The sequence below is a fragment of the Tetrao urogallus genome, assembly GCF_951394365.1.
Source record: "Tetrao urogallus genome assembly, chromosome: 3".
NCBI lineage: Eukaryota > Metazoa > Chordata > Aves > Galliformes > Phasianidae > Tetrao > Tetrao urogallus.
This window is the reverse complement of record NC_136815.1, coordinates 44,075,854-44,136,801: the sequence shown is the minus strand read 5'-3', so window position 1 is coordinate 44,136,801 and position 60,948 is coordinate 44,075,854. Positions and strand designations below refer to the sequence as shown.

At 42.4% G+C, this 60,948-nt stretch overlaps 1 protein-coding gene across 1 annotated transcript; it reads right to left on the bottom strand.

The window, feature by feature from the left end:
- Positions 1–1,650: 1,650 nt before the first annotated feature.
- Positions 1,651–33,200, bottom strand: KCTD1 (potassium channel tetramerization domain containing 1; the record flags this gene model as incomplete). Its single annotated transcript, XM_079533969.1, has 4 exons — positions 1,651–1,809; positions 4,398–4,703; positions 6,843–6,987; positions 33,037–33,200. The coding sequence occupies 4 exons, from the start codon at positions 33,198–33,200 to the stop codon at positions 1,651–1,653; spliced, it is 774 nt and encodes a 257-aa protein (XP_079390095.1).
- Positions 33,201–60,948: the final 27,748 nt, after the last annotated feature.

The window sequence follows — 60,948 nt, the reverse complement described above, 5'->3', positions numbered from 1 at the left end:
AACCCCATTGATAGGTGTTGCCAAAGAGCTATTTAAGTATGCCCTCTGGCAAATTTCAATGGAAAACAGAAAAAAATGGTAGCTTTGAGTTATCAGACTATATTAAAAACCTTATTACATGTATTTACTTTAACAATTTCTTTTTTCTTTTCTTAAATAAATAGCAAAGTGTCACCAAAATGAATGTAACGCCGGCACCATTGCTTCGATAGAAACTTCCATACCGGGATGAGTACACAGTCATATTCTGGAATATTGCATAAAAAGGTACTTCAGAGGAAAGAAAGTGGTTGCTGGTTCATCTCATGTGGCAGAAGCATCTCCCTGGGAGAGGGCCATGTGGTGGCCTCATGGAGTTGGGCTGGCTCTAGGATGGCCTTGCAGGACTCACCCATTGCCTGCTGTCAGCCACGGTGCAGCGTGAGGAGCTGAGGGGCTCACTCTCTAGGGAGAAGAACACTAGGTCTGAACAAGGGAAATGAAGGGCACGAAAACAAACTGGCTGGTTAACATGCAGCAGGGCAAGGTCATTGAAAATGGAAGCTGCCTGCTCTTTAGTTAGAGGAAATGATGCAAGCGTTGTTACATCAACACTTACAAACTCAGGCATTCATTTCAGATGGGTTTCCCTGGGCTGGATTGGTGCTGTTTTTTGAGCTTGTCTCTTCAAACCAGGACAAATCTTAAGGACAGCCCTGAAGGAAGACCCCAAAACACAATGCCCGCACAACGCCTGCTGCCTTCATCTCTGTGTACTGTGCCAGAGCGCAGGGAGCTGAACCCCACCTCTCTGCTCCTGCTGGCTGAAATCAGACCTTTATTACTTTAAACAGAGTTTATTGTATTTAATACATTATAAAATTTGAAAAATTGTAGGAAAGCAGCAGATTCAAACCAGAGCATCTCTACCAAATATTAATTATTCTGGCCCCCTTTGAAAAAACACAAAACAAAATGAAAAAAAATAAAAAAAAAAAAAAAACCCCAAAAAATTCATTCAAAAGAAAAGTTAAGCTTTCACATCTGTGAGGGCAGACAAAACGTGTGCGACTTCTGTACAAACTACATTTAAAATTTCATTTGAGTAGCTTTTCAATGCAATGAATGGTCATCTCCTGAACGCCTGCCCATCCACCTCTAAAAGACAGACATAAAACCTCCATATGCAAGTAGAGTTGAATCAAAGTGTGTAGACATTAAAAATTGAATGAGTGTTTGGAAATGAAAAATGTGTTATGAGCTGTCTATGAATCCCCCCATGGTAATGGCTTGTACACCATTAAGTGGACCCAAGTAAGTCTTAGGACACTTAATGGCCATCACAGCACCAACCTCATCTACCACTTGTTTGTCATTGCATTTCCTACCCTTTGATGTATACATACATATATATACGTATGTATGTACATATATATATGTATGGCTGTATTTTCTTCTACACCTTGAGGTTTTTATTATTACTACTATTCCAAGTGTTCCCATATGAATTCAGGTGTGGTCTCTATATTTGATATAAATGTGTCTTTTATTCACTTTTACTTGCAGGACTTGTTTGGAGTCCAAACTGCACATGAAACGTTCCCCCTTTTTTCCTCTCTTTTTTTTTCCTCTTTTTTTTTTTTTTTTTTTGCATAAAGAAACATGTCCATTTTAGTCCAGAGGCTCTTGCTTTATTCGAATGACGGAGGGTGCACGAGATGTCCTTCTGAGTTCTCGTCTCAGTACGTATTCACTGAATTGGGAAGAGTCCACTCCACCTCCACACGAGCCAACAATCTCAAATCCTCTTTGCTGTAACCTCTCAAGGACCTGAAAAAACAGGAAACAAACACCAAGGTTTAAGTAATGAGCGGACTGTCTGTATCTTCTAAAGACTAAAAAACCAACCACAACTGCAAAGATCTGTGCCTGTATTCAGACCAGTGGTAAAAACTAGAAAGCTTTAATGATGGAACTAAATCTCTCCAGTCACCTACTTTCCTTCATCTTCACAGCCTGAGTGTTGCTTCCAGTGGGAGGGGAGGGAAGGGAAGGGGAAAAGAGAGGAGGGGAGAGGAGAAGAGGAGAAGGGAATAGAAAAGTGAAGAGCAAAGGGAAGGAGGAGAGGAGAGGAGAGGAGAGGAGAGGAGAGGAGAGGAGAGGAGAGGAGAGGAGAGGAGAGGAGAGGAGAGGAGAGGAGAGGAGAGGAGAGGAGAGGAGAGGAGAGGAGAGGAGAGGAGAGGAGAGGAGAGGAGAGGAGAGGAGAGGAGAGGAGAGGAGAGGAGAGGAGAGGAGAGGAGAGGAGAGGAGAGGAGAGGAGAGGAGAGGAGAGGAGAGGAGAGGAGAGGAGAGGAGAGGAGAGGAGAGGAGAGGAGAGGAGAGGAGAGGAGAGGAGAGGAGAGGAGAGGAGAGGAGAGGAGAGGAGAGGAGAGGAGAGGAGAGGAGAGGAGAGGAGAGGAGAGGAGAGGAGAGGAGAGGAGAGGAGGAGGGTGGGCAGAAGGGCACGCACCCATGCAGTTCACCCAGCAAGCAGACGGGCTAAGATCTCAGGTCCTAGCACCACACTGCCAAAAGCATGCAAGAGCCAAGTTTTCTTCCAAAACAAGATTCCACTGTTATTATTAAGTTTTCCTGCAACTCCTGTGCTCTTAACCTTACTTAGACTCTGCTACTTTTCTCATGCCTGTCTCTTCTGCTGCCAGGGCTTTATTGTCTCTCACCAGTAAGAGACATGGGACTTCTGTCCAGAAGGACAATACCAACAATACCCCACTGATGTTTAGCTGAAGTAGGGACACTTGCAGGGTTCCCTTCTGCTACCAACTGCTCTCACTGCTCTCTTCACACACCTGAAGGCAGGGGAATACAGTGTTTGTCCCACTGTGCCACCAATTAGCACATTGGCTTGCAAGGGGAGGGTTGGGGAAGATGGAGGAGCAAGTTGGGTTTTAAAATGCTCAGAACTACAAGACATGCCATGCTTTTACATGCACTGCTTCAGGTCAGCAAATGTCTTTCCAAAATACAGTTAATTAAAGAGCAGACAAATCTCAAGAAGTAGGAGGTGGAAAGAAGCCCTGAAAGAAGAACAAACATCAAAACTTCAGAGCAATTTCTGTTTAACGTGATCCTTAGCTTTTAACAACATTAAGTCTACATTCCCCAAGTATGTCTCAATGCAAGCCACTGGAAAATACAGCAGGAGAAATTAGGTCCTGGGAAAAAATGCAATGGGTCAGGAATCTAGTTCAGCCTTGGGCAAATCACTGAGTCTACATCTCCTTCTCAAGGTCTGCAAATAGTCACTGTCCTACATCACACTGTTTTGGGGATGGGGAGATGATTATGGACACTAAAAATGGAAGATGTGGCATCATCAGCATGGGATCATCATCTGTCTTGAAGTCTATGTACGTGTTGCCATTTTTACTTTTTATTGTGAAATAGGCTTGGAAATTCTTATTTGTATGATAAAAACATAAATATCGGGACAAATGCTGAACTGCTAAAGGGCAAATTGCTTTGACAACTCTCATACAACATGTGGCTGGACAACTCTCCTTGAAATTCATATCCGTTTTCAGTTATAATCTTGCATGTAGCGGTGTTCTAAATTTGCATTAGTCACTATGACAAAAGAGCTTTGATGTTTCAGTATGACCATGGGGCCAGTAAGAGGCACAACTTCTGACCTTAGCATGCATTAACCACATCTCGATAGTTCAGATAGATCTGTCCGTATTCCTATGTTGCAGTAGCACATATGCAGCACCACACAAGCCTTCAGCACGTGCTGCCATGCTCAGCCCTCCTCTGCATCAGAAAATGGGGACAGAATTTTGCTACCTAGAGGCAGGACTCGGTAGCAGGAAGATGTCAAGCTCAGACGGCAATGCTCCTTCAGGTAAGAACTTGCTCATGAGTGTGGAGCGTAAGGAGGTGCAGCTAAATCAAAGACCATCATAGAATCATAGTATGGCTTGGGAAATGACTACCCAGCCATGAAAAAGCATTTCACTCCAAAGTGCTGGTTGTGCATGATGTGCTAACTAGTTGCAGATGGGTGTGAACTTTTTTCCACTGGGAAAATTATATACCAGTTTTACCATACTTGTGTTAACTTCCCCCGTAGTGCTCTGTAAGAATTCTTCACATTGCATGTCACCTGACAGTCCCATTGAAAGGCCAAAGTCCCACCAAGATGCCCCACTTCAGGGTGTTAAAGCAAGTTTTCAACTACTGTAACTTGTTTTGTGAAGAGATTTGGTGATGATGTGTGAGAATGAAGATGAGAAAGCAGCCATAACCCACAGAAGTAACTAGCTCAGAACCGGCAGCTGGTTTTGTTCATGGAATTCCCAGCAATGAGAGAGAAACACATCAGCCCACAGGTACCTGGTCGGTAAGCTCTTTCCTACCTGAACTGAGTTGAGGTGGCAGTATCCGTTCAGCGGAAATCTGATGACATGCGTTGAGTCATGATTCCAGCCGGCATTGACAGAATTACACATCACATCACCAATCTCTGGAAACACTTCTTCTATCAATGACTTATCGCCACTCAGTGTAATCCTCTCACCGAGATCTGGGGCAACACGCACCACCAGGCATTCACAAGATTTTGAGAAGCGGCCACTCTCCCGGTCTTGTTTCCACCTTTCCATCTCTCCTAGCATGGGCTGAAGCTGGAAATACTTTGCTTCTTCGTATAACAAACTGTAGTCCTGAAAGACACATATGTTACTGTGCACAGTTAGGAAAGAGGCAGTGCTAATGTACTGCTTAATGTATACGGTTATTCAGGCTAACATTGCTCTAGCTCTGGAACCCTTCAGACATAGCTCATAAATACTGTGTAGGAAGGTGTAATAAAATAACAGTGCAAGCAAAAAATAATAATAAAACCATCAGCTGCTTGAAACAGACCAGCATTTGTAAGGGAAGGGGGAATTTGCATTTGCTCATGCTGTGGAATAACCCAGGCAGCCACATCCCACTTTTCCCTCTGTTTTTATTCCAACAGTGATGTCATAAGATAATGACCTCATTAAGCAGATGGAACAGAATTCAATCAGGATTCAGAAAATTCATCATTAGGATCCATTGTGTCTTACAGCAATACTGGCAGCCACTGTAACAGGTATAAGAATGTAAATGAGGGAGCCTGCATTGGTTCAGTGCAAAATGGTTAAGAAATTTGCATAATAAATTGCACATACTACTGCATTTAAAAAAAATAAGGATCTTTTAGTACCTCTCCATTTTGCCAACAGTATTGTTCACTACATCATTTCACACACCAGAGCAGAGAGAATGCATTTCTAAGCATGGCTGTACCTGTCGGTCTGAACTTTGTCTGTCATCGCATTTTAAATAAAAAAACAAATATTACTGATCTAGGCTTAAGACCATAAGACAATTTGGAAAATATTTATATAGGGAAAAAGAAATACAAGAGAATTTGGCAAGGCAGAGGAATAGGAAGACCAAATAAGAAGGCTGGTAACAGTCAATACAGCCCTAAATTTCAGCTACAGACTGAATACTCGATGAACATGGGAAACCTAAATCATATTCAGAATACTTCCTACTGTCTAATGAAAAAGTAATCTAACCTATACATTTCTGAAAAATGAGTGCTGCAGTTCATTTTAAACACATGTTTCAGGTGACTTGCAACACAAGTGGAGAGGATCAGAAGTTAACATTTTTAATTTCAGCAGAGCTACAGCGTATTTATGTTGTTAAAGGTCTCTGCATATGTAACTTCTTAATACTGCATGGAAAGTGGCTTTTCCTTTTTCAATATTTCTGATTACCTTCAGGACAAGAGCAGAGAGCAGCACAATGCCATTCTAAGGCTTCAAAAGAGGGGTATGACGCTTATCAGCTATTTCTAAACTCGCACATTATTCAGGTAGGTCTGCCCTTGTCACGCATGGGAGCAGTACACATCTGCAGCAGAAATTCAAAGATTGCTCTTGAACTCAAGCTCACACCCGTTATGCCCCAAACACCTCAAAATGTCTCAGATACAAAAGATAAAAAGACTGCACTGCTGTGTGAACTGCACTAACCCTTCCACAGCACCACTTCTGTTCAGTTTGAATTGCCGTATGTCCTACAGTGATCCAATCGCCCAGCTGGCTACATTGATGTGCACTCATAAATAAAAATTAAAATCTCTTCTAATTGCAACTGTTGTCTCCAATACTTACTACACTGACACCACAGCTACACCAATATACGTGATATACCTGCAAGAACACAGAGTCTGAAGCAGGCTGATGTCTAGGTGAACTATCACAAGCTTACTTTGCTATTAAAAAAGAGAAAAGCAGACTCTTTAATAAAGATTAAATAAACCAAGGATCTGGAGGAGAAAACAGTCTATGACATAATGTTCAAACATTACCATGTGTGCAGTTCATTTTGTCAGTACTACGATTCCCAAACAATTTTCTGAATTTCAGTGTGGGAGTGGAAGCAGGAGTTGTTTCAATCCGAAGAGAACGATAAGAGAAGACTAGAAGGCAAGTAACCGGCAAGGCTCATGAGAAGCTGGTTACAGATGCTAACATCCCTTCTGTCTCCTTCAGTATACTATGACTTTTAACTTCCCTAGGTCGAACATGGCAAGGTTGCTCCATTACACTACAGACGAAGGGATAATTTAACACTGATGTCACTCTAGGAAAGCCTGACAGATGCTATGGCAGCAACTTAGCCACACTTAGTTTTGCAAAGTACCTGAAATCAAGCACCATATTCTAGCTGTGCCCCCTGTCTGGGATTCCAGTTTGATCACAGATTCTTGTTTTACTGAAGTACATGCAAAATATCCAAGTCCTTTGAAATCTCACCTTGAAATCATCAGGAATGAGGAGTTTTGATGTTCTTAAAAAATTCAAGATATATCTGAACATTTGCCCATCTCTGTCGATGAAATAATGCTGCTTGAGGCTGTCGAGGACGATGGGCTCCGTGCCATCAAAGAGTCTGCCGATTCTGCAGAGGAAACAAGAGGCAAACGTCAGGGTCAGACCATGTGCGGCTTGGCAGTGATTGGGAAAACCTTCTGCTCAAAGCCCTGTTTCATAAGAGGACAACCCTTGAGTATTTTGGGCATCTCTCGCAACAGCAGATCCCATTTAGGACATATCTCCCAGTGGCTTCACCAGCAAACCCCATCCCACTCTGCTGCAGCAATCTCCTCCACCAGTTTCATTCTGCTTTCTGGGGAAGCACACGGTGAACTTGATATGGCTTAAAAACTGCACTCAGGAAAAATTTTTTAATTATTTCTAATGTATTATTAATTTACTTTTAAACCCAGATCACTTTTTGGATGCCATTTACTGCAGCTAACGCTTAGACCAGCATAACTGAGGGGACAGCACATTGTAGGAATAAGCAGCTAAGGATCGTGTTTAAATGGGAGGTAATGATTTCACAGCAAAACCCAACAGTTTGTGGCAAGTATCAATCACCAGGCTCTAAAATAACCAGAAGAAGCACCTCTACTTTTAGAGACCACTCAGTCACCCAGAGAACCCAGAAAATCTCACTTGCTAAACATGCTTGTAACACCAGCTGCTGGTTGAACACACACTTTCTACACATGTTCCTCACAAAACCCGATTTAGTCAGAGCAATGGGAAGGGCTGAAAACTGGGAACAAAACATCAGCCTCAGTAACAAGAAATGCATGCTACGTTTCTGTGCTGAGGTGTTTGCAAACATCTCCTGAGTCACTCACCGTTTTCCAGTGAAATCAACAGCAATGACAGGTATGTCTGACTGGGAGTGCATGTTTACGTGCCTATACGTGCATGGGGAGGTATTTTTTGATTCTTCGTGACACCACCCACCCCTCCAAAGAACTGTAAACAAAACGGTCTCAAAATAGCTAACTTGTGATACGTCACGTGGACACTTTGCATGAAATACTACCGACACATGGGCATGATTTTAGAGCTTTGTCACAAGCTGTTGCATTCTGCAATATTCTGCAGACTCTGTGCCTTCATTGTTTTAATGAAAAGGCTCATTTGTATATAGTTCTTGTCCTAATATACCCAATCTGATCTGTGAACCAACACGAAAAATCCTATGCATTTTGTTAAGGAACAGTCAATAACATCAATGTACACCAGCATGGAGCTAGGTGAGGCACAGGCACTCTTTTTCCCTGATCACACCCAGCTTGTGACACAGGCAATGTACACGACTGTCTTTTCACAAACAGATCCAGCAAGCACAATGAACAACCACAGCACACTGTTTTCCTTTTAAAAGAAGATGTGAGTAAACAACCATTCCTCATCACCACCCTGAGGCTGCTTTGAGCCCTCAAAACCAAAACCCAAACTCAGTGTAACTCAGAGGCAGTCAACCTCTGGTTCATTTTCTCACAGAATGGCTTAGGTTGGAAGGAACCTTAAAGCCCACCCAGTCCCCTCCATGCCATGGGCAGGGCTGCCACTCAGCAGCTCAGGGCCCCATCCAAGCTGGCCTTGAGCATCTCCAGGGATGGGGAACCACAGCTTCCCTTGTGCCAGTGCCTCGCCACCTGCTCAGTGAAGAGTTTCTTCAAGTCTAATCTAAAGCTCTCTCTTCTAGTTTAAAGGCATTGCTCCTTCTCCTATCACTGTACTTCCTGATAAAGAGTTCCTCCTCATCTCTCCTGCAGACCCTTTGAGTACTGGAAGGCCACGATCAGGAGTCCCCAGAGCCTTCTCTTCTCCAGACAGAACAAAGCCAGCTCCTTCAGCCTATCTTTGTAGGAGAGGTGCTCCAACTCTCTGATCATCCTCAAGGCCCTCCTCTGGACCCGCTTCAAAGCTCTACATCCTCTGCTGTGGACTCCAGACCTGAGCAGAATACTCCAGCTGGGGATTTACAAGGATGGAGTAGAAGGGACAACGGCCTCCCTGGCCCTGCTAGCCACCCCTCTTTCAATGCAGACCATCTGGACTGCAGACTTCCAGTTTGCTAGCATAAACCGCTGGCTCCATTTTTTCACCCACCAGTACCCCAAGTCCTTCTCCAGAGGGCTGCTCTTGATCCACTAATTGCCCAGCCTGTACCCACATTTAGGATTGCCCTGACCTCGGGGTAGAATGTGACCCAAGGATGCTCTGCATCCCTTTGAAATGCCACAGCCAACCCAAATGGAGTCTGAAATGGCATACATGAGCACAGCAGGCATCTCTGTAGTACATTCAGTAATAAATGCTGCACATTTATATGCACGTAATGCTAGAAGAGGTGAGACCAAGAAAGAAATAAAAACCCATTAACCTCAGCGGGCCATTAAAAATTCAGAATCAATTCAAGTGGCTTGAAATCTGTAAGATATAAGAAACTGAACACATTTCACAGAAAGATCCAAGCAGCACAAAACAATTTTTTCTCAAAGCTATCCCTTAGATTAGAACAATTCAAACTTTCTCCCACTGCTACCTGTTACTGCCTGCCCCAACAGTCAAAATGTAAGCTGTGACGGGCCATATAATGCAGGCTCCTGTTCACTAGGTGGATGAGCAACGTTTATGTCTAATATGGAAACATAAGGCATTTAGATTTAATTTTCCCCCATACTCAAGCATGTTGTCTTGGAATCTATCACAGAATACACACACAAAACATATACATTTGGCCAAGTCAGTCATTACTGAAAAGTATAATTGTAATTGGTTTCTGCAGCTTTACCCTAGTTCTAAATTACTGTTATAATTATGTATTTTAAAACCTCTAGGCTTTTTGCCTTCATTTTATTAATTGTTTAGGAGAAAAGTAAGATATTATCAGAGGATGGAGTCTTCTGACAAAAATCACAGAGAGCACCAACACCTGAGAGCCAGCCCAGCTGGCCTGGGAGGGAGAGCCAACAAAGTGCCACCTTTGAGTGCAGCTGCTTTCCAGCAGCAGAAAAACCCGAAGAACTGCAAAGTGCCAACTTCATCCCCTGTCCCTTCCCCAGATTCAGACTGCAACAATGATGCTCTGGGAGACTTCTGGAAATAAAATGGTAATGGTAGCTTACTTTTTTTTTTTTTTTTTTTTCAGATAGAGAACAGCAAATTCCAGCTTTGTGGCCCCTCCAGGGTAAGGCCTGTGATAACTGAGTGCCCAAATCTGGTGGCATGGCCTAAGCTAAATTTGCTGCACCTGCCAGGAGAGGAGACGGAATGGAAAGAGGCACAGCAGCAAACTGTGACTGAGCCCTGCCTCATTCTGCATGCTGGGTAATATCTGAGACCCTCTCCTCTCTGTCACTCTTCATTCTGCTTGGTCTCATGCTGAAATTACAAATGCTTAAGTGACACCAGGCTGCAGGCATGAGATGGGACTGTGAAGGCATGTTTCACTTACCAAGAAAAACTGGAAGATGTTTTTCCTCATCTCTTTCTAGACAACTTCAGCTGATGATTGACAAAGATAAGTTTGTTTTTTTCACTGCCAAACACATAAGAACTGAATGGATTTCCAAACAGCAAAGTATTTTGAAGGATGCTTGCAAAACAAAGTGATAATTACATGGAGAGCTAACCAAATATCAAGGGTAAAGGATGAAAAATTGTAGTCCATTTACAAGGCAACATACTTCTAAAATGTTTAATTAAAGCTAACAGGCTGGAATTTTCTGTATATAAGGAAAATTAATGTCCCATGGGTTGAAAGTGCAACCTCCAATGGGTAATAATTAACGCTGATGGCTTTAAGTATCATAATCCACTGACAGAAATCGAATGCTTCAAGGGTTGAAAATATAACCAGTGTAAAAGTCAGCTCTCATCAGAGAACTGGGTTTTACTTTAAGGACATAAAACAGGTGCAGCCACAAACCTGGTGCTGTGGGGGGAAAAAACAAAGATATGCTGAGTGCTTTACTTCTATAAAATACTGCATGGACCCTTGTTCCCACAGCCCAGTGCTCGCATAACAGCATTTCTACAATGAAAAGCAAGGGAAGGTGACACCACTTATAGGATGTCTCAAATTCTTCAGAAATGAGTCCCTTTTGTCAAATATAAAAATACACTCAGTCTGCAGTGAGGCTGTTATACACAGCTTAAGTGTTTTTATAGCCTTGCTCTCTGAACATACAAATACTTACATACATTGTTATACACAAAAAGAGTCTTTTCTTTAGTATATGCTGCCTTGGATGAGAACTTGGGAAAGAAGCAAAGCCCTTTCAGTGGCCTGGCAGAGATGCATGGGCACATCATCAGTGGTGTCACTGCACCCAGTCCAGGGACCCACTGAGCTCTGATACAAAGTATTCATGGAAACACATTTCTCTTCTTCAAATAAAGGATTGCATGGCAGAGAATTTAAAAAAGGGAAAAAAAAAAAAAAAAAAAAAAAAAAAAAAGAGAGAGAGAGAGAAAAAGAAAGTATTTCAGTTGATGCTTTACCTGTTTGGGCCCATAGAGACAAAACGAACACGGGTTTTCCTATCTCCTCATTACATTTATGTGGCTAATGCAAATGCTTATTTAAGACTCCAGGGTGTGCAGACAGTGAGTTTGAAGAGGCTTTTACTTTTTTTTTTCTTCTTAGTCCACATTGTCCTTATTAATTTCTTTTCATTTTCTTTCGCTGAGCGCTCAAAGGCAATTTGCATAAGAGTCCATTATAAATTAGATCTGTTTAATGGTATGCTCATCTCATGGCTATTTAATTTTACTTCCTTGTATGTCTAAATTACATAATATTGCACTCTCCCCTAGCAGCTAGTACTTTCGAGGAGGTGGCCACACCAGGTAGAAATGCTGTGCTAGCCAAGTGCAGACTGACTGCATTTCTATTATGTCTCAGAGGACCACGCTAGCAGTCACTACCTGCCCATCTTTTTCTGAACACCTCATGTCACTTGGATCCCTGAATACCCAGCAACCTTCCTAGCTCTGCATAACAAAAGTTGCCTCATAAGCATGACAGAAGAAAGTAACTTTGCAATGTTCACTAACACATACATTATGAAAACCATAATTTAACAACTTCTTGTTGTAATCTCTTGTTCTCTGTACTGTTATAGTTTGTTCTTATCTCTTCCCCCTTCTATATAATTTCAGGTTTCATGTCCAGGAGTCTCAGGAATTCCTTGGCACAGACAGTTCCTATGTTATTAGAAGTGTCATGAAAACAATGATTACAACGCAAAAGTAACTGGGGAAAAGTGTATTGAAACCAAAAATCTTATTAAACCTTCTATAAAAAAGGTATTAATACAGGAGTCAAAGCAGACCAGGTAAGAAGGATGTACAGGAGGAAACGTCAAAACACCAGGTCTTAGGAGATTTAAGAGAAAATGTTACTTGGCATTTTAAAGAACAGATAAATCCTAGATACTGAGTGGAAGTGAGGTTGGAAACCCTTGTGGAAACATTTGCTGAAGATTAAAGAACAGAATCATTTACATGGAGACCACTTCAAATGTCTTACTGTTATCTGAGCAAGGAGGCAAAAGAGAGGGTAAGGACAAGTGCAAGGGGCTCATACAACACTTGGAAGACAACACTTGAGATAGGGAGGTGGTGAATAGCCTTAAATGAAGAGTAAAGCATGTGAGGAACAGAAGGATTGAGATGATGAGTGAGGTGGTATCATGAAGGAAAGCATCACAGACAAAGTAGTGAAGTGTGGGATTTGCTATGACCCACGTGATCAGTGGCAGCACCAGGAGCAGAGATGAAAGCCAACAGATATATATTATAAAAACCAGCAGTCACTGGGTCTAACCCACATGGACAAACAGACTTTAACTGGAAGAGAATAAATTGCCCAACACCATGCAGTCATGCTGCAGGAATGTGACTTCCACAAGAGTCAGCTGCAGCTTTCTATTCCACAGGTGAGTGTGGAGATGCTGGGATGTGCACCTGAGCAACACCTTGCAATAGGGACATGTGGGTTACAGGAGACATGAGGGTGAACTAAACAATGGATGGCAAAGGCTCCAGAAGACAAAATTATTTGTCTGAAAAGGAAGTTTTCCCAAGAAAAATGAAAGCCTGTATTTTCCTCAATAAGCTGGCTATCTAGAAACTGAGGAGGTTCAGGCAGAAGTAAAAATTATCCTCCAAAATACAACTTGTACAGCAAGTCACTCTGTATTTTAAGTACAAGCAGTAGGTTCAGGGTGCTCAAATGTCCAACAGAAGTAGGCTAAATAATTTGGCTCTGACACAGCCTCCTCCTGGGACGCTAAGGAGTATCACCCACCCAGAGCCAAGCATCTCTTGTAGAAATGCTGATGTTTTAGAAAGGAAGGGGATAAATACTTGGGCTGGGATGTCAGGGGCTAGTGACTCACGACCAGCAGACGATGCATGTGAGCAGATGGAAGTCATACCCTACCCCACACTGCACGGCTGCGGCCAGGGTGAGACCAGCAGAGCACCATCCCTGGAGTGTGGGTGATGGGCCAGGAGCTTCTGTTTACCAGATACTTTATCTTTCTGCTTTGCACATCTCAGCTTCTGGTACACCAAGGAGATACAGACAGATAAGAGGAACAGGCTGCAACCCAAATATGCACCTTTTCATGCACGGTGAGGCAAGTAAGTGCTTTAAAAGCGCTTTCAATACCATGGCAGCCAAACTGACAAGCTTTAGAGGTGGCTGAGTGAGGTCCCCAGCTGAGACCCTTGCCCCACGATCCCCAGCACTCCTGGCAAGGTGAGGTTCCTCCTTCTGACAGACACCAAAGTGGCTGATATTTCCCAAAATATCGCATCTATCACCAACCCTCTCAGTTCTGCTTGCTTCCAGTCACTGAGCACAGAATCACAGAATCACAGAATCACCCGGGTTGGAAGGGACCTCAAGGATCATGTAGTTCCAACCCCCCTGCCTAGCAGGGCCACCAAACATACACATTTAGATCAGGTTGCCCAGGACCCCGTCCAACCTGGCCTTGAACACGTCCAAGGACGGGGCATCCACAACCTCCCTGGGCAGCCCGTTCCAGGGCCTAACCACTCTCCTTGTAAAGAACTTCCCCCTAACATCCAACCTAAATCTTCCCTCCTTCAACTTGGATCCATTTCCCCTAGTCCTGCTATTGTCAGCCCTTTTGAAGAGTTTACTCCCCTCCTGGGTGTAGGTTCCCTTCAGGTATTGATAGGCTGCAATGAGGTCACCCCGCAGCCTTCTCTTCTCCAAGCTGAACAAGCCCAACTCCCTCAGCCTGTCCTCATAGGGGAAGTGCTCCAGCCCCCTGATCATCTTAGTCGCCCTCCTCTGGATCCTTTCCAAAATCTCTATGTCAATATCTATATCTCTATGAGCACTTCCCCAAGCTCTTTTTGCTACAGTAACAGACCACCTTTCCAACAAACCTCAGCCGTGCAAGTCCCACATAGGTTGTCCCTAGTCCTTTATCTACACCACAGCACCACAACTTCCTAGATCTACTGCACAGCAGACTGCAAGTCTTGAAGCCCACATCTCCTACAGTGCTCGATATCTTGCAAATAAGTCCTGGAAAACTTTTCAGTTTTCCATTGCGTATCAAAACCACTTTTCCTAAAATCACTTAAGCCAATGAAATGTTAAATCAATTATTCACGCAAACACTTTCTCCATCTCTCTTTTTTGTAACCAAGTTTTCTTGGCAATGATAACATTTCACAGAAAAATTAACAAATATTCTCTTTGCTTGCCAAGATAATTTTACTAAGCTCGAATCCGATTTCATTGAGGTACGTTATTTATGTTTTATCTTGAGGGAAGCTGCCTATTAAGTTACTACCAACCGTGTCCTTTTGCTTATGATACGGTTATTACCAAGTTATCAGGAGTACCTTAAGTTATTAGGGTGCAATGGCAAATTAAGTACTTTGCGTCATAATTAGCTAATAACTTTTGAATTATATTTTAATCATGTTTAAGATGGCCAGGTTTGCTGTGAGTAGAGATAATGGAGGATAGGAGCAGAACTGGAGCGTTTATCATTCAATACCAAAAGCCAGAAAGCAGCTAAACTGGTGAAGGCACAACATCCCAAAGGCCATGATGATCTGTGTACTCAGAAGGCTGAACCCATTCCCAATCAGCAAAGTACTGAAGCAGAACTTGTATCTTGGGAACATGTTTAGGGAAAAAAGCAACAAATTCATTAGCTCCAACCCACTCTCCTCTGAGCCTGTCAATTTTTCTTCAAAATGCTCTGGCAGTCTTCACAGCCCTATCATAAACCCCATAAACCTAGATTACACAAAGAGATAACACTTAAAAAAAAATGAGGAAAACTACAAGAGACATTTCCCTTTCAAAAATGTGGGTGCTAAGGGGGGGAAAAGCACCAATATCCAGCCTTCTTGGAATGGGAGAAATTCTTTGATGGATTCCTTTGCACATCAAACCTGCCCCTCAGCTTTCATGAATTTCACTGAAACCTCTCCCAGCTCTCAGTATTTTCTCTGTACACTGAAGAATGCTCAGCATTAAATTTTCACGTACATGTCACTGGAAATTAAGAAACACAGATTCTCCATAGAAAACATTTTCTCTTTGAAAAGCATCAGCAAAATGATACTCTGGAGACCTTAGTTATTCATGCGTACACTATGTAGGAAGCACCACAATACTGCCAGCTCTGCCACTTTTCAGCAGGTTACTTTGGGAAGCAAGCACCACACTTTGCAAGCTGGGCATCCCAGCCCCTGCAAAGGACAATCACTGCCATGAAACTGTAACAAATTAAGCTTTCGAAGGGCTTTACAACTCTGCGTACTTTGTCACAAATCCCAGCTCTGATGTTTTGCTAACTGTTGCTTCCTCCAATAGGATGGACAATACACTTCCATAGGCAAGCTAAGGAAGTGCTATTTGCAGGAGTTGCACAAGTTCCTTCTGCACTGCTGCCCATGAAGACAAGAGTGTACGTCCAGACTGCATGTCACACTGGGAGATGGCGAGGACTGCTTGAGAGAGAGGTCACTTCTGCAGTGAAGCCTAAGTAACAGAATCTCATAAATGAATAAAAGTCAAAGTGCTTCTGAAACGTTTAGCTGTTAATTACAAGTCTGTGTTGGAATAAAGTATTCCCACACACACTCGTTTCTCTTCTCTCAACAAACACCAGTGGGACTTGCATAGTTTGTATCACCCTCCTCGGGTACAGTTCACCCAAATGACAACAGCTTGTACAGCAAAAGCCTGTAGGACAGATTAACAAGTTTCAGCCCTTCTGCTGAACTTGTTCATGCTTTCACAAGGCAAATTTGCAAGGGAAGGTGGAAAGGACATTTAGCCTGCTTTTTAAAATGCTACAAGAACACACACATGTGAAAGAACTCATATAAAGAACATTATGACGGTAGTCAAAACAAGCACCACATGTTGAGATGTCAGACACTGGAAATGCTTCTGCAACTTTAATTTGCAAACTGCTCTCATATGAAACCTCTTCAGGATTGGTCTACCATGACATACAGCCTTCCTCCAGCACCCTCTGTAACCCCTGGGCAGCAGATGAGCCAGGGCTGCATTGTAGGGGACTGCAGCCAACAGGACCCCTGCTTGAGCTGCTGGAGGAGCAGCAGGAGGTCATATTTTGCGGACTTCTCTGCTGTCAGACACGGGTCTGGTTTGCAGAAGCTCTGAGAGCTTATAGCATCAGTCATGCTGACCACAGCAAGGCACTGCATGACACAAGTGCTGTGTGAGCTTGGGTAGCAGTGTCTCACAGAAGACAAAGTCACAGCACAATCCTGGTCACAACTTCCATGTCACACCACCTCGGACCTTTTCACATCAAGTCTCTGCCTTCAAACAAACTGCCAGGAGAGAAGCAAGTAGGCAACAGGCTAAGAAAAGCTGCAAGAAAGCATGTAGGAATGACTCCTCAGAACAGGACATGAATAATGTGCAGGAAATATGGCCCAAGGACAGTGCTTAACTGTGAGGACAAACAGGAGATGTTGATGAGCTGTTCATTAACCAAGAATCACACTGAGCACATACACCATGAAGATGACAAACTAAGGTTGCCCTGGTAGCCCTAATGGATTTATTTTCCTAAGAAGCTGACTTCAATTGCTCTGAGAAAAGCAGCAAGGCCAACTACGCAGTAACACGTTTACGTCTCTTGAGCATTCGTGTTCTGCTTTACCATGTAAAGTGTTACTACGTTCCTCCACCTGAACTGAGCACTGTACTTCCAGGTTAACAGCTCAGGTTACAAATTCCTTGAGAAAAGCAATCCAGATAGCATGTGAGCAGGAACAATAGAAGCAAGGAAGGTGTGGACATACAGAATTTACTATGAGAACACAGGGCCATGTGCTGCTATTGTTCTGATTAACTCTAGCTTACATGCATTACAATTGCACTGCACTGATTCCTAGTGTGGACACCCATGTGCCTACACAGAGAGACGTGCTTACACCTGCCTAATTTATTCTCATACATTTACATGTTTAACTGCTTCCACGCTAGAGGTCGAAATGATGTAAGCATTTCAGCAACTAGGAAAATCACACTATTAACCAAATCAGTTGATACAAAACCTGCATGCTAATCAGTTAAGAGGACGGGAAAGTCCACCTCAGACAGCTTAGACAGTGGCTCTGAGCAATAAAAAATGCTTAATGCATTGGTTAGAAATGCCAAAGCCACACCTGAATACTCTACTGGTGGTGGGGGTGTTAAAAAGCACACAGATAACATTACCTCCATTGACAAACTTTACATGTACAAAACAGTGGCTTTATTGTTTATTAAATTAGATGCTGCCATGGTGTAATAATCCCTGCAGCCATACCAAACCCAACAGTACATAAGACGTATTTCTGTGGAGGAGGTAAAGAAGGAAGAAAAGAAAAGGACGGAGATACAGTATAGAAGCAATATAAGCCCATAAATAAGGACATGAGAAATAATTAATCAACACGTGAAAACAGCATAATTTCAGCTGACAAAACCCTCAGAAGTATCACACATCAAAACTAAATGTCATATCACAATGCTTTCAAAGTGGGAGAGCCAGGATGCAATTCAGCTGCCAAATTGCAGGCTCCTGGTGCCATTTGGGATGCTCAAGGGCATCTCTGGAATCCCTGGAGGACTGGGAAAAGCACAGGGAAGTCTCACAGGAACCATACATGGGTGCTAGCTGCCCACGTGAAGGCAAGAGTTTCCTGCCCACAGGATGATCAGACCTTACTGGTAGAAACCAGCAGAGCACAACAGCCAAAATTTCCTTGTGGCAATACCAGGTTGATAATAAACAAGACATTGCTCTCCTGGAAAGCTGAGCACTGCTTTTAAACAAGCAGCTAGATGTTGCCTATGGAGTACTCTACTGCATGAATCTATAAATTTTCGCTAATTTGTTTTTTTTTTTTGTACACTAATTTGAAACCTTTCTTTAAAAAGACAGAATGGTATTAACCACACTTGGATTAAAGAAAGGGGTGTGGGGAGAAGGCATCACCTAAAAGACATTTCCATACTGTATCTGCCCTCGTCTCTGGACATTGGTACAGCTGCATCACTCTCCTTGCAGCTTGCACTAATGAGTGCAACTCAAAAAAACTGAACAACCAACATGGGTTATGTGTCCACAAGGCTGCACGTCCCTAACTAACAACATGGAAAAGACCTAACAATGCAGTTAGAAAAATCCTGAATCTCAAAGTATCATTTTGAAGAATAATATCAGTTCCAGTACAAGCATTTTCAAGGACAAACTATTCCAAAATGTCCTCTTCCTCTCTGTGCTCCCTGGAAATAAAACATGTTACAACAACCTTGCATTAGCTCCTCCATTTGTGTAGCTACTTAATACTGATACTTTTTGCTCTATTCTTGAATGTAATAAAATTTTAATTTAGCAGAAATCCAGGTGTTTTGTTAGACTTCTGATTTTTTTTTGTCTTGCCTCACCACAGGGCATAGATATAATTGTTTTCTACTATCTTTAGAGGAGATCTACAGAACCACGTTATCGAAAGGTGCAGAAGCCCAAAAATAGTTTGGGATAATCAAAAGCTGTGCTTTTTCATCAAAGCTCTCCACTGCCACCGCTCCAAAAGCTGCTGGGGCTGCAATAAATGGTTTGAGGCCATGTGAAGGTAAAGATCATTTTCCACACCTTTCTGAAAGCCTACTTTTCGTAGAGTTCAAAGGCAGGCAGAAGCCAATTAGCACAATCTGTTGATCATAATGTCTTTCAAAACAAGCAACGCCAACTATGAATCAAGACCATCAAATTCTCTGTACTCTCTTGCTAACCACCAAGTCCAAGAAAGTCTGTATTTGCATTAGCCATGCAGACCTCAATGAGGGAAACCTATAGTGCTGTTCTCTACCACCCACTTTTGCAGCAGCAGTGCCAACACTCACAAAGGTGATTTGTGACAGAGCCTGCTGCCTCTGAGTGACATAAACCCATACTGAACTGCTTGGATGTTCAGACCCCTAGCAGGGACACAGTCCCAGCTGTGAGGAAAGAGCTCTGCCACATCTGCCTGTAGGGATCAGGGAGAAGTGCTGCCTGATGGCTTGTCAGGAGGAAGGAGTATTTCCCCACTATGCTTCAAAGTCTGGTTGATCCCTGTGGGAAATCCTCCGCTAAAAAACTCCAAGTGGTGCAGGAACCACTACTGTGTCACTGCAGATGGCAGCTCCGGTTTCTCCATAGCATCAAAGTCAGCCAAGAACATGCCAGCTCCGTACAGTCTGAGAACACAGGCAGAGTTAAATCCTCCATCTCACTTTCAGAGCACGCTGATGGCTTATAATTTATTATCACTGGACACACAGAGAAGACAAACAAGGGATTTTGCTTTTGACCTGTGGAATAGGAATGTTGTGAGGTGCAGAGCCCATAATGACCGCTGGCTCTGCCCGTGTCGCCCCATAAATGTTTTGTTACTACGGCACAACAACATTAGCACACCGATGAGGAAAATAAACCCTCTGTGCTGTGATGGATATGCCCTCATTTCGTACATACATTTAGTCAGCAACGTACTGCAAGAGATGTGACCTTTACTGGCACTGGGTTTCACTGGCCCTGTTTTTCCAGACCCCACCCCGTTCATTTTGTTCTGTGCACAGCCTCTCCAGTGGTAGCAGCCTGCAAAGAGACTCAAGCATGCAACTCGAGGGGCAGAGCCCTTCCACAGTGCTGCACAACAGGGCAGAATGCAGGACCATGGGCTCCTGGTGCAGGCCTTCCCACAAGGAGCAGCCTGGATCACACAGTGTTGCTGTCCTCCCGCAGCTTGGGATGGGACTGGAAACAACATGGCCAATATGATTCTACAAATGAAAAACGTCCCACCATACCGCTTTGTGATTTTGGCATGGCACTGATGCCTGGAATGTGTTCTCCATCATTTCCTATGACCTTTCATGTTTTCAGGCCCTCTCAGTAAAAAGAAGGAAGGACTCACACCTCTTGCATAGCTAGCTATTTCACATTTCCATAGATAATACTGTGACCTAGATGGAGGCTAATTGCAATGGAAAGTTGCAGCCCTACCAGCTGTTTCTATTTTCAAACCAACGCTTGACACACATCCTTTTCACCTCTCCTTTTGTTAAGCCCACCAAAGAGACACATGAAACACACCTGATTAGGGCTGTTATTTCTGTGTCTAGAGTGAAGAATTAGAGGCTCACCTGGAACCAGACCTCTGCAGCTCAGAGAGCAGCATCCACTCAGTCACAGGGAGCTGCGCCATTAATCCAATGGGGAAAGGGGAAAGCGCAATTGTAGCTCTGCTGATGAGTTTATCTGGGTTAGCTACTAAGAAGGGAAAGGCCAGTATGAAAGGCATGGCCCAGGGCCCGGCTTTATGAGACAACAATATTAGAAGCTGGAAAAATGAGAATGCCTGACAAAAAGCAGAGCATCCAAATAGGCATTAGCCACTGAAAAGCAGCAGCTTTTCTCTTCATCCTTTTCCATGAATTCAGTCACAGCAAAAGCAAGCAGGGAAGCATCTTTCCTGCTACCATTGCTCAGGCTACTCCACCTATAACAACATGGTAGCAAGACTTAAGAAAAATCCGTTTTAAAATAAGAGACTGGGAGCCAATCACGATTGACAGCAAAATGAATTGAAAACCTAAGAGATGAAAACCAATACAAAATAGCTCTATGAAAAATAACCATCTGCCTTTCAAATGCTTGCCGGTGACTTCAGTTATGCAGCTGTATCAGCAGCACTTGGAGAACAAGGAAATTGTCTTATTGCTTCAAATGGAACTTGTGCTGTTCCATGTGACAAGCTCCAAGTATAAAATTAAAAAACATTTTTTTTAAATTCTGCAATTATACTGCTACTAAACCAGAATAAGTAGCAAAAGTGAATAAACAATAGGTTTTCAGGCTGGAGAAATTACCATCACGGTGTTATCTAATCTCTCCCCAGAAGTCAAGAATTATGACTAAGCCCTTCCAACACAGATACAGCCTGAAATTCTATGTCAGAAGTATGTCCAATTGCATTTGGCAACCCTTAGTCAAGAGAGAAGCTGAATATAATTGGATGAATATTTGAAGTTTTCATTATTCATGTAGGAAGGCTAGGTAAAAAGTGTTTTGCAGTCCCAAGACACTCGAGGGTGTGTGTTATTGGGTAATAACCAATTAGGAATGTTGACGGCACTCTGCCTTTAGGATCACCGTGGCCAGCAATGTACCTGGGTGGATGTTGTGTAAAAGCACACACCCGTTGCCTACTGCTCAGTTTATTTAAGCAAACCTTTCACCGAAGGAAATGGAAGACACCCTGAAGGATTTAAGATTGATGGGTCAGCTGCTTTCTGGAAAACTTTTTCTTTCCCCTCCCCATTGCATCTGACCTCCAAAAATGTCTTTTTTCGATCATTGGTACTACTGATTACTGGAAATGAATCTGATGGCATCTGTCTTTTATTTCATAGGATCTAACAAAGTGCTTATTATTAGCAGTATGGAAACAATGACTGCAAAAATTCAGCTGCTAAACATGGAATCTGGTAAAACACACCAGTCTGCAGTAAACGCTGCAAACTCAGAACAGCTAAAAGCAAAGGTCTTCCTGTCATGCTTACTTTTCAAAGAAAAACATACAAATAATTACTAAAGGCATGCAAAACATTTTAAAAATGCCAATATTTAAGAAGTAACAGTTGTGACACACTCACAAGAACCTGAAGTTCAGCACCAATTTAGCCCATGATACTGAGTCTCACCCATTGACAACCTGACAAAACAAGGATAGAATGCACTGGCAGCACACCAAATACTCTTTTTTTTCCCTTTTCTTTCCTCCCTCATATTATCATTGTGATGCAAAAAAATCCCCCCCAAAATCAGAAAGTTTGTATTCTGATCTAAACCAGAGCAATTATTGTAAGAGATGCCCAACAGGGCTTTCCTACCTACACAAGAAGCATTCCAAACTTTTCCTGAACAATTTGTTTGCGTCTCAAATATGTATAATATGAAATCCATTTGTTATAAAGAGGAACATATCAGTTTTGTTGCAGCTCTCATTTTCTGGCTCACATCATATTTAGCCTGTCCTGTGGCACTGACTGTACCACCAATGCTTCTCTGAATTCCCTGAATGCTGCCTCGCTCCCTCCCCATGTATCACCCAGATGATGATGTTTTGATGAAGCATTGCACACGGGCCCTCAAGATAATGGATTCAATGGGATACACTTAAAAGATCATTTTTCTCCTTTGTTATTGACTGCATGCACTGCTCTAAGACAGGAAGGACTTTCATTTTTTATGCAAGCCATGAGGCCCCCAGGGCCCTCTGAACTGTTTAAGAAGAATCAATTTTGAGGTGGGCAAGAGGGGCCGGCAAAGCTCCGTTTTGGGAGGCCTCCCCTCAGATCGCTTACAAGTTTGGGCAAACTGGGAGCATCTCCCAGTCCTGCTGTGTTCTGGCACGGCGCTGCTTCCCACTCTTGAAGGTCTGTGGTTAGCATTCGCTCACACGTGTGATTTATAGCATGCATATGGGCAACAAAATAAGCAAAAAAAGTTCCACAGAAGCAAAATAATCACCACCGATGGAGATAAGCAGCAATACTGCTGCTAAGCTAAGCAGTCCTTGGCACCGCGTAGCGGCAGGAAACCATTACCTCGTGACAAGGTTTTAATACCCTGACATTGTTGCAATTACACCCAGGCAACCTAACAAAACAAATTCACTGTATGGCAGAAAATATTTCCAATTCAATGTCGCAATGTTTATTTTTTAATTACAGCACAAAGAATACTTCTGGGGTGTGGAAGAATGTAATCTATCATTTGCTCTGAAGTGACACACTTATGGGAAATGCTCTGCGCTATAACTTTCTATGCCACAAGTAGTAACTACGAGCAATGTCTTAGGCAAGGAATGCAGAGAGCTTGGGTGCGGTGCTGGGAGATGCTTCTTATCCCTCCATCTCCCTCCCCGCCAGCTGGAGCCGAAGGCAAGCCTCATTTTGCTGCACTGGGACATTCGTCACTCCTCTCATTTTATGCATGTCCCACAGCTCCCTACCTGCAATGCACCTTGCACAAGAAGGGCTTTAACAGTTTGGATACAGGGTGCGCAAGAGCACAAATACAAATTTTAATTAAAAGGAATGGTATTTTAATAGGTCACTTAAAGAACAATTATGCCTACCATTTGACTGACAGACAAGTCACATTTTAACATGAAAACCCAGTGGGGTCGAGGAAGTAGAATTAATTTCTGTCTTTATAAATTGATGAACTACTGAAGTATGCTCCCGCTGCATTTAATATTGCTTTGGTATGCCATCTCATGAAAAAAAAAATGTATCTGTATCTTTCTATTACCCTTCCTTTCCGCTTCTTTTACCTCCTCATGAAGTTGATTCACAAAAACTGAGTTGCCAGTGTTGCTCTCCTTTTACTGAGTGCCTGTACTGCAGAACGCAGTAGTGCGTAGAAATCCAGAAGATCGGTCTGCAGTAATTAGCTTGGGTACCTGAGGCAGCTCAGCTGAGTTAGCTGGAAGCAGGATAAACGAGTCCAGGAAGAATGTTGTACCATATTGCTTTGAGTCTCCGCAGACCATGCTGCACAGCAGGACTGGGTGCAAAGGTGACCACTGCGTTCTTAAATTCCCTTCAAAGCAGACCACAAGAATCAGCTCCCAGCTCAGCTTAAACGCCTTCAGACTGTTATAGGAGCCCCTCACGTCTCTGAGGCAAGCAGAAAGTGCCTCAAAAAAGCCTGGAGAACTGTCCAAATGAAGTCCAGAGACAACAGTGCTGGATCTAAGCTAACATACACACCACAGTTGGTAACACATTATTCTGATTATCAATTCAAAGATTCAATGGAAGAGATCAATATCAATGAATCTCACAGCATCCTCTGAACTGCTGTTACTACAAGAGAAAGCATATGATATAACCATAAAATATACTGGCTGTTTAAGTCCTCTCGGGAAGCTCACCATTAACAGAAGCCAGAGACCCAAGGGTGCATGGAGAGTAATGGACAAGAAGGAGGCAATGTGACTTGATCTGATCAGGTAAAGATCAGTTTTGACCTTTGTGAGCTTCAATCCCTTCTGACAGAGACAGAAAAATGTAGGTGAAGAAGAAATGACACAAAAGGAAGGAGGGAATTGAGGTGACAAAATTAGGCTCAGTGCTTGGAGCTGAAAGGGGATTGAAGATGCAGCTGAAGAGACTGCAACATCTTGAAAGCTAAAGACTGAGAGAAAATAAAGACTGAGAATGAATGACAAAGGAGAACTAAAGCTCGTCAGATGACAGGTGTCTGGTTATGACACACCTGCATTTGAATACACTCTAAACCAGCTAAGTTAGAAGGCATGCTCTCATAACAGGAACAGGTGACAACCCCCAGGCCAACACACTATAAGGCATAACCCTTGTTTGTGTTAGAAAGAATGCAGATAACCTAAACAGTTTTCCCAAATTTCTATACAAACATATCCCCAAATGGCAAACAGGCTTGTATACAAGAAATCCGTCAGGAAAGTTGATTGTCACCAGAAAGAAAGAAGACGGAAATCAGAATCTATGTCCTAAAGCTCCAAACATACCCAATAGGTGGCTAGGTGTTGATGGTGAAACTGGAGGTCAAATGTTTACTTCAGCAATTATCTACCTACCTATATGAGACACCAATTTGCTTAGCAACTGCACTGCAATTTATGAAAGACCAATGAAGCACACATAATTTATGAAGGAGCAGGATCTGAATCTAATGCTAACATTAGAGAGAGGTTCCTGAGTGCAAGAATTGGGTACAGCAAAACAAAAAGCAAAGCAGTGAGCCTCAAGGCTGTTACTGAGATCTAGACCCAACCAGAATGACCAATAAGCCAAATCCTTCAGTGCCAAGCAGGAAGCAGCCACCTCAGTTTCTAATGGGCTTGTCCTTATCAGAAAAGCACAACCCACAGACTCAGCACCCTTTTATTTTTCCTGAGAATTTTCTTGGCTATTTCAAATGAGAAATACTGCTTGGATGCCTTTAGGCTGGTTTAAGAAGCCATGCTACTGAGCACAGAAGTCCAAATGCTACAACAAACTGCTTCTCACTAAAACATTTCCAATCATGGGGCTGGTATCAAGTCTTGGCAAAGAGAAGATTTCTCAATGTACAGACCCTACAAAAGTAGTTACTGACATCCCTCCTCTTTTGGATTGCCATCTCAATCCAAACCATATGACCTCACACAGGCCTACTAGTAAACAGACCTCTGAACCCTGCTGACAATATGGATTCCAACCTTCTTTTCCCTCAAGACAAAGATTTGCTGACTCAGAGGCCTCAGAAATAAGGGGACAAAACCTTTCGCTTTGTAATGCTCCTGAATATACAAATTTATTCTCCTGAATATTTTCATCTGCACTATCATACTCATGCAGCCATGGATAAGAGCATGGCATGAACCCTGTAATACGAAGTTCGTACATTTACTTTTTATCAGTCTCCATATGCCCACTATCCACTATCTTGATTTCACTATTATATTAGATATTTGAGTACACAAGCATATAACAAGTAGAAAACACCATTTTTAATCAACCAAACAACTAACATACCAAAACAATTTTAGTAACACTTAAAACATAAAGACATGAACTCGATGGTTCAGTGATTACTCACTACCAGTTACTGACCACACAATGTGAAAACCTTCCAAACTGATGATACTGTTTCTTTCACCCAGTCACTAGCCACAAGCAACAGCAATGACTTGCTGACCTTGCAAGGCAAATATAGTACAGGACTAAGATTCAGAAAATATTCACTCCTACCAAGGTGACAGTGATGTCTGACCCGTGGTGATCATTAATTGAGACAAAGTGAGGTCAATATGTATCTTGAGCTCAATATATGCACCTAGAGATACAATTAATCTTCAACCAGAAAATACCCCTCTGAGCTCTTTATTGACAAACGTGTGTTACAAAAGATTTCTCTTCACAATATCAGTTGCGAAAATTCTATAAATTTCTTGAAATAGGCACTATCATTCACTGTTCTATTTTCCCCCAGATTTGTACAGTTGGTTACAGCGACCAGAACAAAGCACAGACCAGCAGCCTAGGAGTAAGAAACAGCAGATGACAGCACAAAAGTTTTAAACAGTGCTGGACTAACTGTACTCCATATGGTCTTTCTGAATCAGCATTTCATTTTTTACTGATACATGCTCCTGATGATTCCAACCTCGTCAGCTGTTTCTAGCACAGCTCCTGGTATCTGTAAACATTTATGCATAGAGTTAGCAATCTTTCACACATTCAATCATCATCCCAAAGCATTTTACAAATTGCCTTTTTTGTTAACTTTGTCAGGAAGCAACAAAACCTCAAAGTTAAGCCAATCTTGGGCCACACAACAAGTCAGTAATGGACTCAACATATTTCTTTTTCACTTACCACAATACCATGCAGATATCAAATGACAAAATATAAAAGGTGAATAACTAGACGAGCAAGCCAGGCAAAAATTAAACTGAGCCAATACCTACCTGTTCTATCCATTCCCCCCTGCTAGGAATGTTACAAAATATTTAAAAAAAAAAGAAAAGAAAAAAAAAAATGCTGCTGCCTGGACCACTCACATCAAGGAAACTGCCTGAGCTAGTGCATAACTACGTTCAAAGCTCTTCAGGGAGTTGGCTCTTTACAGCCTGCAGAAGCAAGAAAACTGTATAAGATTTTTAGCGTGGTGATTTAAGAAGTATTAGCTCAACAGCTTGGATGACGCTACTCTAGAAAGATCACCAAATAGTTCCACTGATACAGATACTCCTTCAAAGAAGATGGACATAAATAGGGGGACTGGAAGAAGGATGTAATAATTCCCATTCTATTAGCATTTTCATAAAAACAGAAAAACAGCAAAAAGCAAACAAAAAAACCCAAAAACTAAAAGAGCTAATTAATTAGAAGATTTTGTATTTATTGTTTTTGAACTACTAGCATCATGTGACAATAGTTTGGAAGGTATCATCCAAGGTGAGTAGGAAATGGGTAGCACAACTACACTCGTGATGGTGTTGCAGAGGCAGTGCTATGCAAAGTATGAAACAACCCCACCACAACAAACCTCCTATCCAAAAAGAAGCCTCCAGCATGGTGCTGCAAACTGCATAAGTATGTACTAAGGGCAAAGACAGTGTCTTCTTCTGGAACTGTGAACAGTATTCAGACAGCAGAACCTGCCAAAGCTCTGAAAAAAGTGAACAGTGTCGTCCTACCTAACTCAAGAGTTTATCATGTCCATATGTAACCTATGAAGGAAAGAAAAGCCCTGTTCCCAACTCGCCCATAAAGGCCAAGGACAGTCTGGGCATTCTCCTAAGTAATTTTGTGCTATTGATGCAAAAGAAACTCTCACAAACCAAAAAAAGCCAGTGTCCTAACTAGATCCAGGTGTGTGAAATTTAATTTCCCTGAGGGCTGAGAGGGAAGATTGTGTAAGAAAACTGGGACATGAATGGATTGGTTAATATGAAAACCTGAAATAGCCCTGGGCAGAAATTTGGAAGTATTGTGAAATACTATTCAAGAAGAACCCACCTTCATATGCAGGGAGTAACTCAAGATGGGAGATGTAGCAATGCAAACAGATGCCCCAACAGATTGTAGAAGGAAAAAATATATAGGGCTTTTGATGAAATCTTTCAACTCTACAGTGAGAATACAGGATGTGGCAATTTGATGTTTTGGAATTATGCAAAGGTTTGTACTGTGTGACTTGGACAGTACTAATTAGAAGTTCATATGCTTTGAACTTGTGATAGACCACACTGCTGATATAGTCGATAGCAGATAGCAGAGAGCTGATCCCCATAGAGTCAAAGTCAAACATTTTTCCATTTAGTCGTGACAGTTGTTTGACTTTGTCTTAGCCTGGTGCACAGCACCTTTTGGTACCTCCCATACAGACAGCATTAAAGCTTAAAGGTGTAGAAATGCCATCTCCAAGCAAAGAGTTTGATCTTATGCAAGATGATAATGCACTGAGAGAAGGTGAGTAAGCTGCTTAAGTTCAACAATCAGAACTAACAGGACTGTGCTTCCTCTGCTCATAATCAGATCTCTGCTAAAACCTCAACCTGGTTTTCTCAGACTCCTTGGTGACCATGAGAAAGGGTACCCATCTTCTCCAGAATAAAAAACATGAGGCTTACTCTGGGCTGTCGAAAACAGACTAATATCTGAAAACTTCCTTTGCAAAATAAAAACAATTAAAAACATAAATAAAACAGTGCGCCCAAATTCTTAATAGATAACAGCGTGCTATGAAATATCCTGCACAATCTAGTTCAAAACAAACAAATTCCAAAACCACAGGACTCCTCACAGAGTAGAAACACCATTGTTTGGTTAGCTCACATAGATATATGCATAACCATTGATTAACAACTGAGAAGCAGGAGGAACAGTCTGCACATGGGTGAATGCATCACAACTTACAGTCTTCTTGGGGGGAGGTGCACAAAAGGACATCTGTCCCTGCTCAAGCATTTAAAGAAAACTACTATTTTTTTTTCCAGCAAATTGACCTTACATTAAGTCCTCTTGGCAAATACACTGATTCCAATTGCCTCTTCATGAAGCCTAGCTCTGGCAAATTTTTTTATTCAGCAGCATGAGATCATGTCTGAGGCATGATGTCTTGGGAGATCCTGAAGCCTGCTGATGCACTGCAATGATTATATGGGATCTTCCTTGTGAGGACAGCAGGAATATAAGCTGGGATCCCCTAAATTCTATACTGCTGATTATTATTTTTTTTAATGAAATGTAAGCATTATTTCAGCTTCAGAATTTTTCATTCCAGGCTTACTTACTCAATTCAAGCTAGCAGAAGATAAGCTGCTTGTCTGCTGAATTGCTTCATGGTACCAGCCTTTGACCAGAATTCAGTTAGGCCTCAATTCCTAGTGTTCTTTGTATGAACATTTGAGGGAAGCCCACAGTGGTCTTTCCATAGGAAGGGGCAGGGACATAGCATCAGCAGCAAGATGCTTTTCTAATCTTTCCTAGGTTTTCTTTGGAGGAAAGGATAGATACCTGTCTGTAGGAATTTTACATATCAAATTATAAATTCCTTTCAGAGATCTAACAAAAGAATTATGGAAAATGTACCCTGCAAACTGCAAATCTTTACCTGGTACTAGTTAAGGAACCCTTTCCAATTCCCACTGTATTGTTCAAGAACAAGAGAATGGAGAGGAACAAGATCAGCTGTTATTAAATCCAAAAGATGAAGGAACAATACACGCTCCCAAACAAAGTGCTCTATCAGGATGGGTCTCCTCTACACTGGCAAGTCATAGTGACTCCAAAACTGCTGCTTTGGATATCACCCTTTCAATCTCACAAAGAAAGATGACTCTGGTACCTGGCCCACAGATGAAAGGTTCATTTTAGGCTTCTGGCCCTTAGATTACATGTAATACGAGTCAGGAGCCTAATGACTTTCGTGTCTCAACCTGTTAGATGCTGGAGCCTGCAACCTATGCTTTGACTCATCCCTGGAGCAGTGCTCTTTCAGGCAAGATAATCAAGACCTTATTTTTCACAAGCAATACTCCATGTGACAGTGAGCCTCAGGAGGCTTCAACTCACCCAAAAAGATCTGTGAGACCCTGCCATAGTTTTGATCTCGTTCACAAATGTGATATTGGTGGAAAAAGAAGATATTAAACAAAGTTGACCAAAACTTCAGACAAGAGTAACACACGCTAAAAAAGTCTGTTGAGTACAGACTGACCAGGTCAGGCTCTGAGGAACAATCTGTATTAAGGTCCAAACGTTACTGGGTACTACCTAGAACTCCCCATACACACACATGCACAACACTGGAAATAAATTAAGATCTCATAGACTAAAAACAAACTACAGTATCGTAATTGCCAGCTTATTGCTTCATGCCACTGTCTTGACATCCAAACGAGTTTAGTAATTGTTCTTTTGAAGCTACTGATGTGCAAAAAGAAATATCTCAAGTTCTGGAAGTGACTGGGAATTCCAGAATCTAATAGCTGTGCTGGAATTATTCACTCATCAAGGGGTTCAAAAGACACTTTCTGTCAGAACTGAGACATAAATGCATGTCAGAATGACTTGAAACAGAATGACTATAACTTGGAGTTTGGATTTTCTGTACACTATGTTCGGAGAGCTTTAAAATGTTTAATTTATTAAACTGACTTTGATACTAGAGGCGTAGCTTCCACTTTAAAGTGTTACAATAACTCAACTGAATGTAGAATGCATTAAGTTTAAATTCCACTGCCACTAAACACTTAGGAAAGATACTTCAGTTTCTGCACTTAAAAAGAAATACGCTGTCCTGGTGAATTCGACATGCAAACAGAAGCTGCATGCATTAATAGCAACAGCCTCTTCTGCTGCACTGTAAGAAGCCATACACAGCAGGAAGGCATTTCCCTACTATTTCAGACACCGTCACCACCCCAGCTACAGAGGAAATGCTAAATAATAACCAATCCTAGAAGCTGAACACAACCAGGTCCTAAGAAAAATTCTTCATGTGGGTAGGTTCCATTTTCGAAGAACAGTTCGAGTTTTTCCAGACATTGCTTCAATCTCTCAAGGCAGGCCTGTCATCTGGCAATGCCTCTATTAGTTCTCTCTGCCTGGCCTTCCTTGAAGTGTTAAAAGAAAGGCCGTGTGTCCAGCTGTTTCTCTTTCACATGCCTTTATTTACCACTCTCTTCCTGTCACTGTCAGGTCTTAGTGTTAGAAGCGCTCCAGTCCTACTTAAAACTATGCTGACAATGCTGCAGAGGCAGTAGTAGCAGTGAAAACTACGCTTAGAACAAAACCATACTCCATTAAGTGCACCTTATGCCCTTTGAAAAGGCAAGTTAGTGTTGTGGGATCAGGAAACTCATGAAATCACTCCCCACAACCCAGTAAAAAAGAGCTGATGGAAACAAAAGCTTAGCAAGACAAAAGAAATTATCTAAATAAATGCTTCAGCTGTGAATTGCTGTTACTAAAATAGCTCAAAATAATGGGCAAAGGTGACACTGGAGATCAGTCATGTGATAGGACAATAATTAATAGAGGGAATTGCTCGTGAAGCAGAAAAGGAGAATTGGCTTGCTTGAATTGCAGAAAGGATCTTTCTGTCTTTCTGGGTCCTTTCTAAATGAACCACTTAACTGAGATTCAACTAGAGTGACAGGATGCCACCAAGACATCCTCTCATGGACTAGCATGAGTATTTCCATTCACTGTAAGATTCTCTTTAATTTCTTTAGGTCTCAAAACATGAATTACAAGTCTCATTGTGATGGAGAATACCATTTAAATCATTTATGTGATCATCATCCAAAAAAAGTGATCTCAGTGCTAGTAAGGTGACAATGCTGCCAAATGCCTATGGCCAAGGATCTGATAGATTGCACTGCTCTTCTCCCACTAAGCCCCCATGCACTAATCCATCTGTCCTGTTAGACTGAGCCACCTCCCTGCAGAAGGTCATCACATCAAGGGGGCATTGAGACCCCTTTGGGTCTTCTGCTCCTATGAACCCATAGACCTACGCTGACTATACTATACAGAGCTTCTTTTCTGCCTTAGCAGAGCAGAGCTGAGAAAGAGGAGTACAAGTGGGTGAGGAGAAAGGGGAGCTGTGCCTTAATATTCTTCCACCCCTACTCATATGCTGGTGAGGAAAGACCATGAAGGTAAAAGTTCTTATTCTAGAGTAGCTATGGACTAATGCTGCAGACACAATCAACCTCTGATAACCACTTTTAGAATTACAATATCCTGCCATGTTTATCTACCACTATGAAACATTCTCATGCTACATGTTCAGTGAACCCGTTTTCTTAAAACTGCACTTCTATTACATCTATTCTATATACATACAACCCTTCACTCATGCATTCAAAAGCTTTCTAATTACTTAATTCCATTAAGTTACCAAAGCCACATATTTTCCATTTAGAAGATATATAAAGTGAGAATGTGAGAATTAAAGAGTCTAATTATCTGAAAAAGTCCTAAGATGCTATAAAAAGTATGAAGTTAATGCTGTCCTATATTTTGTTACATATAACCTCATGTGACACATCTAAGAGTATACTTTGACAGCAGAGGAAAAAAGGTCTCCAAAAGACCAAAAAAAAAAAAAAAAAAAAAAAGTGAAAGGTTAAAAAAAAAGTGAAACAAAACAAATATCCCAACACCCCCAACTTCAGACTTAAATGCAGTATTTGTACAGCTTTTGATTGTAATAAACCACAGAATGTATGCCGGGCAAAAAACTATGGTAGAAAGTCAGTGTTTTTACTTTGTTTTAGTATGTAAACACAGGGATCTGCAAAGATGCCATTTGTCTGAAACACAGTGGATCAGAGAAAGAAAAGTCAGTCTCTAACCTCCTATGAACAAAGAAACCTAATTTCATTCCGAAACAAAAGGAACTAAATTTATCGCTCTAAGACAGCCCCAGGACGTCCAAGCATGAAATTGAAGAAAAGGAGTTGCCAAAGACATGCAGAACAATCTTTTTAAAGTTACCTGGAATCAGGATATTTTGTAAGCGTGGCCAAGCTGCTGGTATACATGTGCCCACCCACATCAATGTGAACTGGTGCGTTGGATTTTGTGAGTTGTGCTGGAGTGGGGATGCCTTGATTGTTCAATGGAGATGCAGGGGATCTAGTGATCAGAGGTCTTGACATATTGGGCCGACTGTCCTGTGAAGAAATAGACCCGGATTAATGATCTTCTTGAAAACCTCACAGAAACCCACAGTCTCCAGTCAACAGTTCTGTTGTAGCCTCAGCTTACCATTTTCATCTTATTAAAGCACAGATAAATCTTTGGCAGTTTTTAAAATCAATCCACTTGTAAAAGTCTTAACTGGCTGCATTTCAAATAGGTAAAGCGTGGCAAAATGCAGCGATCGAGCCCCCAAAGTAGAAATCACATTTGATACAAGTTCCTCCTGAACACTGCTCATGACAGACAACCCATACAGAAAAGAGAAAGAAGCTCATTCTCGTACTTCAGAGCTGATAAAGTCTCTGACAAAAGCACCACGAGCCGCAGACAGAAAGCCTAAGAACAATTACTATTTTCTTTAATTAAAACCCACAGGTAGAATTTATGTTCCTTCCCAAGCCCTCAGTCACTGCAATGCAGTCAGAAGAGAAATACGAACCCTCAACTCCTCCATTCTGCACACTCTTCTCTTGAATTTCCAACTCACATAGCACAGAAACAGAAGCAGAAACACCTGGACTAGTCAACTGTTCACGCACTGCACACCGCTGGACATCGGCAGCCTTTGAGAAAGACATCTTCCATTTAAAAGTTACACGGATGGCGAGAGCTGCCCCTGCGTGCCCCACATAGGCGGCGGGTCTGAGCGGCTTCCCCAGGCAGGCGGGCTCCCAAAGTGGAGCGGGAGCTGATGCTGATGAAACCAACTTTTAGTCACAAAGGCAGGGATGTAACGCCAGCAAGCAGCGTGCTCCTCGTCTGCGCGCCCGGCGGGGTGGGGCAGGGCAGAGCCATTTGCCCGAGCCAGTAAGGCAGGCTGTATTCAAAGCTGGGGATTAAAATAGAAATGCGTTCGAGAGCGGTTTTGGGACGACCGCGCTTTCTGCTGAAGGAAAGCTCCACACTGGTGGAATCTTATAGAGATGCCCTGAGAAATAAAAGCCCTTGCAAATTATGCAGTTTTACATTTAAAAGGTAAGCAAAGCAGTGAGAAGTCAGATACACTTCATCACAAAACTCTCTTTGTTCTTTCAACACGTCTTTTAGCTGCAAAACCTAATGGCTTCTTTGTAAACATCTCACAGATCTGGGTACTAAGCCTCGCTGAAGCAGAGTTACAGGGAATTTGGACCGGCGAAGCCCTTTGCTGTTGAAAACATGTATGTTTTTCATGGCTGTTAAAGATTCAAACCATAAAGGCAACGTGAGCCAGGTAAACGTCTCACCCAAATGATTTACAGGCCAGCGTTGCACAATAAATCCAAGTAATACGTAACAAAAGGCATCTATAAACCACAAGGTACTTAACTAATTTTCTTTCATATACAAAAGCAAGCTTTGGTCAAATACTGATAAAAATGAAGAGGATGAAGAAAAACGCCTAGTTTAGATGTTGGAGTTGGGGGGAGTGCTGCTTGTTTTGCTTTTTTTTTTCTTCCCCTGTTTCTACATAAGCAGAAGTTAATATAAATTTGCAGAAATACCACTCTTAATTACTACAATTGCTTGAGGAGGTGCCTGCAGCACAATGAAGACAAGTCCAGACAAAATACGGTACACACGCTATGCAAAACTAATGTCTGCTATAAATGCTATGTGGTACAACCACCACCCAAGATGTTAGTGATCTGCAGCAAGGTACTTAGCAAAATAATGAAGAAAAAATTAAAAATGATGACTGGAAAAGTGGAAATAAGAAGACAAGAAATGATACTGACTGAGGATAAAGTGTGCACAGTGGGGTACAGAACACATTCCAGTGCTCAAAAGCGGGCAAACAATTTGAAAAGCCAACAAAGAAAGCTGAGACTAAAAAGAAAAATAAATTCTGTAACTTGTATGGAATAGACAGCATCACCCCCCTTACTGGGATCCTCTCTGTCAGAAAAACACAGCCCTGTAACAATTTAGCAGACCGCAGCACTGTGGAGCCTGTAATAGTTTTTCAATTGGACACATTCTCCTGTATATCCTGCCCAGGGCTGCTCAGGAGAAAATGAACAGATTTTCAGGGTTAATATTGTAGTTAGGCTGGGACCTCATTCAGCAGAGCTGTGATAATGCTGGGCATATGAAACAGGAGGAAAAGGCATAGGAAAAACATCACCACAAGTATGGGAAATAGCTCAAAAGACCGTGGGCATTTCACAAGACAAAAAAAAAGGTAAGAAAACAGAACTGGTTTCCAAAAGTGAGACATAACCAAGCAGCCCTGTACAGAGTTTACCATTAAAGCTCCCAATAAATAAATATCTAGAACTATATTAAAACCATTGCTATTTTGTTTCACCGTCCTCCTTCTCAACATTCCCCCTTTAAGCTAACTACATCATTCTGCCTCAAGAAACAATGCTCGAGTGTTCAACATTTAGATACTAAATACAATAACCTAATGCTGCTCTAGTCCTAGCTTACAAAGATGAAACTCATTCACTACTCCTTTGGCGACCACTGTGAAATTATGCAGCGGTAGCTCTGCTATTCCACTACTTTTGTCCAGTTATCCTTGAGAAATTGATGCAGAAATGGGATTCAGAGAACTGAGTGATTAAAAAACAACTTCTTCTGTGTGGCACATCCCAGCAGCATAGCAGAGAAGATCACTGTTCAACAGGCATGGTGTTAGACCACTCCGCTTAACAGACTGGAGTTAAATTGTTCTATTAGTTCAGCTATGGAGACAATGAGTTAGGAAGATAGTCCCCCTGCAAAAACATCCAAAACTATCACAAATATGAATTGAGCAAGCTTAGATAGAAAAAAGTGGTTACAGTTAAGGCACTACTGGTAAATTAAACTTCCACTAACCTGAAGTAATTACAAATACCATTCCTTAGAAACAATTAGAGGAGTGAAGGGAGTCGTAGAAACCAAACTCAGCGGGATCCAACCGATTACAAGCTATTTAAAACAGCTGGTAACAAAAACAACCAAAAGGCTCCTCGGCAGCCTCCTTTGGTGTGCTCTGTCTCACGTAGGTCCCTGTGCCCAGGAAGGGTTTGTACTTCAACCATGGCTGCTCCCATATGGGAGGGAGATTATGCAGGTGGTTTTCTGCCTTGGGAATTGCACTGACTTCATTCATGAGTGGGACACAAAGCACAGCCAGCATCTGTGCTGGCTGTAGGATCAGTAATCTTCCTGCTCTGCTAGCAGTTCACTTTTCCACTTGGTATATTTCCTTTACAAATATTTCAATATTTATCCTATGAAAAAATTAAATAAGAACAGGAAATCCCAAATTTCACAACACTTCCCATGGACTGAAATACTTGAGATACTTTGTGAAATATTTGTCATTATTTCTACTCCAGTATTTTGATCCCAACAACTTTTCAATTAATGAGTTCCGATTTCAAGCAAACTTATTGCTCAAACTACATACTCAAAAGAGCTACTAAAAGCTATATACTGGGCAGGTTAAAGATATTTAAGTTTTACAAGATGCTGCAGTTTTGGTTCAGCACACGAAAGTACAGTTTGGTTCTCCTCTGTTTCCCTGCTGTTACTAGAGGGAGCCTTCAAATAACAAGCAGTTGGTAGGTCCAGGTCTTTCGAGTACATCTGAATCCACTTCTCACTTTCTGCCCTATGTGAGCCATCATGTAGAGTCAACAGAACCAAAAGTAGCCTTATCTGAACTCTTTCCTGAATCTACAAAAATCCTTAGGACCAAGAAGACATTCTGCCAAACGGTACTGAGGGTCATGGTGGAAACCTTTCAGATCTCCTCACTCCCTGCCTTTTTTTTCTTTCTCACCAACTAAGTCAAAAAGTATTGCTAAAGAATAAGCATTTACATCCAGGCTGGAAAAAAAAAAACAAAACTGTAGGACTGAGATGTGCACCAGAACATCCGGTCTACCAAAGAACAACACAATAACCACATCAACATGGTGGCAATTGGAAGAAATAAGAAATATCTGAAGAATATAAGGTATTACAATGTACTGCTAAGAGTACTAAATCAAGGAGACAAGATGCTCTGAAAATATTCGCTCATGTTAGGCTGCTGTGATTAGAAGTGGTTTCAGAAGTGTTATTTACACTCTGTGGTCTTAAGCAAAGTCATTTCAGCTCCCTTCTCATGCCAAGAACCTTGACAAAAACCACACCACTACAAGACAACCCAAGCTCACTCACTGTATGATCAACATTCAAGTGCAAAGCATCTACTTAACTCCCATGACCAAGAGGATCATTTCAGACTGTGGGTCAAGGCATATCTGGCCAGGGTTAATAAAGCAAACACACTGTCCATGAGCCAGCCCAGCTCAAGAAGAAACGTATAAATGCTACTCAGTATGCTTCAGTTCTGTCTTTGTACCAAACTGTAAAGTACTGGATCCTCCCTGTCACAATTCAAACAATTATCCCTGTTGAGAAAGTCACAGTTACATACTTCAAACATTCTTGGACTTTTCAGGGGGAGACAAGGATAACTTGTCTCACCTAGGCAAGCCAGAAGAAATGATAATCATGCAACAGTTCATTGTAACACATCCAATCATTACATTTTCTTACAATAGAAAGCCATAAGAGATGTTTCTCTCCACAGCTTTGTGTTGAGGAACCACCTGACGTGACAAAAGTAGTCAGCATAGTCACACCAACAATTTCCAGCAGAAACATCTTTGACTGCACATATCCCACCATGTGGAAAGTGAATCCAAACAGTTAAAAATCTTCCAAAGATAGAGGCACAAGGGCTTTTTCCTTCAGTACATAGCAGGAACCATTCAAATCTCACAGTCAGCTGTGCTCCTTGACTCTGAAATAACAGTGGGCTGATCCTCAGGGGAGCTTGCGGTGATGCACAAAATACTGCTTCAAGTCCCTCATAAAAACCAAGAACATTAAGATGACTCTGATTTGGCTCCTGCAGAAGTGTCCTCATTCTGAGGAGACACTTTTTTCAAAAGAAACATTTCATTAAAGATTAAAAAAAATCACTATCATGTCTCACCACAATGCTTAAGCAAGTACCCTCCACTTTTTTCCAATTCAGCAGAAACAGTCACCACAACAAAGAGGCTGGAGAAAGCATTTATTCAATATAAACAGTATCAGTACAGTACAAACAACTCCTCTAGAAGGTGTAACAAACACAAAGAGATACAGAGCTATGTGTCCAGGAAGCTTGTTCTGCTGGAAGGGGAAAATCCTCCGGGCTAGTGACATCCTCACAATGAGCTCCCTGGTTTTGGCCATGGTACACCACGTCCACAGAGAACACCAGGTTGTGCTAGCCCCTCAGACAGACCTGCAAGGTTGTCAGAGACTGTACACAGCACAGAGTATGCCAGATGCTTTTCAGTCTCCTAATTGCAATGGCAGTGCCTTCTCTTCATCTTCATTCTGAAGAACAGACACAAAGAAGTGGTTCAGACCCTTTGCAAAAAGTCTTTACGCTTTTTGCACTTCACACATATCAATGCTCTTTTTTCTTCTTCTTCTTCACCTTTACACTGATGGTAGCTCTCTGAGGAGATGTCTGGGCTGTAATGGTGCCATCAGGTCTGCAAAACAAAGAAGTAACGCATCACCTTCCCTGGCAAAAATCTGCCGATTGTGCTGTAATGTTTTGCCTTTCATCAATATAATCTGAATGCTCTTTCCCTTGCAGCTGCAAGCTTTAAACTGCTGACTCTGAACATTAAGAATTACGTTTATAAAGCAAAACTCCAAAACAATTGTTTGAGTGCTGTGTGAGAGACAGGCCCAAAACACCATCAGATGCAATTTAGTGCCACAGTAAGTTGAGATACTAGGCCCCCTGAGACTCAGTGGTAGTAGTAGAAGAATTATTTTAGATCTCTGGAGGAAAAACCTCATTTTACATCCGGAATGCCTGTCAACATGTGATGGAAGACTAAATTATTCTATACAAGACAGTCAAGTACAATAGAGAGCTTGAGAAGTCAGGACAGTTTCTCTGAGATGCTGAAGCACTGAGTGCAGCACAAGACCAACTACTTCAACAAGCAGCACTCTGCCTACAACCACTGCCATGTCTGTAGCACTCAGTACAATTTGCAGAAATACAGACAGCAATGCATTTCACAACAAGGTGTGTGACAAGTGACTGCCTGAGAGAAGTCAGAGATACTCAGAGGGTATCACAGCCTGGGAAAATGGTCCAGGCCATCAAAAGGCCATCAAAGGCCATCATCTTTGCCCAGAGAGGCTGTGGATGCCCCATCCCTTCAGGTGTTCAAGGCCAGGTTGGAAGGGGCACTGGGCAGCCTGGTCTAGTATTAAATGTGGAGATTGGTGGCCCTGCCTGTGTTGGGGGGTTGAAGCTTCATGATCCTTGAGGTCCCTTTCAATCCAAGCCATTCTATGAAAAGATAAAGATATGCTGAACCAACTCCTGGAGGTGAGATCATCTGTATCATGCAATAGTCCAAACAACAAAGGTGACTGAGGCTTACCTGACAGGACAGTTTGCTGCTATGTCCTCCTTGTCCCAGAGGTGCTGACCCCCGTGGGCCCTCAAGACGAGTCTCCCTTGCTCCATATCCTACATGCTACTCTCACAGCCTCCTCCACTGGACGCAGGCACGGCTGGGCACACCAGCCTGTGAAGTGCTGCAAGAGCTGGAGAGAGCATGGTTGAATTTCCTTGGCACAATAAGTCTTGCTGGAACTTCATCTGAGTTGATCAGACCTAGAATAAACACCACAGGTGCAGAGAACCAAGGGCAAGGCAAGATCTAGAGGATGAGGGGTATTTCTGCTGGATGGAGAGCACTGCCTACCTGGAGGTTCAGGACAGCGAAGAAGTCTTGAAATCTTCAAATCTTGAAGATTTGAAAATCCCAACATCAACATGCAGGTAGACAGTAGTCGAGCCTGCAGCACACACCTAGCTTCAGCAGAACAGCTCTAACCACAATTTCATCATAGACTGACCACTGAGAACTTAAGAAAATCTCTAATTAATTTGAGAAGGAGGCTTTAGGAATAAGGGCAGGAGCTATGCTTATACCATCACTGCAGCAAAAGCAATTCCAAATTCTAGTAAAAGTAAAGTTTACAGAGACAGGATTTCTCTCTTCAAGTGCCCAGAAATTTTTCTGAAGATTTCCCTAGGCCTTGAAACTGCATGCGAAAGTTTACCACTGCCTCTCAAGATATTCTATAGTTTGCAGTCTTTCTGGAAGATTAACTCAGCCCCTTGCTTGTTTGGGTAAGCATAACTGAGGCCAGACCAAATGCTTTCATTTATTACATTCAAGCACTTTAAGTAAAGCTCTATACTTCTGCATGTCCTACCCTCTTCTTGCCATGTACACCCTCTAAACACTGGTCAAGCCAGTGGTAAATGTGGCTGATGCAGGACTTGACTTAGCCTATAGCTCAAGTTGGATCTTCTGCATATATGCAACCCAACACACTATTAAAATAAAATCCATGTTAAACTTGGGGGTCAAGCTCAGGTGCATCACCTCCTCCGGCACACAGCCTCTAGCCACTTTGCTTTCTGTAATGGAAGCAGACTTCTATGGTCTTCAGACTTGCTGCTGGTTGGATTCTCACTTGGGAAAAGAGGCACTGTAATTTACAAGCAAAACCGGATTTGAAAGCTGCTCTCAATTACTACACAGCACACAACTGCCCACCCAACACTTTATAATCACAGGGTATACAACCCAGACTGCGGCCAGCAAAACCATCCCCTAAACCTTCGGGAGGATGAAGGAGGGCACCAGACCGAAGGCCAACAGACCTGCTGCACCACCTCTAATGGAGTCCTACAATGGGAATGGGACACATGCATGCAATTTTAGACCGTTTGTTCCACTAGGAGCTGATTTGCTCTACACTAGCTTCTACTCAAACTGACAGTAACATTGATTTAGGAGTGACCAAAAGGAAGAGCAGCTCCCCAGCCTGAGCCTCCTCTAACTACATGTGCCCAGCCCCAAATACTTGAAGGTATGCATAGCCAGGTACCTCCTTCTCATGCTTTTGTTCTCACAGACAGAAAGTGGATCCTGCCAGGTACTGCAGGAACTGCTACAAGCCACCAATTGCCAACAGATTCCTCAGCCTCAATGGAGACAGACTACAGTTATCTTGTACACATCCATGCAATTATTTTTATTTATTTATATTAATAAAAGGAAACACAGAGATGAGGAGTCCCTGGGAAAGAGGCTGCAAGGTCTGAGGAGCCTTGCACAGTCTGGCAGCCCTGCCCACAACACTCCAGCTGATACAAAAGCCTTTGCTTCCACTGCCCTGAGGACAACTTCATTTATTTTTCTTTAAAGCTGGAAAATAGGTCACTCATTTCTCTTACCTCTATCAAACCTCAGGTAGCAGAAAGAGGGTGAATTTACCCATAACTGTATGAAAGCAAGCACACAAAGAAGTTTTGCCTTCTGGCAGAGGGCAGATGACAGACCCGTTCTCCTTCATACAAGACCTTAGCTGTTCCAGCAGCAGCCTTGGTCCAAACGCCATGGACCACCTCATCCTGGGTGCAGAGGTGTGGTCTGCCAGTGCCTTTGCAGACAAGATACCTGCCCTGGGACTCCACTGGTGCTCTCACCTCCTCCCTAGAAAAGACAGCCACCAGGGCAGCTGCCCCCTGGCTGTGCTGGGAAGAACCCAGCACAGAGCAGCCAACAGTTCCTGCTGCAGCGATGCTATACCACAGCCACCTTGGCCCTGAGTAGTACACAGAGTTCAGGTCAGGAATGGAGGTGGGAAGGAGCAGCTCTGAACACACGAATCTGCCATCCACTCCTCCCAAGTGGACACCCCATAGGTTAAGCTGAATAAATAATTTCACTCATACTTCTCACTCAGGTCCTTTATCCACTTCCAGCAGGCACTCTGAGCACATTCTGTAGGAGTCTTCACATATGAAAAAAAAAAAAGAGGGAAAAAAAAAACAAAAACAAGCAACACAACGCTCCCTCCTGAGCTTAAAAAGGGAAGAGCTTTTCTTGGCCAGGACCATGCAGGTACATTTGAATGCAAACTTAAACAACTCTTTAAAGATGGTGTCAAAATTTGAATGAGGAGAAAAACTAACTGGCTACATTCTTCATGAGTCTGCAATTTGTCCAATAATCTCCTGGTGAGAAGAAACACCAAAATACAAGCATTGCTAAAATCCGGCTGTTTTGTTTGTGAGTTAAGATCCTATCAGCTGTACATGAACAAAGATTAGCATCTTGAATTGCAGTCATATCTGAAGATTTTAAAGACTCATAAGAATGCAGACTACAGTGGGATAACTGGAAGATTGTCATTAACTGTCAGAATTTGAAAAATGGGCCTTTTCTGCAAATTTGACTCGCAACCCCAACAGAAGTAGGCCCACACTACTTTATTTAAAGTTAATTTACACTACAGTTTGAATAGCACCTGCCCTTGGGTATGTTCCAGAGGAACGTCTCCCTTTTCACAAAGCCAGGCTAACACCCATTGTAAAACTTCCAGAGGCACATTAGATGTCTGTTCTCCCCCCAGCAATTTCACCCTTAGAAGTAGAAGGAACGCTGCCAGTTACAGCCTGTGCTGAGGAAACATGAGTTATAATTTACCCTGGGAAAATTGCTGAACTGGGAGCTTCTGGTGTGGCATAGGTCTTGCCTTTGCAATCCAATGGTTCTTTTGATTCAGAGAGGCTTTGAAAGGGTGGTGATGAAAAACATAGCCTCACCCTTTGAATCAGCCAGCTGCCTGCTTTCCTTTGCACTTTTAAAATTTGTTTTATTAATTTGCCTGGGAGCAGAAAGAGATAATACTGACCCATATGGAGAAGATGCATTTTTGGACATATCAACAGAATATTATCTACTTCAGACTGAACAAGCAGCCAACAGAAAGAACCACCTTCATATAGCCTGAAGAATTTTATATCTGGAATCACCTTAAGAAAAAAAAAAAGCGCCTCTGTTAGCTCTTCCTGCCATATGAGAGGGACAAATCCCAAGAATCCAATAAAACTGTTTCTATGAAACACTGTAATGCACTTGAGCTCTAAGCACTCTCCAGATGTTTCTTGCAGCAACAAATAATAAAATATTCTCAGTCTGAATTGTAATTTTGAAGACACTGTGTCCACTTAGTAATTATGAGACTAGACAATATGACAGACAGATAGCTTCATCTATAACCTCACAGCGGGAAAAAAAGACACAAAAGAGCTTTAAGACAATACCTTTGTAATTATCTAATTTACAATTAAGATGTCAACAAAATTGCAAGTTTGACAGTTAGAGTTCAAGCTAGTACAGAAATTGAAATACCATGGAAAACTGCAATGCTAAATTATACATCCTTCACTCCAGGAAGGATGAAATGCAACACTATAGCCAAAAAGAATCAGCCTTCAGGAGTCCTCTGTTGTCACAGGCTTTTCCTTCTCTCTATCGCCCATTTCCCCTCCCAGTGCTGACCTAAGCAAAGCGGTGGTGCCACCTCAAAAAAAAAAAAAAGGTTCTCTACTGAAAACCTGTCAGAGTGATAGAGACCAAGAGGGTGAAGGAAATGATAAAGACCAAACTTACTGAAACAACAGGCTTTTCGGAAGTCCTGGTTAATGCAGAGTGCAATAAGGAGAGTTTAGTCAGCTCTAAAATGATCCCATGCATTTCCAGGTCTGGCTAAAAGTTTCTCTCTTCTCTTGTAACTCTCATTAAAATTATCAGCCTACATATTTCATAATAAGCAGGAGAACGAAAAAGTCCAAGCACTATCATGAGAGAAATCGCCTTATTTATCATTAGCTATTTCAAAACACACGTAGGTTACTTAATACCTTGGGACAGGCGGCATAACAGCACACAGGTGCTGGGAGAGAAATCAGGCTTATGTTGAAGGCACATACACAAAGTGACAGAAGATGGTTGAGGTATCTCAGGAGCAATCCTAGCAAGCTACGGACGCACCACTGCATACAGGAGCTGAGTAAACAGCCCTCAGCCACCCAGATACTTTCCTACCCCTGCTCCATACCGAAACTCGGATGCTCTCTGGATCTTAAAGACGTCATAGGAGGAGGTATTGCTTTGAGGCAACTAGTGGAAAGGGGCTGAAGTCCTCAATTAAACTTAAAAGGCTTCATTAATGCAGTACTTTTTCGTTTGCTTCTACCCCTGTTCTATTTTATTTTTATTTTTATTTTTTTTTAAGTTTTCTTAAACATCAGAAAAACACTTAGGGATGAAAAGAGAAAAAGAATGGTATCCACACAACTGTGAGGTCAAGCAGTGACTTTTTTGCATGGTATGAAGGGCAGGATTTGAGAAGAGGAGAACACAGGATCCTGCTCTAGGAGAAGAGAAGCGTGCTTGGCAAGATGGCAAACATATGGCATAGGAACAAAGCATACTTTAGATTTGGTTCATTTGATTCCATTATGTGTAAAAGATACCTTTGGATCCAAGGCTAAGAAATACAATTCTGATTATTATTGTTTTCAGACCTGTAGGGATTCCTCCAAGTAGTCATAGTAGCTCATACGATAAAAACACTCATTTGCCAGCTAATTTTAGTGCATTTTGCCCACAAGGGTGGATTAACCACAAATCTATATAACCATGTGCTGTATGCACGCTGAAGCCATCACTGCTATCACCAACTTCATGAAGCAGCAGCTGACTAACTAGTTTTAGACAGAATGGTTTCTGTTAACCAGCTCAGCAAACTCACAATTTCATACTAAAAGACTTTGCTTGGTCTGACATGCAATAGACCACACACACATCCTCAGAATATCAGAAAAAGTGTCATATAATATTCATAAGCTTTGCATGGGCTGTTTCTGAGTCTAGTTTTGCGCTTTGGTTATTACTAAACATATGAAGTGCCAGTGCTTGGACAACAACATAACTGAATATGTCAAAAGAAGCATTAGAGACCATGTCTGTCACTCAGCAAAAAATATCTACCTTAACTTTCTCTAGCTATTTGCTTTTAACATTTCTAACATATAACATGCATTTCAAATTGACAAGCAAGAAATAAAGACACATTAGCAAACTCATGCTAAAGATACGTATACCATGACATAGAAGCCAGCAATATTTCTGTATTCTTCCAAACGACCAAATGAGACAATTCTGAGACAGCTAGAAAGAGAAAGGGCAACAGGCAGCTTTACGAAGAAAATAAAAGCCAAGCTTATATTACACAAAGTTGCTTCTTTTTTAAAACAGAAGCTACATCAGACAACCTAAGGGCATGCACTGCCACTGGCAAGAACTGGATCAACCCCATGTGGAAAGAGTTCAGGTATGAAATTTCTCTTTTTGGTTGGTTATTCCGTAACTGAGTTCTTGGAGAAGCTGGCCATTGCCAAGAGGTTAGTTAGCATAATTTAACCACTGCTGAGGCAGTAAGCTTAAGTGAAACTGTCCTCATTCAAAACAACATCTGAAAAAGTCTTTTATCTGTCTGGGGGGAAGACATCACCTAACAAGAGCCACAGAAATCAAATCCAGTGAGCGTCTTGAGCGGTAATAACCAGTGGTACGAACTGGTAAGACCATGCTAACAAGGGGACACATCCTCTATAAACAGCTCAGGTCCAAAATTAACCATTCTGAACTACACCTGGCTTTTGCAACAGACAAAAAAAATACTTCAGAGAAGGATCAAGCCACAAGGACTGGGCAGGACATATTTAGGAGAACAGTTTGAGTACATAATAATTACGTGCTTAGAAGACATGATAATTTAAGATCTGATACCATTTTTTCCACACAGAGGAATTCATTGACAGACCACTGCTTCAAAGGCACTTCCATATCAGACGCCAATTTGTCAGATTCCTCCTCTGCTGCCATCTGTCACACGGCAACAACACGCGTTATGTAGATACTGGGATACTGGTGGGAAGATTCAACATCTACTGCCACAGCACCAACATCCGCCTCAGATGTCACAGGCCAACATCTTAAAATAGGCATTACTTTCTCAGCAGCCCTCATACATCAAAATTTGTTTGATTTCCAAACAAATCTAACTGACTTAATACAGCAAAGTCAGTTTAACTGCCAAGGGGAAAAAAAAATGGATTAAAAAATATTTTCTACACAAAGTAGGCAGGAATGGAATCCTACCTCTACCTAAAACAAAACAACCAAAACCAAAACAAACAAAACCACAAAAAGAAAAAAGAAAAAAAAAGAGCAAACCACATAACAAACAATGATTTTGAGACACTGTCCCTTATTTACCAAGGAGACACCACTGGAGGCTTTTCCCAGGCACACAGGGAACAAGACATGCATGCTATGGAGAATGCTCAAATCAAATGCACCATGCAGCGGGCTCCCAACATTTAGGCTGTTCTTCACAAAAGTACTTCCTTACTGTGAATAAAAATAAAAACAAAACCACTAACTTCCAACAGACACCTGAGAAGTGGAAGGAAGCATCACAGGAGGAATACTTAACAGCTCATGAAAGGACAGTCACACAGTAACACATCTCAAGGTGTTGAAAGAGCAGATCCAGATTAAATCTGGAGGATAACCCTCAAAGGACTTACTCTGGAAGTGGGCAGGCTTGGAGAAAAGGCCAGAAAGCCTAGGACCTGATGCGCTGCCCAACCTTTGTCCAGGAAGGTGGTACAGGACACCTGCAGCTCTGTCCCAAAATACTGGGCAGGAAAGCAGGGAGACTGCAGGGTCTCCAAGAGGCGAAAACAGAAGGCAATGGGGAAGCCAAGCGTGTGCTGGGAGTGGGAGAAGCAAGACAAAGCTTCCCTTGTTGGGGCAACAGAGCCCTGCCAGAAGAGAAAAGGGTAGGCTGGAGGAGGAGGCATTTAATTTGCAAGAGTGTGGAGAAGGGTGGTGAAACACAAAAAACATTCAATCTTTGCTTTGGTCTCTTCCATGGAACAAAAGTTTGCCTTCAGGAACAGCTGAATTGTAATGAGTAAGAGCACTTAGAGCAAACAGGAAAAGTTTCAGAAGACCTGTGATGAGCATGTAGCAGAGGGGGCAGAAATTAACTTCAACAATTCCTAAATGATGGATTTGTCTCATGGCTGTCATCTTAAATCCCATTATATACATACCCACGCTGAACACTTGATTTCTGCTGAGTGGTGCCCTGGAGCTGCAGAACTGAGGGGGATGAGTTAGGGGAAGGAGCGGAGTGGAAGGATGGGATCTCTTTGTGTTTATCAGAAACACTAAATCTCAGGATTTCCATCCATGCTGCCTCGTAGAGGGAACAGGGCTGCAGCCCAGGAGCCAACAAGCAGCGAGGGTATGTGTGTGCCTTACTCCACATATTTGAAAGCTGTGTGGAATGAGGTGTGGCAGTGGAATTCATAAATCCAGTCCTAGCTGGAAACAGTGGCGGGTTGCCAACCACGCCATAAAGGTCCTGTCATCTCAGCTCCAAGTAACGTCCTCAGGATCCCAATGTTTTCTCAGACTGAGGTGTGCCACAGCTGCAGAAAAGAGTTATAGTGCAGTCACAAAGTGCAATACCTACCCTATTCCCTTAAACAAAACCTCATAACCCACCTCACCATGATGAACCTCACAAAGGGTTCAACACCATTGTAGCTTCACCGAGAACAGCACTCCTGCCAACAGTAACTTCACCTGACCACAAGCTGGTCTGGACGTTTCCATGAAGCTGAAACAGAAGTAACTGGTGATGGGTACCCAGTAGCAAGGATGGAGGCCCACCTCGTGTGACCAAGACAACGCAAACTGCAAGTGATATCAGTGGGACTACAAAACCCAGAAGAAATCAGAATGTGTGCCTAAGCTGTTAAATTAGAAGAGATTCTCAAAACACAAAAAGGAAATGAAAGACAGACAGACAAACTCTACTGCACAGATCAGAATCAATGATGACTACTATTTTTTATAAGGAGTCTAATAACACAGTACAAACAAATTCCTCTCTTCTGAATCCTGGCACCATTTGGTATCTTCAATTCAAAAAAACAACAAATCAAAACCCAAACAACTGCACGCCTTTTTTCTTCCTCCCCTTCTTCTCGCTCTTTTGCCATGCTGACGCTTGTTTGCATTATGTCTATTTTGAGCTAAATTAAGTAGGAGCAGCAGAGCTTTGATTCAGTAGTAGCAATAAATGGGGTTAGCCTGGCATTGATCTGTGTAAAGGGCCAAAGCTGGGACTGCCAGCAGCAAAACGTGGTCAGTGAACTCTGCAGTGCAAGTGACCCTGCAGCTGAATTCTTAGCCCTGATTACAACAGAAATAGACTTGCTTTCCTGAACAAAGAGTATTTCAGACAGCAGATTAGCAAGCGAAAGTGTACTTATAACAGAGGATTGAGGAAATGGAACAAAAATAAGAACCACCACACGCTTCCGAGTATTTTAGATGGCTCCTAAACAGTGCAAAACAAATGCACACCTTGCTTTGCGTTTTAGTTATTCCAGCCAGCACTAGGCCTGAATACTAAGGAAGATACAGTTTATTGCGTATCAGCTGAACAGCTTCAGCAAGTAAGTAGGCAGCACAAAAGATGAGGAAAAGCCATGTTAAGGACAGCATACTGGAGAAGTCGGAACATCTGCCTAGCAATCCTACAGAAAGGGAAGTCATGCTAACTACAAGAGGCAAGGCACCCGTCATAAATCATGCTTCAAATTCAGACAGCAAATTTATATACAACCAGAATTTCACAATCCTTAGGAACACAGATCAAATCTGCTAGCTCGCAGATGTCTGGGTGTCTGTACTGTTGTGCAATGCAAAAGAGGGAGAGAATATCAGTATGTCCAGTCTCCTAACTATGAGGTTTAATCAGTGCATTCACAATGCGGAACAAAGCGCTTTGTTTGAGCTGCAGACTCCCCAGTCTTAAGCCAACCAGGGTAGGTTCAGGTCCCTGGACAGGGATCCCATTTAGGTAGGTCAGGAAGCAGCAGAACTGACTGCTGCCCCATATGGACCCCAGCTCCTGCAGCAGACTGAGGAAAGTGGGGACTCACAGATCATCCCACTTCCTCTTCTAACCAACTTCTATTCCATGTTTCACCATGAATGCTCATTAACACAAGCATTTCCTTAGAACAAGAAGTACAAAATACTGAATCTAATCTACTGCCTGCCCACAGCAGGAAGTTGGAATTGGATGATCTTTAAGGTCATTTCCAACTGAAGCCATTCTGTAATTCTATGAAATCCTTATGAAAGCCCATAAAAGCTTTCATCTCATTTCTCCCAGAAAATCCCTCTATGGATTTCTGTTGCTTGATTTAAGCAGCAAGGTGGGGGGCATAGAGGAAAGAGAGGGTGGTTCTAAGAATCTGCTGGTGCACTGACAGTCTGAATAAAAAAACAAGGCAGAAATCTGTCAGACTGTGCTCTGTGTTTTAAATGCCACTCTTCTGCCTTGCTGCTCTTTATGGGCTGACTGCAGCCTTTGCTGGGGTTTGTGGCAGCTGCAGCGCCCGAGCACGGGACATGCGGTTGTCACAATGACTGGGAACTTGCTGACTGATTTATGGGAACTTACAAAACCACAAAACCAGAAGATATTTGTATTCACTCATATCCTGAGTGCTCCTTTCACCTCTCATTGAACAGCTCCCATGCAAGTCAGTGAAAGTTTCTGTATAGTTCAAAAGTCACTCTCGGCAGACTTAAAGCATCACACCGCAGTGCCCAGACCGAGCAGCTTGAGGCCAGCGTGCCCACACTCGTAACAGCAACTCCAAATTAAGCCATCATCTTAACTGGGTAATGGTTATTGAGACATCTCAAATGGATCAGCTCATTATTAAAAAAAAGGCAATTACAGTAAATTAGACTTCTCACCAGAACAACAGCCTAAGCTTTAAATTTGCTACGATACATGCCTGACCACCCTTTTTAAATGAGGATAGCTGAGGGCTCCGACTCACCATCACTCAGCAAACAGCTGTGCAATTTGGGACGGCTCCTTCTCACCGCTCCTCTCCCTGGGGTCACTGCCCTGGGGCAGTGCCGGCAGAGCTGACCACGTGCCCGTGCCTCGTGCATGCCCCGTCACCAGCTGGGCAGCCCAGTGCCCATCCCCAGCGACAAGGGCAGCCCCATAAAATCCGCTGACCAGGGCTTGGTGCAGCTGCTGAAGCCCAGGTACGTTCTGCTGACTCTGCAAGGGAGCAAAAGCCTTCTGCAAAGGAGGGCAGCCGAGGGCAGCAGCATCAAGCTAAGATTTGCCAGGGCTTGCCTGCCAGAGGACAGAGTCTGGAGTTTTAACCATTTTTGGCACATTCCACATTCAGTATTTTCAGAAGCTTTCGAGGATGTTTATGAAACAACTGCAAGGTAGGCAACTAAATTCACAGCGGTACAAAGAATTCCTTCCCACATTCCTCTCCCATGCTCTACAGTCGAAATAAATGAAGATGTAGTTTATGTTTCTGTAATTACAGTTTGTTAAAAGCAGAACAGGTTGTTAAGTTATGGTAAGGAGCCCAGGAGCTCATACCCTGCTTTGAATGCCGCAGCGGTGTAGATTTCGCTGAATAAAAAAGGCTGGCCAAAACCAGAGGGAATTTGCGCTCTGGTATTGTTCAGCATAAACCAATTTACCTTTAAAGCAATCATGTTAACCAAAGCGATCAATTAGAAAACGATCTTATGAGAGCAATGTCAATGCACAGCACACTGCCAAGTTTCAGTTATTTAATACCAAATACCACAAGGGTAATACTGCTCGCTTGTTTTATGACGTTGTCGTACAATCTATCTTCTGCCGTTTGCTTTTAATCCTGCTTTTCCCCCATTAAATACTTACAGTATTTATACAGCCTTGTAAAACTCCAGTACAAAAGAATAAGCAACAAGAACTTTCCCCCATACATTACTTCCCAACTTAATTATGTAACACAACGTGAAAGGTTTATGTACACCAGCTGGATCTCATTACAGCTCCGTTTCTTTCTTTTTAAAGTGCACTTTATCTGGAATACTGAAGTCACTAAGAATTTCACTTAAATATGTTGAACTGGTGCACACAGTGCTGCAGGACGCCAACTCATTAAACAGGCTCACAGCAAGTCAGGCATGTGGACGCTTATTTTGGAATTTTAAAATGCACCAGGTACAGGTAAATATTTGAAGCTAAGTCACGATTAAGTGATTCAGCCTCATTCAACCTTCCCTTCCTCAGCATCACAGCAGACTGAGGAACGCTCTGCCATGTACAAGAGGAATCAGGAAAGTCAGAAAGGAAAAGTTTCAGGAGACCATTGGTATCACACTCTTACTAAGAGTCAGGCAGGTGCCAGCCCTATAAACTGAACAAATGCCTCAAACAAGCAGAATTTCAGTGCTGTGAAGAATGTGTCGTAAGACCATCAATGAGGTTGCTAAATGCCAAGCTGAACCCAGGTAAGCTTGTTGTGCACTTCAGGAACCTTCGCAGAATGGTTTGGGTTGGGAGGGTTCTGCCCTGTGCTGTGGGCAGGGTTGCCACCCAGCAGCTCAGCAGCCCATAGACCCATCCAACCTGGCCTTGAGTGCCTCCAGGGATGGGGCACCACAGCTTCTCTGAACTTCAGTCCTTTGGTACCACCGACTGAGAGATTCCTGTTCAGTCGCGAGGCAAGAGTTGTGGTTTAATAAATAGAGAGAACAAAACCAAGCATAAAAAAAAAATAAAAAACCCTGTGCAGTGATTTTATTTTTGTTGTATATTTGACTGTAATTACTGCCTTAAGTAGTTTAATTGTCTGGCATCTCTTCAAGTGCCTTGCCTGTGGGGAGGGGAGGCAGGCCAGTTTATGGTTTGTTATTAATGAACAAAGCACAAACAAGTTTACCTTGTCTGCAATCAACATTCCCATCAAAACAGATTGAGAAGAAAATGCAAAGGGGTCCGTTCATCCCACAGACTGAACGCTATTGTGTTAATATCTGATCTTTTCATTATGAATGTCATTTATACCTCAGAGGGAAATTGGTGTTTTTATAACACCCACATGAGAAGCACCTGAGACCACCACAAGCATGCCCTCCCTGCCCATTTCCCAGTCTCCGCAGACACCTGCTCCTGGTCACTGGCCTAGGGATGGGAGCACTGGGACAGACAGCCCCAGGGTCCAGCCCTGAATGACCTCCCTCACGTACACTCAAGGTGAGAATACAGGATGTGCACACAGGCAAAATGAGTTCTGATGTTTGCAAGCAAAACTGTGGGGCCTTTTACAACTGCTGTGGAATGACATGCATCCAGCCCTTCTCAGCTGGAAATAATTTTTGCCTGGAGTGGAAACAGAGTGGAAGGAAAACAAGAATGAGTGACAAAAAGAAGCCTGTGCAGGACAGAATAAAGTATAGCCCCCCTGCTTCATTAAGAAATGATCAGGCACAAGAAGCCATCAGTAAAAGTCAGAGAAGTTATATTGAGGAGATGGTAAAGCCAGGAGGATAGAGAAGCAAATCGCTATTTTTCAGGGCAAGTAAAAACCATGAAGACAACAAATTTGGTCATTAGTCTTGCTTTTCCACTTAAATTGGTGCAGGAGCCCACTGCTTTTAGCTTACATCCTGCTTCCAGACCAGCAGGACACCCTGATGACAGTGTGGTGGGGGCAGAGCCACAGCCAGCTCATCACAGGGGAGCTCACCGCTGGTGACAGAGGCAGCTCCTCCTCTCAGCCTCGCTGCCAGCAAAGGTGACAATTAGTGTCATTCGTGCTGGACTCCTCTGGCAGGAGGGAGGACACTCTACTAGGATCCCAACTGAGATTGCTACCTTTCATGTAAATCACAAGAAAACTGCTTTAAGAGTCATAGAATGGTTTGGATTGGAAGGGACCCATCCAGTCTCTCCCACCTCCATGGGCAGGGCTGCCACCCAGCAGCTCACACCTTACCACCCTCTGAGTAAATAATTTGTACCTAATATCTAATCTAAATCTCCTCTCTTCTAGTTGAAAGCCATTCTCCTTGTCCTATCATTCTCAGACCATATAAGAAGCTGGATTCTCTCTTGTTTAAAAGTTCCCTTCAGGTAATGGAAAGCTGCAATGAGGACTCCTTGAAGCCTTCTCCTGTGCAAGCTGAACAAATGCAGCTCCCTCAGCCTTTCTTCATGGAAGAGGTGCTCCATCCCTTTGATGATCTTCATGGCCCTGGTGCTCTTTTGGACACGCTTCAACAGCTCCACATCCTTCTTGTGCTGGGGGCCCCAGGACTGGATGCACTGCTCCAGCTGGGGCCTCAGGAGGGCAAAGAACAGCTAACAATTTCCCATTATCATTGCTGAGGACTTCCTTCCCCACCCTGCTTTGGGCTAAAATTGCTGATGATATGATTAACATCTCTTATCAGCTTTCTCAGTCACCTCCAGCACTTCTATCCCTAGCTCCTGAAGCACAACCTCACACCTAGGTGATGGTCACACTGGCTGCAGGGAGGTTGTGTTGTGATGGCTATTTCTTTTGGGCTTCATTTTCCCCACAGCAAAACACAGCTTTTATTCAAATTGCACAACAAAAACAACATATTCAACAGTGCCTCCAAAACAATGCTGCTGATTTGCAGCAATGCTCAAGGCATATGCCTGCCATGGGTAAGCAGAGCAGATAAACTCCTCTCCTTGAATAAAGTTATAATAGAGCGCATGGTTGTGCATCTTGTTACAGTGACACGTATAAAGCACAGAAGCAGATGCTGTAAATACTGTTGTGAGGTCTTCTACTCATCGAGATGCACAAGCAGAAACTTGATAGAGGAGAGATCTGAAAAGAGACTGTATAAAAGTTTAAAATAGGTTTAAGAAAAATGGACTGCTGTATGATAGCAGCTTAACTACTTCTAAAGAATTACTTGCTGAAAGCCAGCATCCAGCCATCCACCAACAGAACCAACAAGAAATTCCTGCCTTCTTGGAGCTAGGACCCTGCAATTGTTTCTTTAGGGGCAAAACCAACATGTTTTGATTAAGCACATCACTGAAGCATTTAAAGCTGTGATACGTAACATGAACTGACTGCACAATGAGAATGCAGGCATTAACATACAGAACAGAGCAGTATACACAAGTAATTTTGGATGCACATAGCCATTTATCACAGGGACTAAACAATGCTAGCATTTCACTAGAAAACCACAAGCCAGATAGGCACAAGAGAATCAGGGCCACAGCCCATACGTTGCATCCTATTCTTGCATCCCTCTGGGGACCCACATGCTCCCACTTCATTGCTGGAACCAGTTTGGGTGGGGGAAAGCTTTCTTTAGAGGAGAAAACCCACTGGAGTTCTCTTGAGGAACTATATGAAGAAGCTTAAACACTAATGGGGTACATCACCAGCACACAGTGCTTTGATCAAAACCCTGTTTGCCCGACTTCCTCACTGAACTTTAATAAGATGTGAATGAGAGACTGATCTGGACACTTGAGTTTACAAGGAGTATTTCAAGGAGCTTGACGAAACTCGTTTATTGGCCATTAGGAATAAAAGCTAGCACAATGCTTCCACGTTGCGCTACCACAGTGCTGACAGCAGATCCCTTTTGGGATACATACCCAAGAACCAGCACTTACTGTAAAACAGAACTCCAAAGGCAACCACTATTTTAAACACAACATTTTTTAAGGTTAAGGAAAAAAAAATCTTCAGGTTTTGATTTCCATAAGAGGCAGTAATACAGTGTACTCAATTTAAATCACACTCAGCTTCTTGTAACTAACTTGGAAGTTGAAGAACACCAAGATTTTTCCCCCTCTACTCTACTTCTACATTTTCCTCTAGCATTTCTACTTTAAATAAAGCAAACCATTCTTCGTTGCCACTCCCTGGCTCTATCTTTTCCTTGATCAAATCTTGCTTCACTGCCCTCTATACATGTTATTTAGTATTAGGAAGGACAAATTTTTTAATCCAAATTTCCTCCTCTAGTTGTAGCCCCAGTTTGGAGACATTATTTCCCACCTTTTGAACCCATCCAACGGAGTCAGTGGATGTACACTGGCATACAGAAATGAAATCTAGTCCATACCTGACAGGTTACAATAAGGTAGGTGGTAATGGCTTCTCACCTTCTCATCCTTATTCCTCAGTTCCATCTCTTTTCCTTGCCCCCAAATTCTGCCCCACAGCCCAGCTGGACCCATTATTTAACTCTACTTGCTTACTTCTGGGTAGGTTGGAGCACTCACCTCTGCTCTCCTCCCCCTCTCAGGTAACAATTATATCACACCATTGCCATTAAAGTGAATAAAAAGTTTTCAGACCATGTGTTTGATTTGGAGCTTTTTTCTATAAACAGTAGGGGAAAAAAATGAGAATGCTTTAGGGTTTCTCTAAAATACTTGTTTATGTTTCTGGAGGAAAACCCTCAGGGGCTCAGGCTGCCTTGCTGCTGGTGCCCCATGTCCCCAGGGCAGGGCTCCTCGGTCACTGCTCAAACAGCAACACGGAAGGAATTTTTGTTTGCTCTGCTTTCTCCTTTAGAAAGAATGTGGACATGGGCCCTGTGAAATCTAATCTACTACTATATATATCCATGTATAGAGAAAAAGAGAGAGCACATGTTTTATAGTATTACAGTACATAATTTAAATATATTTGTATTATTTATGCTATGTATAAGTATGTTTCATATATATAAGAATGTAAATACATATGTTTATATATAAATATAAATATTTATATAATAAAAAGTGTATTTCACGAACACATAGGTCACTCTGAAAGTAATGCTTCCTATTTATTTCCACAGAAACTACAACAGATACATAGACTGCAATAACACTGTTTGATAGAAAAAAACTCTCAGCTACAAAACGCTCTTTTTCAACACAGTCATGACCATTTGTTATGCTTTGTCTCCAGCGATGAACAAGAGTCTACATGCCACGCTCATAAAAATTTGCTCCAGTGGAGGTGACCCACTGTCACTGTTGCCACAGCTGAAACATAGCACCCACCACCTTGCTGTGCTCACAGCCACTGGTTGGTCTCCATAAGCACTCAACAAGCATCAACAAATAGGTGCCATTTCTTCCACATGAAGAAGTTCAATGACACATCTTTGCTTCATATGCACTTCCACATCAGATGCCATTCTGTCAGACTGCCCCTCTGCTGCCATCTGTCACATGGCAACAACATGAAACTGAATACTGAATCAACCTCAACTGTCACACCTCCAACTGTTGATTTCTTTCTGTGTGTTTCTAGCATGCTTCAAAAGTGGCAGGGAATAGTCAGTGGCAGCAGGAGGTGATCATCCCCCTGTACTCACCACTGGTGAGGCTGCACGTCAAGTACTGCATTCAGTTTTTGGGTCTCTCACTACAAAAAGACATAGAGGCTCTGGAGGGGCCAACACCAACATCCACCTCTGCCTTTGTGGTCCAGCATCAAAGAATAGGAGGCATTACTTCCGGAGAAGCTCTTGTGTATGATATTAAATATTTACGAATTTACATATATGAAATATACATCAGCCACTTCTACCTTGGACAAATTATGGATTTGATCTGATGCCTTACTACCTCTCTATAACACAACTAACATGCAGCCTCCATTCACGCTACATGACTGCAGCAGTCACTGCTGTATCACTACCCCACACCGTGATTGAGCCTGCTATTATTATTCATCATCCTGCATAGATCTATCAGCAGTCTGCAAGTGAATATGCTACACTGAGGAAAACTGATTGGTTAAAACTCCCCTTCTGAGGAATCCTTCTCTATCAAATACCATAGCAAACTTAAAAAACAACCAACCAACCAAACAAAAACAAACAAACAAAAAAAAGCATTCATTTCTCTTCCACTATACCATATAGATACTCTTGGCCATTCACATCTCAGTGTAGTGCTACTTGTGTTTACCAATGCAATGCATTAGAATGCAATTCACACTACATTTAATATTATCTGAGTCACCACATTTTAGCTTGATTCATATTTTAACAACTCTGTACTGGTTAAAATGAGCATAGCTGTTACTTGATGCTTTGGGGCATGCCTCACTTCTGGCACTTCCCTACAACCTAAAAGGAAGGGAGCAGCTTGTGTCCAGAAGTCCTTTCAGAGGAAACACTGGTATCCAGGTCCTGCTTAAGCAGCAGCAAGAAGACCTGCGATGTTTTCTCTGAAAGCAGCTGACAGATGCAGGTGCATTTCAACAATGCTTTAAATAAATAAATGGTAACCTGCAAGGACTTCCAGAGATAGAAACAGAAATCAGGTCATTTTGGAAGTGCATCAAATGCACTAAACAAGGCAGGCAGAACCCTGCTTTGAGTTAAAGTTGTGTCCATGTCATAAAAGTCATATCTTCACACAGCGCTTTGGAGAGGGAACAGTTTCCCAAGCCGATTTTCCAGACTTGTTTTGCTTTGTTTTTTTAAGATACCTAAACCATGGCTGAAGAATACACGTTTCAAGACTTCACATTTTTCAAATCTTATTCCCACCACCATCAGTCTGTTCTATGGAGACCACACAGCTTTGCACCATTCCCTCTGCCTGCAAGGACAGGTGCTTTTCTAGCCCTCACAGTCCTGGAATTTGCCAATTACTGTGTTTTTTTTGTGTCACCCATTTATATGTATTTTTAGAAAGACAAGGTAATTCTTCTGAGAAGCTGCATTTTCAGAGATATAGTCAGCAAAATGTGTGCTTCAGCACTGCAAAGTTAAAAGGCAACAGAAAGTATACAGATACTAACAGGCTTCTTTACTAAGCAATTACTTCCCAAAAACCCACATGCTTTCAGCATCTCTTTACTTCTTCCCACTAAAATGCACTTTCAACAGTTGAGTAAAATGTGAACCAGGTCCAGACTGGATGCAGGGACAGTTCCATTAACTGGTGATACAATTACAGAAAAAAGGCAACACGTTTCCACACCAACTTGATAAAAGCCTAGAGAAAGTATCATCACCCAAACACAGCAAACATGGTCTGCATTAATTTCCTAGCTATCTACTGTGATATCCAAGACAAAGACTAAAGGAACAATGCACAGGTTTGTTTTGTGAGTGTAAAATAGGAGCTTACACTGACGAGGTGGGCATGGGCTTCACAGCTAGTAACTCAAACTCAGAGCAAGGGGTCAGGACTACGGTACTGGACCTTAACAGAATCATGGAATCATTAAGATTGGAAAAGACCACTAAGATCATCCAGTCCAACCATCAGCCCATCACCACCATGCCCACTGACCACGTCCCTCAGTGCCACATCCACACGGTTCATGAACACCTCCAGGGACAGTGACTCCTCCACCTCCCTGGGCAGCCTGTGCCACTGCCTCACCACTCTGTGGAGAAATTTCTCCTAATACCCAATCTGAACTTCCCCTGGTGCACCTTGAGACCATTACTGCTCTCCTATTGCTGTTACCTTGGGTGAAGAAGCTGAACCACACCTCACCATAACCTCCTTTCAGGGAGTTGCACAGAGCAATAAGGTCTTCCCTGAGCCTCCTCCAGGCTGAACAATCCCAGTTCCCTTAGCTGCTCCCCATGAGACTTGTGCTCCAAAACCTTCATAGCACCATCACCCTTCTCTGAATGTCTTTCTTGTAGTGAGGGACCCAAAAACTGAACACAGTACTCGAGGTGCAGCCTCACCAGTGCTGAGTACTCCCTCTGACTATTCCCTGCCACTTTTGAAGCATACTAGAAACACACAGAAAGAAATCAACAGCAGTAAAAGCAGCATATACATACGCATCCATTACACACACAAATACATATCTCTATACATGTGCACTTAGAAACAACTCAGGGTTCAGCTCAAGGGTACTGAAAAATCACTCTTGAAATTTCTCCAGAAATCCTTAATTTTAAACACACAAACGGACACATACACACAAAAGAGGAGCTTAAAATACAGCGGCGTTTTAGAGAAGTCATTCATTTATGCACTATGCTTCTGGCAGAGAGATGCCAAAGTAGCAACAGCATACACAGGTGCCAATTTACAGGGCAGCTCAGGAGCTGCAGCCCTTTCATTAGAGATCCCAAATGCAACACTTGCAACTTCACAGCCTCCCACTCCCCATATAAAAAACAGCAGAACTCAAATAAATGACAGCATCACCAGACACTGGTGTGTATGCTTAAGGAGGAAGGATGGAGATGGAGTACTGGGCTAGAACTGAAATGATCTGTCCCAGCTACAGAAGAGTACAGACACATGCAATCAGTAAGCATATCAATTAATGAAGAATTTACTGGAAATGTACATGCTGCATCTGCGTACTCTAACTTTATTTCCTAAATTAAAAATGGCACTAAGAACAGATCAAAGCACTTGTCCTCATTAGGGATTAAGTCCCTAGCAAGTTTGAAGGTTTTCAGATCAACTCACTAAAATTGGCTGAGTGCAAAAGCATGTGAATTTCTAAAAGCCTGGAAGAGCCATTTTTCTACGTGGATAATCCCAAAATAACAACGAGAGCAGACTTCAATCTCATGTCTTTCAACGTTACTTTCAGATCAAGGTATTGTGAGAAGTTGCAATCCCTTCCCTCCTCCCCCCTTAAATGCCTGAGAGGGGCTTACAAAGCATTCCCTGAAAATGTGATTATATATTTTGACTATCACAACATTAATAAATCTCTTCTATATCAGATAGAACGCAGTCACTAACACTTGTCCCTTCAATCCAAAATACGATAAAAAATTATCTTCCACGTACATATTTGGCTACATGCCCTCAATAATTTCCTTCGAAAAACAGGATGCTTTTATTGCTTCAGAAACAGAAAAGCAAAATAATAAGGAAAAAAAAAAAAAAAGGACACTGGGAAAGGGATGAACAGAAGGGCTTCGAAAGTGACTGAAAATCTACAACATTGCTAATTAGGTTCCAGCTTCTAACACAATAGTGGGTGTACCATGGTCTGTTATCAAGTTTATAGCCAAGGGCACAAGACAATACAACCCCACATTCAATTTAATTACAGCCTATGGCTTGTGCAGTAGTGGTGTGTTTCAAAGGGTTTAAGCACTCATTTATTTCTACACCACACATGAAATAAGGCAGCTCGCTGTCACACAGACTCACCAATTAGACCAAACAGTTTCTGATCTCTTGCTCTCTAGCAGGAGAGCAGTGGGCAATGGGAAATCTTTTACAGGATAATCACAGAAGACTTTCCTGTTAGAAAAAAACAACTGCTGCCTTCAAGTTTGTGCAGTTCCCCTTTGATGCTCACAGAGGAAGAGTACCGACTTACTCATTTGGGGTTCTATAGAGTTCCAGAAGTGTCAAAATACAGCAGTGCTTCAATGACACTGTCTTCCCTCTAATTGTATGTAAAAGGTCATCTTTGTTTGACTTACATGAAATGGATAATCTCTGGCACTCCTCTCACCCAAAGCTGGACTAGGCAAGTTTCTGACTACTTCACGTGATGTAAATAACTAAAAGGAGTCCAACTTCTAAAAAGTAAAAACTTTATAAAAACTTACATGTTGCTGGCAGAAAACACCACCTGAAACAGGTACATACATCACACCAATGCAACTAAGTTGATACGGCAACTGTATTTGACTCCAAAATCCAAATTCTACATGTGTGCAACAAAATGCTATTCTCACATCTAAGAAATTCACCCCAGGTCACCTTGGAGCACATCCTGCCCTCCCCACCAGCTGCCTCACGTGAAAGAGAAGAAGGAGCAGCTCCCATCCTGCATTCCAATGCACACACAGCCCCCAGAGCCTACGAAGGCCACTGAGCTTCTTCTCTGTTCTGCTTCTCATCCCC